The 72,089-nt window shown below is 44.1% G+C and overlaps 2 protein-coding genes across 6 annotated transcripts in view; one reads left to right on the forward strand and one right to left on the reverse strand.

Annotated features, from left to right (window-relative positions):
• Positions 1 to 30,349: 30,349 nt before the first annotated feature.
• LOC121489881 (zinc finger protein 705A-like) lies at positions 30,350 to 58,700 on the reverse strand. 5 transcript variants are annotated; one of them, XM_041753317.1, is made up of 9 exons: positions 58,524 to 58,700; positions 47,036 to 47,317; positions 46,706 to 46,776; positions 46,166 to 46,321; positions 35,716 to 35,802; positions 33,621 to 33,747; positions 32,837 to 32,932; positions 32,236 to 32,318; positions 30,350 to 31,835 (listed from the first exon to the last, which is right to left on the reverse strand). In XM_041753317.1, the coding sequence occupies exons 5-9, from the start codon at positions 35,725 to 35,727 to the stop codon at positions 31,185 to 31,187; spliced, it is 969 nt and encodes a 322-aa protein (XP_041609251.1). In that variant the 5' UTR covers positions 35,728 to 35,802; positions 46,166 to 46,321; positions 46,706 to 46,776; positions 47,036 to 47,317; positions 58,524 to 58,700; the 3' UTR covers positions 30,350 to 31,184. The 5 variants fall into 5 exon arrangements, with proteins under 5 accessions (XP_041609251.1, XP_041609250.1, XP_041609249.1 ...); XM_041753316.1 differs by lacking the exon at positions 46,166 to 46,321 and adding an exon at positions 57,937 to 58,057; XM_041753315.1 differs by lacking the exon at positions 46,166 to 46,321 and adding an exon at positions 57,937 to 58,075.
• A 10,470-nt stretch (positions 58,701 to 69,170) lies between these two features.
• Positions 69,171 to 72,089, forward strand: part of DEFB108B (defensin beta 108B) — a 5,787-nt gene continuing 2,868 nt past the window's right edge. The window contains exon 1 of the mRNA XM_041751387.1: positions 69,171 to 69,525. Coding sequence (XP_041607321.1) covers positions 69,213 to 69,525 — 313 coding nt within the window. The 5' untranslated portion in view covers positions 69,171 to 69,212. The remainder of the gene's footprint in view (positions 69,526 to 72,089) is intronic.

Raw genomic sequence — 72,089 nt, forward strand, 5'->3', positions numbered from 1 at the left:
TTGGTTAGTGTCTTAGGAAATCTCTGTGGAGGCATGAATAGAATAAGACAAGTAAAAAAAAAAAAAAAAAAGAATAAGACAAGTGTCATTTGTAAAGAAACAGTCTTACATAGGCTGGGAGAGGGGAGTGGTAGTACTTTGTGGCTTGCGTGATGTTCATACTTTGTCATGTCCAGACGTCATAAGTGGGTGGAATGGTCTGTCTGCTGATCCATCAGGGTCATATGATGGTTTTAAGTGATGTTGATGTTCTGTGTCATCGTTGCGGCTCCCCAGGAGCACACCACGACCTAGCAGAGGGTACTAGACCGGTCTGTGGGTGACATGGTTTGCCTTTATCCTCTTTCTTCAATTTAAAGAGAAGTAGGAGCAGAGGTGAGCTGAGGATTTGGGGTATTTGCTCTGGACTGTAGGATTATGGTAAAACCAGAAGGGGAATAAAAATCTGACTGAAAACAATGGAGCCACGTGAGCCTGAGTGCAGGAGGAAGGAGCTGGGCCCGGGGTTACAATGACCTTCAGCAGAGGGACAGCCGGTGCCAGGTGGCCCGTGAGCCTTGGTCCTTTCTCGTTAGGGATGATCCCTCCCCAGGATCTGCTCAGTTGGTCCCTCGCGTTCCCTTGCATTGAGAACAGCTGTCCGGTGCTCCCTGCCCTCCAGCTCTCTCTCTGCACCCAACTCAGTCCCAGCTGCCAAATGCCAGCCCTGGACGATTTTAAGGCTGGAAAGTGTTGAGACTCCCTCACTGCCAGATGCTGTCTTGGAAAGGGTGGGAGAAAGACTGAACAGGGAGCCACACTCAAGTGTCACAGTGACTTCCCTGTGCCACATTGGAGAATATGCCCAATAGTAAGTGAACAATTTCTTCCATGAAAATCATTTTGTATGGAATGTTCATGACAGTGAAAAGTAGTTGAAATAAAAACTTAAAAAAATAAAAACTTAAACCCTTGGCTTTTCCTCTGAAAATCAGTGGTGTAAACTGTACATGATGTGGCCGAATGAAATGACACTGCCCATGGGCTCGGCCCGGGCAGGGCCCGCGAGCGAGGGTGCTTGGGGGCAGGTTCAGGTCACATACTTGGGATGCTCAGTTGGCTTCCGAGTCGCTCTTCTCTGAGCTTGGGGGCTGTGTCTCCTAGAGAAAAGTTGTTTCAAAGGTTTATGTTTACCTTTGTGAAGCTAATTTTTACCTGCTTTGAGGGGATCAATGGTAATTTTCTCCTTTAGGTAGACAAATCTCCTTTCTGTTTCCTGAACTTCTCTAGGTTTTTGATTCAGGAGAATAACAAGAGAAGATACGAGTAATTACTAAATCCTGTTGAATGATCCTGTAGCATAATACAGGAACATGATGGTATTTTGTTATTGTCACTTTGAGTAGGAATTACTATATTTTAGAATATATTACAGGTTAGCAATTTTTTAGAGAACTAGGATAGTGGAAAAATATAAATGTATCTCTTAATTTATGTATGATGTCCATTGATGATTCGTGTGGTAATATGTGGATTCTTATGTTCCAGTCAGAAAGAATGAAATAATTCTATTTTAAACTTCTTAGGGTCTGTCATCTGGCCACATTTCATACTGGGCTCATTCATGCACTACAGAACTGTGAATGTTTAGGGAAACTTTTCCAAAACAATTAAAATTGAGTAATTACATAAAATTATATTTAAATATAAGCAATTATTATGAAATTTGAAATAGTATAAACAAAAAATATTTTTATGGCATGGGCCAAATGTCGATGAAAATAGTAGATAGTATCTTGAATATTCAAATAAAACACTGTCTACCAGAAAATGATATATTTAGAGTGTGCCATAGTGTGCACCACTTAACATTTCAAGTGAGAACTTCAACTAGTATTAGGAACTCTTCATAAATATAGAGTGAATAGCAATCATTTTATTATGTGGAAAATGAAGAGACATTAAACTATAACTTCCAGATATTTCATTCTTTTGAAAATACAGTTTTTAAAAAGTTAATCAGCACAGTGGATTTTTAGGGCAGTTAAAATATTCTGAATGATGCTATAATGATGGGTTTATGTTGTTAAACATTTGTCCAAACCCACAGAATGTACAACAGCAGAGTGAACCCTGAGGTAACTGTGGGCTTTGGGTGATGATGATGTGTCATGTGGCTCTGTCCTTGGTAAAAAACAAAAACAAAAACCCTACCCTCTGGTGAGGGATGCTGATAGCCGAGGAGGCTGTGTGTGTGCAGAGGCAGGCAGTAGAGGGGAAATCTCTGTACCATCCCCTCAATTTTGCTATAAACCTAAAGCTGCTCTGAACAAATACTTGAAAAGTGAAAGCTTCCTTCCATGAAAATCATTTTGTATGGAATGTTCATGACCATGAAAAGTGAACCAGAAAATGCCAAGACTTTAAGAACATCACTTTCTTTGTTGGCCAAACAATGTCTCACGTAACTTCTATATAGATATTTTTGAGAAACTTAGCATTCCATTAAAATTGTATTGGCATTATGTGTTATATCAAACTAACAAATTAGTAATGTAGAATACATTAATAGTACTTAATAATTTGATATTAATAAAGTGCAATTGTTTTAGTAATTACTGAATAATCTAGTAGTATAGTATAAGCATAGATTATATATAGTGTTATTGAAACTGATACTTCTATGTTTACCATTAGAGTATTTTGTTATAATTGAATGTTTTCACTAACTACTATATAAATAATATTGCAGTTATTATATTATTATTCAGATTCACCCTTCCATTTTAATATTAGATGTTTTATCATAGTTTAGTTCTACCAAAATCTTCTCATTGGTTTTTCTTTTGAATTTCAGACATGACTGTGGTCAGCCTGCCATGGAATCCTGCTGTTCTGAAATCTGAGGTTCCCACTGCCTGGGTGCTGCAGGAGGAATTGTAACTTTGTTTCACCCCAGTCATATTTGATTCTTAATATTTTAATTAAAACAATTTTTAAATTTGAAAATCCCTAAGAATATTCTCTTCACTAAATGGTATGGATTGGTGTGGATTAACTACAGTTCTCGTTTACTCCAGAGATGCTTTTCAGAACTCTTCCATATACGTGTAGTCGTGAATCACTAGTTGGTGACCTTTCTCTGGGCTATAGTTTTCCCCTAAAGAACAGCTGTGGAATTTATCTTCAGGAACTTATAAGCTGAGTAAGGGATGCCTTTGCATTTTAAATATAATGTCAGTATTAATCAGCCAAGGACTGCCTTCCTCCATGGAAAAGACTAGAAACTGGGTGATTGTTCTTGCCATAGTTCAGGCTGATGTACTCAAACTAGGACTGGGCTGGGTACTGTGATGAGCGTCACTGAGCAGTGGGTGAGGGAAACTCGTGTACTCAAATGGCTTTTTCTCTGAGTTGGGAACACCAGAACAGTTTTGGAAACTGGTACCTGTCATTCAACATCTGACATGTTTAGATTTTAAGAATCTCCAGGTCTTAACAGGTCTTGCAGAGGAAATCTTCAGAGGATTTGAGGACCCATTTTCTTATTGGGGAGGTTTTGTCCGTATGCAACTGTACTGTGAGGTGATGAGACAGTAAACAGCGTTGGTTTCTGTGTGTCATCAGAGGACCCAGAGCTAGGTGACAGAGGATCACGATGCACAGTAACAAAGTGCAACAAGAGTACAGAACGTCTGTGAGCTAAATATTCTTAACCTGTCGTCGTTGAATTTACAAGTCAGCTACGTCTTTAAGGGTGTCCCACTGCCTATCCTCCCACGGCCTTAGCTGTGGCACTAAGGGAGTTGATGTGGGCTGCTGGGAAGAGGAGTCAGGCAGCTCTCAGGGCTCCTGAGGTGGCCACAACCCTGAAACTAGTCAGTCTGCTACGGCCTTTCTGTGATGAACCAACCACATTTTCCAGAGATTCTAAGGCAGCAACAACTCTCAGGGAGGTTTTCATTCCCTGCAGACAGCTCCCCAGTAACATGTGGTGAAACCTAGAAACCAGGTGCCTCACACAGATTCATCGTGCTAGGCTCTGGGAGAGAGTCTTTGTTTTTTTGCTGTCACATCAGCAACTGCCTCTAAGAGATGCTTTAATACATATGGCAAGATTGGAAAAAAGTTTTCCCTTGGAATTCTTCTGGGTTTTTATTTGGGAGGTAAAATGACTAGGTTTAACTTTTTGTATGACTCTGCCCATCTCTTGAGTATGACCAAAAAAAAAAAAAAAACTCTAGAAAGAAAACACTGAGGGGTGACATATGCAAGATGGAGAGCTAGGAGGTCCCAGTGCCCATTTCTCCCACAAAAACAACAAATAACTACAAACTGACAAAGGTCTGAAAAAGCTTTGCACTATGACAAGCAGCAAAAACCTTGCAGGGCTCAAAACCTAAGGATAGTGGCATGAAAAGTTCAGGAAGTGTTTTAGCAGGGTAGCCCCATTCATGAGTCCAGAGCAGCTCAGCAGCAGGAGGGGGCCCCAGAGGAGTTCCACCCTACATGGAAAAGGAAGAACAAGCCTACCACTGGGGACATTTGTGGCCTTTGCTTCTAGGTCTCCCACAGTCTTCATCACAGTTGACCCCAGCTGACAATTGTCACAGCTGTGAGACATGCCCTCAGGGGCTCCTGTAGCTGCTGTGCCCTGTTCCCAGGACTGTGATGTGACGTGCATGTACGGAGCCTGAGCTGCCACAGCTCTGAGCGTCCCCAACACCAGAGCATCCTCCCCTGCCCTGTTCCCCACCCCTGATTCCCAAGCCACACCTTGACCATCATTACCCTTGGCCCTCTGCCACTGCCCTGCGCCCCACCCCCAGGCCTGGCCACAGAAGAAGAATTGCCAGCGCAGGCACTGCCATTCGTTATTGGTAGCCAAAATAGAAAAGCCTTTCTGGTGGTCATAAGTTAATATAAATCAAAAGTTCATTTCTGTTAGGCAAATACTGAGGTCCTTTTTTGTGCTAGGTATTTCTGTATGCTGATGACAGAGGTCTACACTTACTCTCAATGGGCGAGCATGTCCTGTGTGGGAGACCGACACAGAGAGCTCTGTCATGAGGAGGTGGATGGCAGAGACATCCACCACATGCAGCAAAGGCAGGAGTACGACCAGAGGTCGGCTTAAAGAAGTTGGAAGAATAATTTGAAGAAATGGTCCTCAGCAGATTCTCAAAGCATGATTAGAAGCTAATTGGATCAAGATGGGCAACGAGAAGAGAAGGGAAGGTGATCTCTGCAAAAGGTGGAGGAGCTTGGACACCAGCATGGAGTCTGCGAGAAGGCCTGCAGCATGGAGTGTGGGGCAGAGCGGTCAATGAGGAGGCTGCAGAGGGAGCCCCCCTAGCCCCTGCTTGCATAGCCCAGACTTCACCCCAGAAGCAGCATAAGGTCCAGACCCAGGAAAAGGACATCATTAGAGATGTATTTTTTTAAAATCCTGCATAAAAGTCACTGTGGTTTATGTCTCAAATTTAAAAAGTAACAGATGGAAACAAATGACCCACTTAAAAATCGGGCAGAGGCCTTGAACAGACATTTATCCAAAGAAGATGTACAAACAGCCAATAACTGAAGAAATGCTCAACATCACTAGTCCTGAGTGACGTGCAAATTAAAACGACTGTGAGATATCACTTGACACCCATTAGGATGGCTAATGTTAAAAAAATAATAAATGTTGTTGAGAATATGGGCACTGCCCATGGGGTTGTAAAATGGTATGACACTTCCCCAGTGGAAAGCAGTTCAGCAGTCCTCAAAAGGTTTTTTTGTTTGTTTGTTTTTTGTTTTTTGTTTTTTGTTTTTTGTTTTTCCTCAAAAGGTTAAATGTGGAATTACCACATGAGCCCAACAATTCCACTCCTAAGTATATACCCCAAATAATTGAAAGCGGGGAGTCAGACACTTACACAGCAATGTTCATAGCAACATTGTCTGCAGCTAAAAGGTAGAAACAACCCAAATGTCCATCAGCCATGGATGAATGGATAAACGAAATGTATGTATGTGCAGTGGAAAACTATGCAGCCCCCAAAAGAGATGAAATTCTGACATAAGTTAGTTAGAACCTGGGTAAACCTTGAAAACATTTCGCTAAGTGAAGTCAGCCAACCATGGAAGGAGGAATACTGTATGATTCCACTTACCCGAGGTAAGTAGTCAAATTCACAGGTGCGGAAAATAGAATAGAGGTTCCTGGAGGCAGGGGGCCTTTGGGAGTCTGGGATGATGATAAAGTTCTGGAATTGGAGAGTGGTGATGGTTGCCCAACAGTGTGAATGTACTTCAGCGGCATTGCCACTGAATTATACGCTTAAAAATGATCAAGATGGTAAGTTTTGTTATACATATTTTACCACAGTTATTAAAAAACAGGAGAGAGAAAAGACTTCTCTACAAATTGAAGGACACATGGATGGAGGATGCCTATTGTTTGTGAAGGACAAAGGGGTGGGGCATCCTGAGAAAGCGTGAGATCCCCTTTCCACAGTCAAGGTCAGAGAAGCCCTGACCCACAGCCCAGCAAAGAAGTCATGGTTTGTGTCCGCCTCCAGACAACTGAGAGGTGCTGTGTCCTGTTAACTCCAGTAACAAAATCTGTCGATCAATCAATCAATCCAACAAACCACTTAAATTTGATAGCATAGTGTTTGGTGCAAGTGTTGGGGCGCTCATCTGAGACAGAGTGTGTGCTGTGGGACCGTGTGGCAAGTGGTTTGGAAGTTTAAAGATCTACATAAGCGTGTCCTTATGATTTAGCATATTTATTCCTGGTTCAGTTCCAACAAAACTTCTTCCATATGGTCTCCAAAAGACATGCACAAGATTATTCTCTACGATATTCACATCATGCCCGCTAAGAAAAAATGAGTATGCAAATGTGAACAGTCAGCAGAGCATGAAGCAGCAGTGTGAATTCATCTACAAATCAACCAGTGATTAGAACAAATTTAACGGACATAACGTGAAGCCACACACAAAAGGCACATGCTCTGCGAATTCCAAACTTAACAGAATTAATCTGTGCTCTCAGAAGTGGTGCGAAGGGCTACCTTTGGGGTGATATAGACCAATGGGGTGCCCAGAGGTCGAGTGGCAGGTACTGGTCACATCTGCTGCTTAAACTGGTCGCGAGTTGCGGTGGATTCAGGTGGCGAACCTACATCAAGTGTCTCGATTTCAACAAAAATTTTTTGAAGAAGTGGAAACAAGTTTTCAGAATGCTTGAAAGAATTCCCAAGCGGTATGAGGCAGGGCTGTAGGGGCTCTGGATATAAAGCAGATCTAGCCAGCCGCACACTCTGACGGCCCTGAAGATTGTCAGGGGACCAGGAGGACCCACAGAACTGGCCCCAATGTCTCCAGATGCACATCCATATGAACAGGAGCCAGGCACTGAAGCAGCCTCCCCCCTGGTTTTTCTCCCCTACCTGGGCCTCCAGAGGTGAGCCAGGGTCTTTTCCTGGCTGCCTCCTCTTCTACCAAGGAGCAGTGTGATTGTTCGTGTTGGATAAAAGCCCACCCTGGTAAAATGCAGTTTTAAGGGATTTGATAAAATTTATTGTCAAATTAGTACTTTCAAAAAGGTTTGATGGTTAAAAAGGTTAGTATTTTCTGTTTTATTGTTCTTCTCGAAATAAGGAATTATTTCTGTTTTGTTGTTCTTCCCGAAATAAGGAATAATGTTCTTCCCAAAATAAGGAATTTCTCTGTTTTTTTTGGTTTTTTTTTTTTCAGTAATTTCTCTGCTAGACTGTAATCGCTCAGTAACTGGAGATCCTGCCTCATTCCTGGGGAAGAGAGCCTTTGGTCTCCCCATTCTGTTTCTGGCTTCCACACTTCACTTAGGTCTCTGCACCGCTCTCCCTTTTCTCTCACCCACATCATCATTTCTTTAATGCAGAAATCCTTTTCCTGTGTCGGGTCTGTGCGTTGTTGACTTAGGCATTGTCCTAATGAGGAGACTCTGAGACCAGATGATTATATACGTTGACTGAACATGTGGTCATTGGTGGAGGCCAAATAAATACCAAGAAAGAGTGAAGATGATTAAAAACTTACTTCTTTGCATACTCCTGAGTTCTAATAAGTGATAACCCAGGGTCCCTATGAATACCCAAATATTTTTATTACATTTATGTTCACAGTGCATTTTTAAAATCCTATGGGAAGAAATTGTTGAAAACAGGAAAATCTGTAATCCAATTTGTCTGTTCCTTTCATTTTTAACCCTTTTTAGATTCATTCTTCTTTTCTCCTCCAAACTATGAAGATCTTCAAGACATTCTGTTACTATCTGAATAAAAGAAAATTTTTAAAGCATAGTTTAAAATGGATTTTTTATGGCAAATAACTTTCCAAGTGTAGTGTGACATTTAGAGATGCCACATGTCACTCTACACCTTGAAAATGTTACCTATTATTTCATTATCACAAAGACAAGAACTAATAATTTAGGTTTAGCATGAAGGTATCTCAGTTATTTAAACAATGACTGAGTAAAATCAGGAAAGGCAACTAGAAAAAATACATATATAATATATGCATAGAATTTTTAAAAAAACAAACTTGATTTTTTGCCAACTTTGCCAAGCAGTTTTCTGACTGTATTTGATCAATTTAGGATGATATTAGATAACAAATGAATAAACATGTCTGTGACCCAATTTATATGTAATCACTGCGTGTACATAAACATATAGTTGAGGGCCACCTGGGTGGCGCAGTCAGTTGAGTGCCCGACTTTTGGTTTCAGCTCAAGTTGTGATCTCAGGGTCATGAGACTCAGCCCTGCATCAGGCTCTGTGCTCAGTGGGGAATCTGCTCCAGTTTGTCTTTCTCCGTCTCTCTCCCTCTCTCTGCCTGTCTCCTCTCACCCCTAAAATAAATAAATAAATCTTTTCACAATGTTAAAAAAAAAAAAAAGATACAGTTTTAAAAGTGACAAAATATGGCTGCAGGAAGAGAACATCTTCCAGTGGATGACCAACACTGGGCCTGTGGTGACCACATCGACTTGCCCTTGTGAGCTCGACTATTGATATTCACCTCCTTTAAGAGCACAGTCTCTTTGAAAAGTAAGTTTAAGGCCAATGACCTCATCCTTTTCCTACTTTCTTGGGTAAAGAAAAAAGGCATAGAAAGATCCATTAATTATCTATCCACAGATCCAAGCACTAAATACAGTGCAACAGAGTCCAGAGCTGAGTCTTCCTGTACTGATAATACATACACATGGTGGAAACCAGTTTTCTGGGGAAAATTGGTACCAGGAAAAAAAATATCACTAAATGATGCTGAAGTAGAATTTAATACAACCAGAGACAAGCTTCCTTGACTCCAAGGGTGTCAGGAAACAGAGTCCTTTGGGCCAGTGAATCCCATACTATATACCTACATATGCGTCAACATACGTAGCTTTGTATTATTTGCTTCTGGTTTCTGCACGTTACAAATTTGGTAGTAAGAATAAATGCAGTTCGCCATAATATCATAGAGGGATGTATTGCATCTACACTCAGGCTCTAAAAGGCCACCTCCATCCTGACAACTCAACACAATACATTGTCTACAAGCAATTCTCCAACAATTAATTTGACACAATTCAATGTCCCCAAAATAGAAAACTGCCACATCCATCATAATACCGATTTACCAAACGTATATACTTTTTGGCAATTGTAAATGAATTTTAAGTCAATTTATAATCAGATGTGATTTTTTGTTTCAAGTTTTTATTCTTTTTAAAGATTTTATTTATTCATGAGAAATGCAGAAAGAGAGACAGACACATAGGCAGAGGGAGAAGCAGGCTCCCTGCAGGGAGCCCAATGTGGGACTCAATCCTTGGACCTGGGATTATGCCCCAAACCAAAGGCAGATGCTCAACCTCTGAGCCACCCAGGCGTTCCCTCAAGTTTTTATTCAAGTTCTAGTTAGTTTCCATTTCATTTAATGGATCCATTAAATATATTATAATTTGTTGACTACTGCAACAGGGACTGCAAACCCTTGAGATTACATAGTTCTGCTGGTAAAAGGGAAATGACAGTAATTGTCACATCTCTAACACAGAAGCCCTCCGTAACTGCTCGTCGGAGGAGATAAGAAGGCACGGAGGCCAGGGTGGCAGGCAGGATGGGAGGTGGCTCAGATTAGGGCCACATACATTTATGGAGATGAGTCTGCATGTCTGCGAATGACCATGGAGCCTCAGATGTCTGGCTGTTAAAATATGGAGACATATGGGGTAAGGGGCATGAGTCCTGGGGTTTTGTTACAGAATGGAGGGAAGATGTTGGTGCAAATGGTTCCTTATGTATTTAGTCCCTTAGTTAACATGAGATGGTCCTGTCAAGCCAGGAACGGAGCCGCTTTACCAAGGGGCCTGGGGTTCTAGGGTCTTGCATCATGCAAGGACCGTTGGTGTTCCCTCTGCTTCTCTGATGGGACGTGGTTGGGCAGTCAGGGGACCACATTCAGGGGAAGATGGACCTGCCAGAGCCTCCTTTCCTCTATGGATCTTCCCCAATTCCTGCTCCAGGTGGTAAGTAGGACACAGACGCTCTCTTATCAAAAACATTACTGTGAAATGAGCGTAATGCCAACATTGAAATTTCCTCATGCCACTTGACCTCTCATTCCAACTGCTAAGACATGATCATCGGCAAACAATTCTCATGACAATTTATGGAAATGTTCTAACCAGATGATCGACACAGACACCCATGAGTCTATCTCTGTGAATATATATTAATTTCTATAGGAGCTGGTGTTAAGCCATCTCCCATATCTCTTAATAAGATTTATTTTAATACTAAAGTGTCCGTGATACAAATGCCGCTTTGACACAAATAATCAGATGTAATTTGCACATCTTTTTGTTGTTGTTGTTCCTAGTTTTTTTTTTTTCATTATATTGTTAGAGGGTCTTTGCAAATAATATGTGTAATGCTGGAGTCCCCCCAAATAGGGGACATTAAAAAATGCACATAATCTTATTTTGACATCAAATTGCCCATAGAATGTCCTATGATATTGTGGGTTGTAATTGCACATCCGTCTCTGTGTATTTGACGAACGTTGGCTGTGTTCAATAACCCACCTCACCGAGGATACTTCTAAGAACAGAGAGGTTCGCCTGGCCGACTGCGCTCCATGTGGTCTGAACTGGGGAGACTCACTGGTACTCGGGGGACGTCTGGGCAGCTTTCAGAAGTCCAGGATGCCTTCACCCAGCTGCTTTCTTTGGTGCCTTAGGAGGGATAATTGAGACCAGAGTTCAATGGCTCTGCCACTCTGGTGACTCCTGCACACGGTTTCTCCCTGGGGCTGGTCTCCGAGTGCTCGGGCTTCTTACATGGTATCCGAGGGATCCCCAAAAAGAATGTTTGTCCCAAGAGGAGGAAGGAGAAGACACCAGTGTCTTAAGTCATGCGGCAGAAACAAGCACATGAGTCCTTCTCCCTCTTCGGTGGGGTCTCAGCAGTTTCAGATCTGGGGACATGAGCCCCCCTGTCTCCAGGACAACTGAACACTGAGACAAGACCTCGGCTGATCCCCACTAGGCAAGGCTCCTCTCTGCTCAGCCGGGGCACCATTTGCCTTAAGCTGCACCTCAACTGAGTTTAGGCCTAACGAGCCTTTGATGAATCTGGTGATAAATTGTATCCTCAGGCACTAGAAGGGTGCACTGTCCCAAACACCTCTGGCCCTGCAGCCACTCACTGTGCCCAGACCTGTGGTGGGCGCTCTGCCCCCAACCTGCAGGCCCACGTGTCCAGGTTGGGCCAGTGTCCAGGGGACAGCACCGCCCTCCGCCTCCTCGCCCGGGGTGTCTGCACGGCCCGGAGCAGAGGCCGCAGCTGGGGGGGGGTGGGGGGAGCAGTGCCAGGGGACTGTGGAAGCCCAGAGCTCAGACCCCAGGGATTTCCTCACGATCCTGACTCCTCAGATCCCGATTTTCCTCCTCCAGGTAGCCGGGACCAGGGCTTCCTAATGTCCCTCCCCACCACCATGTGCCATTTCAGGGGACTTCTGTACTGGGAGCGTTCAGAGAGGCTCCGCACCTCTTCGTCTCCCACAGACACCCTCCAAATAAGACTCCTAAGGAGGTGCCAAACTTATAATACGATCAGACACTAACGTCACAATTAAACACTCCACTCTCCTGGTGAAGGAGAAACAATGATGTGAAAATCTTAATCAATTGAAGACTTTGTGGAAAGCGTTCTTAGTTTTGTTCTACTGCCCTCCTGGGGCCAAACTAGGAATTGTGCTCTAAACTAAGGGAATTTTAAAAAACGTTTATTTATTTTTTTGTTATTATTAAATAAAAACATGACTAGGGGTTATTAAAATAAAATTTCAGGGATGCCTGGGGGGCTCAGTCAGTAAAGCATCTGCCTTCGGCTCAGGTCATGATCCCGGGGTCCTGGGATGGAGTCCCACATGCTTCTTCCTCTCCCTCTGCTCCTCCCCCGGCTCCTGCTCTCTCTTTTCTCTCTCAAGTAAATAAAATCCTAAAAAAAAGAAAAAAAGAACAGCCTATAACCCTGTTTCTTAGCAGGTAACGAAGCAGAGTGAGTAATAAGAAGGCATGTTGTGTACCTTCAATATAATACAATTAAAATATTACTAAATCAGAAATTCATCAATAAGAGAAGGAAAAGGAAAGCCAACAAATCAGTGAAGTACTAATTAGATAAAGTTCATTGTACACGCGCCAAAAAGACAGTGACCCAGGAGCATAGCAACCACATGGGGATCAAAGCTTGGGGGTGTATTGTTTTTAACCAGGTTATACAGCGGGAAGGCCGAGGCTGCTTACTCTTCACGGTGATTAGTTATTCTATTAGAATTTTCTCAAATGGTTGGGAATTTCTTACTGGTCACCTTTCAGTTTTGTTTTTTTATTTCCAGAGGTATACAAAAAAATAGAAAGAAAGAAAGAAAGAAAGAAAGAAAGAAAGAAAGAAAGAAAGAAAGAAAAAGAAGGAAGAAAGAAAGAAGAAAAGAAAGAGAAAGAAAGAAAGAAAGAAAGAAAGAAAGAAGAAAGAAAGAAAGAAAGAAAGAAAGAAAGAAAGAAAGAAAGAAAGAAAGAAAGAAAGAAAGAAAGAAAGAAAAATTATTTGAATTTGCCTCACAAACTAAGCTAAATGATGTTTAGGTTATTCCACTAAACTGTATTTATCTGCTCAGGGAATTTTTTTTTTTTTTTTTTTTTTTTTTTTTTTTGACAGAGAGAGAAAGTGAGAGACAGAGCACAGGCCGGGTGGGGAGCAGCAGAGGCAGAGGGAGAGGGAGAGGGAGAAGCAGGGTCTCCAGCTGAGCAAGGAGCCCAACCAGGGGCTGGACCCCAGGACCCCGGGGTCATGACCTGAGCCTAAGGCAGAGGCTTCCCCGACTCAGCCACCCAGGCGCCCCCTGCTCACCTGTGCCCTTTGGTGTTGACGTTAACAGGCTTTAGTGCTAACATCATTATCATGATAAAAGAATGAAGGACTCCGGGTGAACACGGAGCCCTCCCACCCGGTGCGCCCCAGGGCCAGCAGGTGGCGCTGTGACCGCGGGGTTTGGGCTCCAAGGGGCTGATGCCGGGATGTTACCAGTACCTGGAGGTCTGGCAGGAACCAGAGCCCCGCAGTAAAAGGCGGCTGCTGGCACCGCACAAGCACTCAGGGAAGGAGCCACCACATTGTGGGGAGGGAGGGAGAGTGAGGAAAGGCACGCAAGGAGCGCGAGTCTTTGGAGTGGGATGGCATTGTGCACAGCCTTACCGGCTAGTAGGGGTGGAAATAAAAATCAGGTAAGGGGGAGGGGAGAGGGCCTATCATAAACTACAAAGATCCTATAAAAATGCATCATAACAAATGAGAAAAAGTGATTTTTTTAAAATCATGCTATGTACCTTTAGTATAATAGTATACAACACGATACGTAAATATGTCAAAAATTCAGCAATAACAAAAGTAAAGCCAATGAATAACCGAAGAGTCCTCAGTAAAACTTGATTGTGCCCATGCTAGAGACACAAGGCGTGACCCAGGAAGACCCAAATCAAACAAGGGATGAGGTTCAGGGACCCTGTTGTTAATAAGCAGCCTATATATTGGCAAAGCAGTGACAGTTTACTCTTCACGGTGACTGGTGGTAATATTAGAATTCTCTAATGACAAAGAATGGGATCCAGGTTGCCTGGTCTCCATCCACCTTGGGAATCCGTTCAAGTGTTGCCTATGACCGACACAGGCACACACAGAATATGACACGGGGCCTGTGAATCTCAGAAAGAAGCAAATCTGAATCTGCTTCAATTACTAAAATTGGTTTTAAACCAATTACTAAAATTGGTTTTTCCCACTAAGAGAAGTTTCAAAGCTGGCCCCCATTTCTTTGAGACTTTAATTACTACTTTGACAGAATTTCATTGCTACGTCGTTATTATCACGCTCAAGAGGAACACAAACGCTTTCACACCTGGTGTGTGGCCCGTGTGACAGTAACAACTGCTGGTTTGGGCTCCAGGGAGCTGATCAGAATGACTGTCGGAGGCTGGAATCTGACAGGAGGACAGGGGGGCGGCTGGTCCCTCCTGGGGATTCACTGAGGAGGTCACCACATGGGAGGGCGGTGAGCGCAAAAGGCACACAGGAAGTATGACCCTTGGGGAGCCTGGGTGGCTCAGTCAGTTGAGCATCTGCCTTTGGCTCAGGTCATGATCCTGGGGTCCTGGGATCAAGTCCTGGATCAGGCTTCCTGCTCATCGGGGAGCCTGCTTCTCCCCCTCCCTCTGTGTCCCCCACTTGTGCTCACTCTCACTCTGCTATCTCTCAAATACATAAATAAAATCTTAAAATAATAAGAGTCATGATTCTTTGGAATCAAATAGCATTTCCCATGGGATTGTGGACTAGCGGGAAGACTAAAATTCAGGACAAAGAGGATTCGGGAAAGGGTTTGTCATAAATTGCAAAGACTATAAAAATAAAGGCATATAGCAATGCAGCTGGGCAGGCCACAAAGGAGTGAGTAAGGAACCCACATTAAGAAGCTGTAATAGAGCACACAGTAAAAATAATAAATATTTGTGAAAAATTAAGCAATAACAGACATACCGCCAATGAATCGCTGAGTAATAATTAGTAGAAATTTACTCTGCACACGTGAAAAGCTGTCTGAGCCTGAAGCCCTCCAGACATGGGATGTGCTCAGGGATATACAGCTTACCTACTGGGAGAAGGATGACACTTTATCCTTCACAGTGACTGGTTATAAGGACTTTCTTCCATGATGTGGAATTGGTTACTGATTCCTTATATGAACCTTGAGAAACACTTGAAGTTTTCCTTTACGATTTTCAGAAGCAGAAGAGGACATGACCCAGAGAGTCAGCTGGTATTAGAAAACATGGTAAACAAGCTTTGCGTGTTTGATGAAACTGGTGCTGTCGCTCAGGAATTTTCAACGCTGGCGTCCAATTGCTTTTGACTTTGAGCAGATGTCACTCCGCCATGGTTATTATTATTAGGACAAGCGACAGCCTTCACACCCGGTGCTCACTGACTCCACGGCCAGCAGGTGGCAGAAAGACGCCTTGGTTCTGGCCCAGGTGGCTGATGAGAACCCTTACCAGCCCCTGGTTCCTGGGGGTGTGGGAGAAAAGAGGACCCTGCTGGCCCCTCCCAGGGACTCCCTGAAGGAGTCACCACGTGGGGGGTGTGGGGGTGAGTGAAGAAAATGACAGAATTAGCATGTGTCGGAGAAAAATAGCATTTCGTGAGCTCATGGGCTAATGGTTAGAGGAACAAATATAAGCACAGAGAGGAGAGAAGGAGCACATATAGATCAAAATACAGAGACTGGGGGACGCCTGGGTGGCTCAGCAGTTGAGCATCTGCCTTCGGCTCAGGGCGTGACCCCAGTCCTGGGATAGGGTCCCACATGGGGCTCCCCGCAGGGAGCCTGCTTCTCCCTCTGCCTGGGTCTCTGCCTCTCTCATGAATAAGTAAATAAAATCTTTAAAAAAATACAGAGATTGTAAAACTTATTGCCAATATCAATGCATCTTAACGGGAGACAAAGGAGAGGATAATAAAAAACGTTTTGTGTTATATGCATTTAGTACAATAATATATTCAATAATACCTAGATATGTGAACAATGAAGTAACAATAGAACTAAGCCCCGCGAATCCCCGAGTAATAACGAGCAGCAGTTCATTGTGCACAAGCTAAAAGTTCACTCAGAAGCCCCAGAGGAGGCGGCCAAACGCAGGATGAGGCGCAGGGGCGTATCGTCGCAAAGCACCTTAGATGGAGGGAAGCCGCTGGCTGTTCCCCATCGTGATAGATGATCGTACTACATTGGTCTAAATAGTGGGACCTGGTGACTCACTGGCACATGCCAACCTGGAGAAAAGCTGAAGTTTTCCTTATGAATTTCATAAGGAGAAACAAGACACAACAATGTCACAGTCAAGTTAACAGTCCGCTTGATTAAGTTATTCATCCTTGAGCAAGTGGATTTGTCTGCTCGTGGACTTTCCAAGGCTGCTCTCCATCTGTTGTGGACTTTAACACGCCTTCCTCCTACTGTGCTCATCATCATCATCATCATCATCATCACCACCACCAGGAGGAGTGGTGAGCACCCGGCCTGCTGCACACCCTGGGGCCACCCCAGCCTGAGGCTGCTGGGGGCGGGCGTGGGGCTGGGGGCTGGATCCTGGGGGGCCCTGGGAGAAAGTGGGACCCCACGGAGCTTAACCTGAGCCACCCAGGTGCCTCCCCCCCCCCGCCCCCAGTTACTCACCTCCTATCTGACCAAGCCCCGGCATGTCCCTGGGCCTCTGACCTTTCTCTGCACCTGCTGAAGGATTCCCAGACCCAGATTGCGGTGACCCTGCTCCCCGCTCCCCCACCACGGCCCCATCTGACACCAACCCAGGTGACCGCGTGTGTTCTGGCTTCACGCTGCACTCACACATCTCTGACTCGCTTTAAAATACATCTGGCCATCCTAGCATAGCAACGAGAAGAATCGCTTATTCCATGCTCCGTGAATATTTCAAACTTCTGGGCCTTCTGAGGGTCATGGTTCTCAGGCTCCCCTCGTTGGGTCACACAGGTGACGTGGGTAATCTGGGAAACAAAATTTTGCTCGTTGCCATAAAATGTGCAAATGTGCCTCCATTTAATTTTGTTGTTTACCCCAAATGGTCATATTTACCTTAGCTAAGTCCAACGTTTCACCACGTGGCTTTGTTCCTCTTTAACTTTCTCAGACTTTAGGTCACTGATGATGAATCAAGTCTCCATTGCTAATGTCCCCTCTGCTCCATCGCTGTTGTCACTTGGATGCACTAAAGTACCTTTCACCTTGAAAGGCAATCGCTTCTTCCCATCTTTTCTGCCGTTCCAGCCGCATCTCTTCCCTTCCCGTCATAACAAGACTGAAAGCAGCTTTCCGACATGACCCTCATCCTAATTACCATCACCAGTGGTTTCCTCCCTAATAACAGATCTCTCCATAAGATGACGGTCTCTCTGTTAATAAATCTTCATAAGATCGTGGCTACCCATAATTAAGTCGATCATTTCTAGGTCTTCATCTTCCTTGGCATCAAAGAAAACTAGACCATGACCTCTGTATGGATTAGTTCACCTTCCTAGGACGCCCCAGGCTCCCCACCATGGTCACTCCTTCCCAGCATGTTTCACGAGGTGCTCCTCAAATGATGGAGGTGAAGCATCTCAAGGCGGGCCTTTGTTTTGCCTTTTCACCATGCGCTGTCCTAGCAATCTCATGCATTTCTTTGATTTCTTCTGTGGTCACCTCGATGACAGAAAAGTCCAAAAGCTCATGTGTAGATCTCCTTTGTGAGGTATAATTTCTACTTGCACGTGGTGCAGGCCTCTAAAATGAAATATATCTCAAAGCGAAGCCATTGGCTTCTCTCTCAAATAAAATTTCCTTTTCCTCAGGTCTCTGATCTTACATCATGGCTCTGCTGGACACCCAGGGACTAATCTTAGACCCAATCTCTCAGAACCACACAAAGCCAACCAAGCATCGTTTCTATCTCTACACCGACCATGAGCACCAGCACTCATTTCTACCCCACCATCCATGCACATTTCGCTGTTAACAATATTGAATTTGCCTGTTACCAACATGGGCTGTCTCTACATTTACTGAAATCCTGTTTATCCTTCCAGGGTTTCCTATTTTTCCGCATGCGGATTTTCTACATGTTTTGTTAAATTGAATCTCTAAGGAACTCACTTCCTTGGTGTTACTGTAAATGATATTTTTAAGATATTAATTTCCAATCATTCACTGCTTTCTTGTATGTAAACAGTTGATTTTTTATAGTTGCCTTATACTTTGCTTCATATAATCTCCATCCTTTTCCATCAGTATATGGGAGAGTCGGTTCTACGTCAGTTAGAGTTTCCAGTTTTTATCCATCCATTCATTTATTTTTTTTTTAATTAACTTTTATTGGTGTTTAATTTACCAACATACAGAAAAACACCCAGTGCTCATCCCGTCAAGTGTCCACCTCAGTGCCCGTCACCCATTCCCCTCCAACACCCGCCCTCCTCCCCTTCCACCACCCCTAGTTCGTTTCCCCGAGTTAGGAGTCTTTATGTTCTGTCTCCCTTCCTGATATTTCCCAACATTTCTTTTCCCTTCCTTTATATTCCCTTTCACTATTATTCATATTCCCCAAATGAATGAGAACATACACTGTTTGTCCTTCTCCGATTGACTTATTTCACTCAGCATAATACCCTCCAGTTCCATCCACGTTGAAGCAAATGGTGGGTATTTGTCGTTTCTAATTGCTGAGTAATATTCCATTGTATACATAAACCACATCTTCTTTATCCATTCATCTTTCGATGGACACCGAGGCTCCTTCCACAGTTTGGCTATTGTGGCCATTGCTGATAGAAACATCGGGGTGCAGGTGTCCCGACGTTTCATTGCATCTGAATCTTTGGGGTAAATCCCCAACAGTGCAATTGCTGGGTCGTAGGGCAGGTCTATTTTTAACTCTTTGAGGAACCTCCACACAGTTTTCCAGAGTGGCTGCACCAGTTCACATTCCCACCAACAGTGTAAGAGGGTTCCCTTTTCTCCACATCCTCTCCAACATTTGTTGTTTCCTGCCTTGTTAATTTTCCCCATTCTCACTGGTGTGAGGTGGTATCTCATTGTGGTTTTGATTTGTATTTCCCTGATGGCAAGTGATGCAGAGCATTTTCTCATGTGCTTGTTGGCCATGTCCATGTCTTCCTCTGTGAGATTTCTCTTCATGTCTTTTGCCCATTTCATGATTGGATTGTTTGTTTCTTTGGTGTTGAGTTTAATAAGTTCTTTATAGATTTTGGAAACTAGCCCTTTATCTGATATGTCATTTGCAAATATCTTCTCCCATTCTGTAGGTTGTCTTTTAGTTTTGTTGACTGTATCCTTTGCTGTGCAAAAGCTTCTTATCTTGATGAAGTCCCAATAGTTCATTTTTGCTTTTGTTTCTTTTGCCTTCGTGGATGTATCTTGCAAGAAGTTACTGTGGCCAAGTTCAAAAAGGGTGTTGCCTGTGTTCTCCTCTAGGATTTTGATGGAATCTTGTCTCACATTTAGATCTCTCATCCATTTTGAGTTTATCTTTGTGTATGGTGAAAGAGAGTGGTCCAGTTTCATTCTTCTGCATGTGGATGTCCAATTTTCCCAGCACCATTTATTGAAGAGACTGTCTTTCTTCCAATGGATAGTCTTTCCTCCTTTATCGAATATTAGATGACCGTACATTTCAGGGTCCACTTCTGGGTTCTCTATTCTGTTCCATTGATCTATGTGTCTGTTTTTGTGCCAGTACCACACTGTCTTGATGACCACAGCTTTGTAATACAACCTGAAATCTGGCATTGTGATGCCCCCAGCTAAGGTTTTCTTTTTTAAAATTCCCCTGGCTATTCGGGGTCTTTTCTGATTCCACACAAATCTTAAAATAATTTGTTCTAACTCTCTGAAGAAAGTCCATGGTATTTTGATAGGGATTGCATTAAATGTATAAATTGCCCTGGGTAACATTGACATTTTTACAATATTAATTCTGCCAATCCATGAGCATGGAATATTTTTCCATCTCTTTGTGTCTTCCTCAATTTCTTTCAGAAGTGTTCTATAGTTTTTAGGGTATAGATCTTTTACCTCTTTGGTTAGGTTTATTCCTAGGTATCTTATGCTTTTGGGTGCAATTGTAAATGGGATTGACTCCTTAATTTCTCTTTCTTCAGTCTCATTGTTAGTGTATAGAAATGCCATTGATTTCTGGGCATTGATTTTGTATCCTGCCACGCTACCAAATTGCTGTATGAGTTCTAGCAATCTGGGGGTGGAGGCTTTTGGGTTTTCTATGTAGAGTATCATGTCATCGGCGAAGAGGGAGAGTTTGACTTCTTCTTTGCCAATTTGAATGCCTTTAATGTCTTTTTGTTGTCTGATTGCTGAGGCGAGGACTTCCAGAACTATGTTGAACAGCAGTGGTGAGAGTGGACATCCCTGTCTTGTTCCTGATCTTAGGGGAAAGGCTCCCAGTGCTTCCCCATTGAGAATGATATTTGCTGTGGGCTTTTCGTAGATGGCTTTTAAGATGTCGAGGAAAGTTCCCTCTATCCCAACACTCTGAAGGGTTTTGATCAGGAATGGATGCTGTATTTTGTCAAATGCTTTCTCTGCATCTAATGAGAGTATCATATGGTTCTTGGTTTTTCTCTTGCTGATATGATGAATCACATTGATGGTTTTACGAGTGTTGAACCAGCCTTGTGTCCCAGGGATAAATCCTACTTGGTCATGGTGAATAATTTTCTTAATGTGTTGTTGGATCCTATTGGCTAGTATCTTGTTGAGAATTTTTGCATCCATGTTCATCAGGGATATTGGTCTGTAATTCTCCTTTTTGGTGGGGTCTTTGTCTGGTTTCGGAATTAAGGTGATGCTGGCCTCATAGAACGAATTTGGAAGTACTCCATCTCTTTCTATCTTTCCAAACAGCTTTAGTAGAATAGGTATGATTTCTTCTTTAAACGTTTGATAGAATTCCCCTGGGAAGCCATCTGGCCCTGGACTCTTGTGTCTTGGGAGGTTTTTGATGACTGCTTCAATTTCCTCCCTGGTTATTGGCCTGTTCAGGTTTTCTATTTCTTCCTGCTCCAGTTTTGGTAGTTTGTGGCTTTCCAGGAATGCGTCCATTTCTTCTAGATTTCCTAATTTATTGGCATACAGCTGTTCATAATATGTTTTTAAAATCGTTTGTATTTCCTTGGTGTTGGTAGTGATGTCCCCTTTCTCATTCATGCCATTCATTTATTTTTTATAGGAAGCTCTACCCCTAGAAAAATTCCAAAATTGTGGCACTGATAAATCTGGATGCTGACATCAGGCTCCCCGCAGGGAGCCTGCTTCTCCCTCCGCCCGTGTTTCTCATGAATAAACACATACAATCTTTAAAAAAAAAAAATCTCGATACTGAATTGGGGTGATTCAGGAGGCCCCCGGGGGTGGGGGGCGCCCGTGGGAGGAGCGCGAGCTCCCTGCGCTGCACCGTGCGGCCGGCAGGGGGCGCGCCGCCCCGCCGCCCGGGCCCACGTGGCGCGCATGCGCACCGCGTCCCGGCCCTCGCCGCCGCGTCTGCCCGAGTCGGAGCCACGTTCCCCAGGGACCGACCCGGGCGGCGACGCTGCCGACCAGGACCGGGGCCGGCGCCTGCGGTGGGTGACGTCCGCGAGCGCCCCGACTGCGGGAGGGGCTGCCGGCCGCCGAGGGCGGGCCTTCGTCCGCAGGGAGGGAGAACTGGGTCTCGGCCCCGCACGTGCTCCCTCGCCCTCCCGTGGGGCGTCGGGCCGGGTCGGGGGCGGCGCCCGTCGTGCAGGGCCCCGCGAGGTCGTGCAGTCGTCCTGGGGTCTGGGGAGCCGGCTGCGGCAGGGGACGGACGCGGGCGGGCGGCGGGCGGGGGGAGCGCGGTCCCGACCCCCTGCAGGTGCTGGGCCGGGTGCAGTCCGACCCCCTGCAGGCGCTGGGCCGGGTGCACGCAGTCCCGACCCCCCTGCGACAGGTGGGCAGGGGCACGCAGTCCGACCCCCTGCAGGCGCTGGGCCGGGTGCACGCAGTCCGACCCCCCTGCGACAGGTGGGCAGGGGCACGCAGTCCGACCCCCTGCAGGCGCTGGGCCGGGTGCACGCAGTCCGACCCCCCTGCGACAGGTGGGCAGGGGCACGCAGTCCGACCCCCTGCAGGCGCTGGGCCGGGTGCACGCAGTCCGACCCCCCTGCGACAGGTGGGCAGGGGCACGCAGTCCGACCCCCTGCAGGCGCTGGGCCGGGTGCACGCAGTCCCGACCCCCCTGCGACAGGTGGGCAGGGGCACGCAGTCCGACCCCCTGCAGGCGCTGGGCCGGGTGCACGCAGTCCGACCCCCCTGCGACAGGTGGGCAGGGGCACGCAGTCCGACCCCCTGCAGGTGCTGGGCCGGGTGCACGCAGTCCCGACCCCCCTGCGACAGGTGGGCAGGGGCACGCAGTCCGACCCCCTGCAGGCGCTGGGCCGGGTGCACGCAGTCCGACCCCCCTGCGACAGGTGGGCAGGGGCACGCAGTCCGACCCCCTGCAGGTGCTGGGCCGGGTGCACGCAGTCCCGACCCCCCTGCGACAGGTGGGCAGGGGCACGCAGTCCGACCCCCCTGCGACAGGTGGGCAGGAGGCACGCAGTCCGACCCCCCTGCGACAGGTGGGCAGGGGCACGCAGTCCGACCCCCTGCAGGCGCTGGGCCGGGTGCACGCAGTCCGACCCCCCTGCGACAGGTGGGCAGGGGCACGCAGTCCGACCCCCTGCAGGCGCTGGGCCGGGTGCACGCAGTCCGACCCCCCTGCGACAGGTGGGCAGGAGGCACGCAGTCCGACCCCCTGCAGGCGCTGGGCCGGGTGCACGCAGTCCGACCCCCCTGCGACAGGTGGGCAGGGGCACGCAGTCCGACCCCCTGCAGGCGCTGGGCGGGGTGCACGCAGTCCGACCCCCCCCTGCGACAGGTGGGCAGGGGCACGCAGTCCCGACCCCCCTGCAGGCGCTGGGCGGGGTGCACGCAGTCCGACCCCCCCTGCGACAGGTGGGCAGGGGCACGCAGGTCCGACCCCCTGGAGAGCGCTGGGGCTGGGTGCACGCAGGTCCGACCCCCCTGCAGGCGCCATGAGGACGGGGTGCACGCAGTCCGACCCCCCTGCAGGCGCTGGGCTGGGTGCACGCAGTCCGACCCCCCTGCAGGCGCTGGGCGGGGTGCACGCAGTCCGACCCCCCTGCGACAGGTGGGCAGGAGGCACGCAGTCCGACCCCCTGCAGGTGCTGGGCCGGGTGCACGCAGTCCCGACCCCCCTGCGACAGGTGGGCAGGAGGCACGCAGTCCGACGCCCCTGCAGGTGCTGGGCCGGGTGCACGCAGTCCCGACCCCCTGTGACAGGTGGGCAGGGGGCACCCGGTTCCAACCCCCCTGCACCAGGTGGGCCAGGAGCACATGGTCCCAACCCCCTGCAGGTGCTAGGCCGGGTGCACGCAGTCCCGACCCCCTGCGACAGGTGGGCCGGGGGCACCCCCCCCCCTGCAGGTGGTTGGCCGGGGGCACGCAGTCCCAACCCCCTGCAAATGCTGGGCCGGGGGCACACAGTCCGACCCCCCTGCTACAGGTGGGCAGGGGGCACGCAGTCCCGACCCCCCTACAGGTGGTGGGCAGGGCGGTGGGCAGGGCACACTCATTTCTGACCCACTTACAGACATTGGGCCTGGGGCACTGAGTCCCAACCCTTCTGCAGGCGGTGGGCCAGGGGCATGCAGTCCCAACCCCCCTACAGACACCGGGCCTGGGGCACACAGTCCCTACCCTCCTGCAGACCCTGGGCATGGTGCACACATGTCCCTTAATGTCTTAACCTCATGTGTCCTACCACGTGAATGCAAGGGGGGGCACTGAAATGTTGCACAGTAGGTGCATTAAAACTCGTGAAATTATTTTAAGTGTAAATAATCAGACAGAATGTTGGTAGCTTGAGGCCATTTGAGATAAAGACTGTCTAAATTATTTGTTTCAGTAAAGGGAAATGCCTTTGTTAGAGGAGGGAGTCTTGAAGAGATTCATCTTGTTGGGCATCCAAGTCACACAAGATCTGTCCTCGATTATAAAATACAGAAGGTTATCAGCTGCGGAAAAAGGGAGTCTGTAAACAAGTCTGTTCGGAGGGATGGTGTGAAGTTCTGAGTGCATGAGTGTGCTGACAGCAGGCTCGCTAATGATGCAGTTTCACAGTTGCTTTGCCATCTCTGTGGGTTCTTGTGAATAGTGGAGAAAATTTTCTTTGGGCAGATGCCACTTCTTTTATTTTGCCAAGGAATTTTAAATACCCTGATAATCTTTTATTCTGACTACAGGCAAAAGTGGAAACCTTAGACTTTAAATGTAACAAAATAGGTGCACATTTGCATGCAGAAGACAAACATTGTGGAAGGTTATCAGAGACAGTCATACTAAATGGAGAGCTATTCCTTATTCATGATAGGCGAGTATTGTTAAATATGCTATAGTGCTGTTAAGATGACACATCTTCCCAGATGTATCAGTAGATTCAGTGCCATCTGAATAAAAATCCCAGCAAGGGGACACGTGGGTGGCTCAGTGGTTGAGAGTCTGCCTTTGGCTCAGGTCATGATCCCAGGGTCCTGGGATCTAGTCCCGCATTAGGCACCCCATGGGGAGCCTGCTTCTCCCTCTGACTGTTTCTCTGCCTCTCTCTCTGTCTCTCATGAACACATAAAATCTTTTAAAAATAATAAAAGAAAAGAAAAGAAATCCCAGCATGGTATTTTGTAGATTTTCAAAACTCTTTCTAAGGTACAGTTAGGAAGAACAAGCTGAAGATCCTCCACCCTCTTCCTAACTCCAAAAATTAACCCAAAGCTATATATAGTGAATAGCGCATGGCATTGGTGATAGAATAGACACAAAGATAAATGGAGCATAATGACAGCCTAAAATATAGACCAAATCAGCTGACCTCTGCCTTCAGAGCAAAGGTAGTGCAGTGAAGGATAGATAGTCTGTTCAGGAACAAGTGCAGCAACTGTTTGACCATGTGGGAAAATGAACACACAAATTTCACCACACATCAAAACTTACTTTCATAAACTTAAAAATGCAAAACTTAAAAAAAATTGTAGAAAAATAAGAAATTGTCTTCTTGAATTTGGGTATAGAGGTAAGCATGATCCATGAAAGAGAAAATGGTATGGTGAATTCCATCAAAATTAAAATGTTACTCTGCAGGAGATTCTGTTAAGAGAATAAAAAGACTTCTGCTGACAACAGGGTGTTGGCAGGAGGGATATCAGAAAAAAAAGGAATTGTATAGAAAATATGGTAAAGACTCATAAAATCTAACAAGAAAGTTAAAAAAGGTAAAAATAAGTAGAGCTCTGAAGAGAAACACCACCGTAGAAGATACATAGCAGATTAACATACAAAATGACCCTTGGCATCACTTGCTATTAGGAAAAGGCAAATTAAATGAGATACCACTTACTACTGCACATTAGGGTGGGGCTAACATTTAGAAAAAAAATGACAAAACATTTTGCTGACCAGCATGAAGAACCACCAGGAACTCTAATGGGAATGAAGAGGCCTCAGACACTTTAGAAAGGAGTCTGGCAGGTTTCTTACAATGGAAACAGGAGTCTCATTATACCTGTAATAGTTGTACTTCTGCATATTTACCCATCTGGACCAAAAACTTATGGCTACACCAAAAGCAGCACATGGATATTTATAGTAGCTTTATCATCATGGCCCCAAACTGGAAGGAACCAAGATGTCCTTCAGTAGGTGACCATATAACCAAAACCAAAATTTATAACCGTGGCATGGAATACTATCCATCAATGGAAAACACTAAACTATGAAGCCACATGAAGACATGGATGAATGTTACATGAATATTTCTAAGTAGAAGAAGCCAGTCTAAAATGATACATAATATATTATCTCTTTATGATCTAGGAAAACATGAAAAACTATAGAAATCCTAAATAGATCAGTAGCTACCAGGGGTCTGTGAAAGGAGAAGATTGAATAAGTGAAACATTCTGTATGATACTTGAGTGGTGGCCAATATGCATTTGTCAAATGCCATGGAGTTTTATAGCAAAAATAGTAAATCTTAATGAATTTAAATTTGAAAATAATCACTTGGAAGGTAGGTGAATCTCAAGATAAAATAATGTTACAGAATAGTTTCATTAAAAATGTAGGTAGTGGTAGGAAGGGGCTAAGTAACTTGGAATGACTGGAATCTGTAAGAGCAAAACTATCATATAGTAAAAGTCATTCATTATAAACAAATGCATTAGATTATAAGGTATATTCATATAAACAATCAAAATATGAAATGTCAGAAAATAGAAGAATTATTTACTGATACAAAAGAAAAAAACTGGACATGATCTAATTATTTTTATTTATTTTTTAAATTATTTATTTATTTGACATAGAAAGAGAGAGTGAGGACAAGTAGGCAGAGCAGTAGGAGAAGCAGGTTCCCCACTGAGCAGGGAGCTTTTTAAAAGAGTGTTAAGTCAAAATCTTCAAATGAGAGAAAAAACAGAACTGAACTAGGAAAACAAAAATCGTAAGAATAAGTTGGAGAATGAGCTATAGATAGTTTAGATAACTGGGGGTATGCTTAATGAAAAAAAGAGCTACTTAATTTCAGTAAACAGCACCGCGGTGTTTTGCCTACCAACCTACCATGCCACACTCCCCAGCTTTGTGGAAGCCGTGACCCTGGCCCAGTTCTGGTGCAGGTGCAGCGTGTTCGTGCCCGTGTAACCCTTGCATTGTTCGCAGAGAATTGTGGTTGTGTGTTCTGACCTCAGAGGCTCCAAGAGGTGCAGACTCAGGGTCTTTCCTTTGTTTCAACTGCCCCAGAGCTTTTAGGAGCTCCTGGGTGACACTGCCAAGAGCATGTCAGTGAACATGCTAGCCACACCTGTCTGGGCAAGGGGCCAACCAGGGAGGCCAGAGGCAGGCAGACCGAAACACCTGGGAAGGAAGATGCTGGGACATAATCAAGGGATGAAGGACACTGAAAATCTCCTGTGCACTGGGCAATCCAAGGGCCATGCTGATGTCCGTGGCTGGACATATTCTTAGAAAACCCTTGAGAGGACCACATGAGTTTGCCTTCAGCACCAGAGCAACAGCAAAGGAAGGAAGACAGTTAACTCCCTGCCTGCGCCCTGTGGAGCAGAGCGCCGGCGCAGGGGCGTCTGCAGTGACTAGCAGAGTGCTTTGTGGTGGTTTGTCTCCCGGCATTTAAGGAGCTCTCTCTGAAATCACAAGGTGACCGACCACTAGACTAACAGAAGAGACTTCAGGGCCACACACAACAAAGAGCCATTACAAACAGCTGAGAAATGTCACTCAACCAGGACAGCCCTCATAACGTAGCAACAAACTCTGGGGAGGCAGGAGGATCTGATTTCCAGAGGCACAATATAATATTTAAAATATCCAGTATTCAACAAAAAATGATGAGCTGTATAAAGAAACAAGAAAGTACACCCCATTCTTGGGAAATGAAAATTGAAAGACATGGTCTCTGAGGAAGCACAGACATTGGACTTACTAGACAAAGGCTTTTAAACTAGTGTCTTGGGCAGCCGGGTGGCCCAGCGTTTTAAGTGCTGCCTTCAGCCCAGGGCCTGGTCCTGGCTGGAGACCCGGGATCAAGTCCCATGTCGGGCTTCCTGCATGGAGCCTGCTTCTCCCTCTGCCTGTGTCTCTGCCTCTTTCTCTCTGTGTCTCTCATGAATAAATAAATAAAATCTTTTAAAAAATTAAAAAACTAGCATCTCAGTGATGCTAAATAATTTTAGGAAACCAGAAGAACAGTGTTTCACCAAATGGAGAGTTTTGGTAAAGAGATAGAAATTATAAAATGGAATCATATAGAAATTCTGGAACTGAAGAGTACAACTGAAATGAAAAATAAGATTGCAACATTGGATCTGAGCAGATTAAGGAAATAACGAAGGAATATGAAGAAAAGTCTATTGAAATTATCAAGTAGTTGATAAATGAACCGAAGTATTTTTACTTTGTATTTTTTACTTCTTTACAGCAGACTAGGCCTTAATCTTTACAGACCAGGCCTTAAAAGCCTGCCAGTGCCAAACTCAAATTTTTACACTGAATTGTTTTAAACAGCTCGAATTAGCAGATATTTAACTGTTTATGGTATGGCCTGCGTGCTGTGCATACCCTGACATTGCACACAGTGTTAGCCATAAATGTAAACTATAGACTGTATACAAGTCTCCAAGCTGCTGCCAGCCAACCCCCTCTCCCCCTGTACTTCTGACCCAGAGACTCCCCATCTGTGACAGAGACTTCATTTAGATGTTGCCTCTGGAAGGAGTCAACTTGTGTGGACTTCCTTGTACAGGTATGTTGTCAGTGTGCCACCCAAACAAAGCTAGTTGTGATTCTGTCCCCTTGTAGTCCTAGAATTTTCCTTTATCTGTTGTAAAATCCCTTGATCTCAGTACAACTTCCCAGCACATTCACATCCCTGGGTCGGTGGAGATGAACCCCCCTGGGACAGGGCCTCTTCTGAGAAGGGGGTTCTACATCAATCTTAGGGGCTACGGTACTAGCACAGACCCCACCCCCAGCAGGCTCCAGGACCAGCCCCCTCAGTCCTAGAGACACACTGAAGCAGAGGGTATGATTTCTGGCTGAGCTATCAGATGGGTCTCAAGTTTAGTTGAGGCCCAGGAGTCTACATGAAACCAACTGTAGCATGGGAGTAAATTACATATTGTAAGCAGAATACATATTATAATACATCCTGGTTATATTTTTAAGGATGACTGTGAAATATTTCAATGTAAAAATAAGACAGAGTGGTATATTCACATCTCAAGTTAATTTGTAAAATACTACTTGTAAACACAAAGTACCTATTACCTGTAATAACAGCTTGGTGTATGCAGTGCCACTCATTTTCAGATTTTTTTTGGGGGGGATTTAAAAAAATGAAAAAAACTCTTCATTGTAAGAGTTATGATGAAGGCACTAAGCCTACTTCCATTTTAGAACTAAGGAAAATGAGTCACAAAAAGGTTCAGTAATGACATCTCATCGGCTTGTGACAGTGAAAATTAGAACCCATGGTGTTTTTCCCAGGGTCTGAACTTCTAATCACTCATATGTTCCCTTATACCCTTGTTCACACCTCCCTGTGTCCCTGACTGATCACAGAGCCTGCCTCTCCAGCCAGGGCGCCAAGACGCTGGATATTGATTGCTCATTGTCCTCACACATGACTTGACTTACCCTGGCTACACAGTGGAATCACTGTGGATATTTTCTTTAAATATCAGTTCCACCCAGAGATGTGCTCATTTAATTGGCCTCAGGCTAAGATTCTGGGATTGTGCCAGTTTGGGAAGAGAACGAATTAGCCAAGTTGTCTCTAGAGAACATCTTTCCTTGAGGTCTAGGTCCGGTATTGGGATTTGGTGAAGAGTAATCCATTTCCATACCCTGAGACCAAAACCAGGAAGACTACCTTTTTGAGAATTTTCATTTTGTTTGGAGAAGACTACATTAGGTTAATGATAAGGGCTTATATGGTTTCTGATAGGTGAGGGGATTTTATCATTCTAGAATTTTCTTTGCAGGACTGCTATGGGGGTGCACAGCAGTGGCTCTTTTTGGGGACCAGGTAGGTGTGTGGTTCAGGAATCACTTAAGATGTAAGATGTGATTGTGGGATGAACTTCTGCCCCAACAGAACCTCCATGGAAAAACTCCAAGTAATGTTCTTGGTCTGGGAAGACCAAAGTTGCCCAGGGGTCCAGTAGGGCTGGGGACAACCTCATGATATACATCAAGATGTCTGGGATACTGGCCTCATGGTCCTGCAAGGAGGGTCATAGCACAGTGAGAAATCTGTCAGTTGCAGGGGAGGTCTCTGTTGTACCACCACCCGGGTGCAGAAGGACCCTACTAATGTTGTTGGGAAATTGGAGTGAGGGAGCTGAGCTGCGTGGAAAGGGCTATTGGAGAAAGGGGAGACTCAGAGTCTTGTTGCATCTCTAATCCACGTACCAAGGAATGCAGGCTCAAACCCATGTGTTTACGACTGTATAGAAAAAACTAGAACCTCAGCAACTTTGCCTAGACAACTTGGGTTTGTCTGGCTTTTGTTTTCTTTTTTAAAAAGAAATCTTTTTAAAAAAGATTTATCAGCAGTAGGGTTTATTGTTTAAATATTTACAAGTAATAATGTATTGAAAATGTTTTATTTCTTATAAAATTCTGTATTCAATATGCTTGAATCACTTTTTTTTGCATTTATATGCCACATTTTCCCCATGAATAGTTATTTTTCTCAAAATCTTGAATTGTTGGCTAAATTGAAAGTTAGAGGCTCTAATTTTAGAGATTCTTCCCTAGACTTGGTTTTCTAATGTGAATTCTCTACAGTGATTTCACAACTGCCATCTCTTCATATAAGAACTTCAGTATTGGCTGAGAAATAAGTGATCACTGACACTGAGTGATTTGTACAGCCCCAAGTGCTTCTTTATGAACAAAGGGTTTCTGAGGATTTTTCACCACAGTATGAATGGTTATTCCTCAAGAATATTCATCCTTACATCCTGTGTTAGTGTTTATTCAGACTTCACTGGGGTTTTCTGTGTACACTACACCTGGTGCTGGTGGCATACTGTTCACAGTGATTATAGATCTAGGGGTTCTCCCCCGTGCAGGCCCAATAGTGTGTTTAAAGGTGAGAGCTGGTGCTGAAGACCTCTCCATTCCTTATATTGACAGAGTGAGTTCTCTCATGTTACCTATGGTCAGACCACTGATGGATGCTTTTGCTGCATAAATGTCACACGTAAAGGGATTTCTTCTGTGTAAGTTTGCGTATGTCAAATGAGTAAGAATGACTGAAGGATCTTCTACACTGATTACAGACAATTTCTTCAATGTGCAAGTCCTCTGGTGTGTTTAAGTGTTAAAGCTATGGTTGAAGTCTCTTCCACATTCCTTAGGCTTATAATATCATGTTACCTAAGGTCGGAATATTTACTGAAGGCATTCATAATTTTCTCTCCATTGTGGGTTCCCTCATGTCGTCTCAGAGCAGAACACTGACTGAAGGATTTCCCACATAGATGACATTCGTAAGGTTTTTCTCCAGTGTGAGTTCTCTCATGGCGTCGAAGGGCAGAACATTTACTGAAGGCTTTCCCACACAGATGACATTCATATGGCTGTTCTCCAGTGTGTGTTCTCTCGTGCTGTCTGAGGTTGGAGGACTGGCTGAAGGCTTTTCCACACAGATGACATTCATATGGTTTCTCTCCAGTGTGAGTTAGATTGTGTTTTCTAAGGTCAGAGCTTTGAATAAAGGCATTCCCACAGATATGGCATTCATACGGTTTCTCTCCAGTGTGAGTCATCTCGTGTCTTCTAAGGCTCGAGCAATTACTAAAGGCTTTTCCACACAGGTGGCACTCACACGATTTACCTCTAGTGTGAATTTGCTTATGGTGATTAAGGTATGACTGGTCACTAAGAGATTTTGGACACTGTTTACTGATAAAAGGTGTCTTTTCTGTGTGAGTTAACAAATGTTGAGTCAACATGAAGCTATGAGTAAAATCTTCTTCCAAATTACTGTATTCAAAGGGATCCTCTGGAGTATGAGATTTCTGCTTTTGGGAAAGAGATGAAAGGTTGTTAAAGCTTGGCCTATATATCCATATGTTCATTTGTCTACATAGGAATCCTAAATTATCATTCAGTGATAGTCTCCAATTGAAATCTTCCCCCATATTACTTGCATACACATGATGTGTCTGTCCCCGCTACATAAAGATTTTTATCTTTTGTAGCATTCGAACTACAGAGCTTAAAGATTAATTTTGAAGACTTCAATATGTTTCAAAGACTAGGCATATAATCAGTGTTTATGCAGTTGTCTTTTACTTTTAAGATATAGGTTAGGCAGCCTGGGTGGCTCAGCCATTTAGTGCCGCTGTTGTGCTCAATTACTAACATCCTATTTCTAGGTTTTTCATTTGGATGACCAAGGTTACTACCCATGAAACTTACTGCTGGTATGATTGTAGATGTGTCCTTTCTGCTGATATGTTGTGTGGCTACCATTTCTTGTTCTTTAAGGGCACTTTCTCTGCCTAAGATAATTGGAAAAAAACAAACAAATATTTAGAATGGCATTAGGGGAATGAAATGTTGAAAAGCACCTAGACCCACATGAGTATGTTTTAAAAATTGGCACTTTGATAGAGTAAATATATCAAATGAAGGAATATTCTAGGAATCCTAATTGACAAAGATTTTCAGGATTTAATTATGACAATATTATAACGAAGGTAAGTTAAGGAAAGAGAAGGGAAAGAGAAGGGAAACCTTCAAAGGAGAATACTAGGGCAGGAGTTACTGCCTGAAAGTTTAACTTCATTAAGTACATGACTATGCTTTTCCTAAAGCCAAAAAGACATTGGCGAGAGGAAACATGAATCATTGACACATGCAAGGAATAATGACAACATCTGAATAATTTTGCCCCAGTGTCCATCCTCTAAATTTTAGAAAATATCACTCATTTGACAAAATCATCAGTTGATATTTCCAAGAGCATACTACCAAGTAGATACCTCCTCATACTGAAGCACAGGCCCCTGCTGCTCACCTGGACTCTGGCCTTGGAGAAATCCAGTTCCTTCACTCCACAGCTCTTCTCCTTGCTCCGACTGGAAAACTACATCTGATTTGCAATGCTGATACCCTGTTCATTGAAAAAAGGTACAGGGATTTTTAAATTTTGCACTAAGAAAAGTCCTCTTCCTCACAAAAACTATAATCATCAAGCCCAGGACAGGGTACTGAGGAGGAATAAGGAAAATACTGAAGTTCAGTACAGGGAACAATAGCTTGAATGGAAAAAACTGAAATCCACATACTGTATCCCAAATAGTGAGGACCTCTGGATGCCGATGTCTAAGCCCAAATTCACAGACATAATGCAGAATCCTTAGTCTTTTCAGAAATGGAGAAATTAAATTTCTCCATAGTGGGCTGAATATTACTTTCTAAGAGACACCAAATAAGCTCTACAAGAATAATCAAAGTTCTGTTATTGTCACTAGTCTGGTTTCAACCCTTGGCATAGCAACTAGAGCAGAATAATAATTCAGAAAATGTTTAATCATTTTATTATTGAGTTCCCAGTTCTGCTCTGAGTGTGAGAGACTGAGTAGCAACAAAGACATTGAATTGTGGTTAAAATTATGTTCTAATGGGGTGACAAGCTAGATGTAGTTAAATATAAAGAAACAACCTTCTTTCAGGTAAGGTCTATGAAAGGTTCAGGCTAGAGTGGAGTGGGTATGCAGAAGTTGTTCCAGATACTTGTTAACTGGCTACCTGCCGGCCCACCCACCCATCCGTATATGTATACATGTTGGCAGACTCACCCAGAGAGACCAGATGACGTATATTTTCCAGCATTACATCTCTGAATAGCTTTCGCTGGGACATGTCCAACAGGGCCCACTCTTCCTTGGAGAAGTCTATAGCTACATCTTCAAATGTCACTGATTCCTAAAACATCATGGATATTCTGTTTTAGACAAAACATTCCCTACCAATGTCCAGTGTAGGAGGGTTAAGATAACAGCACTGAGGAAGAGGGTGGAGGAGCTAGGTTTGTAGAAAGACCAAACTGAATCTGGGGTTCCTGTCAATTCATTCTCGGTGCTAAACTGGCATCTGCCTTTTAGATACATCACAGAGATACAGTCTGAATTAATAAAACTTTATTATAAGGGAATATCACATGAAGTGTGATATAATATAACCTGTAATTTTTTTTTGACAACAGATTAATTATGGGGGCACCTGGCTGGCTCAGTCAGTAGAATATGTAATTCCTAATCTTTGGGTCATGAGTTTTAGGCCCCATGTTGGCTGTGGGGCCTACTTACAAGATAAATACATAAAATAAAAAGAAAGTCTAAAACAAAAACTGGTTAATTCTGATTTCAGACATGTGATTATAAAATTGGCATTTGAAAATTCATAACTAAAACTCCCTTTCTGATTAATTTCAAGTAACTTTACAGACTCGTCATCAGGCAAATAACAACCATGACTTGCCATTTTTAAACCATGACACCATTCCTGTAGATGAACCTTTAATAACCTATTAGGAGTACTGAAAGACCTGATGAACTAATGCATGCAGTTCTTCCTATCTAAGTAAACATGTATTAAATACAAGCCATTTGTCTGTTCCTTCCCAAGAACGTTGAAACCATGTCTAACATTCTTCAGAAATGAACAAGTTTCATACAAAACTTGGTATATACAGTGTAGGGTTGCTCAACTCTGCAGACTCAGGTATTCACAAGGTATAAGGTCAGAACAGAAGGTTTAGCAGCACAGGCCAGGAAACTCTGAGATGGCTGTAATGAGAGCAGCCCTAGCATGTCCGTGTTATGAGGACACCAACTCCTACTTTTCTCTGGGACTTTAAAACACCAGTTATCACCTGTCTCCTTCTTTTGCTACAGGGAACAGAAGTCTCTTGACTTGTTTTGGTTTATGTAGTTCTTAAAAGGTTTCTACAGGATCTTCAATTTTATTATATGTCCTTCTGAATATATAACCACAATTATGGAGTTAATATTCCCTATACAGTAATTGGAGTTATCAAATATGAAAAGAAGGTTAATTACAAAAAGGTAAAACGTATGACTGGGGGGTAAGAATGATAATGAAAATTTAGTTATCTTTTAAAGAATTTTTTAGGGATCCCTGGGTGGCGCAGCGGTTTGGCGCCTGCCTTTGGACCAGGGCGCGATCCTGGAGACCCGGGATCGAATCCCACGTCAGGCTCCCGGTGCATGGAGCCTGCTTCTCCCTCTGCCTATGTCTCTGCCTCTCTCTCTCACTGTGTGCCTATCATAAATAAAAAAAAAAATAATAATAAAAATAAATAAATAAATAAATAAATCTTTAAAAAAAAAAAAAGAATTTTTTAAAAGTGCAAATTTATTCTATCAAAACTTTAAAATGGAAAAAATATAAATGATTTCTCATGTGTTCTGTGGTCTCTACTTCTCTTGTGCTCCCTTCAATACTCCACAGCCCTTACCCAGCACCTGTAACACGGGAATGCCCCTCCCTACTGGACCAGTGTTCGCCTCGCTCATCTGTTCACCACAGCCCTCTGTGAAAGGACCATTAGAGCCAACACCATGATTAATGGGTGAATTATTTCCCAATAAGGATATGGACTGAGAGAAGGCAAACAACTTCTTTTCTGTAAATACATAAGCTTAATGGAAGCTTAAAATTAGGGATAAATTAATGTGATATTAGGAAGGCTATTAGTTATTGAGGAGTTCCTGACTCATTATAACCATTCCAGAGTCCTGGGGACAGACATCTCACTGGAGCTTAAATCCCAGAAGACTTTCTGACTGCGCTTGGACATTCAGGCCAATAGGAAAAACTCCCCCATCTGATGGCACTAGGGTGTTATTTCAACAGAAAGAGGCTACTCACCAATGGCTGCATTGTCAGTAACTCAGTTGTCAGGTGGCTTTCTCTGTTTTTTCACTCACAAACAGTCCGAGCACTAAGCAGGCAAAGCTGAGGATGGAGAGAGATGCCATGAGATTCCAGTCCTATGCACAATTTCCGTCTTACTTGTCATGAAGCCCCAGACCTTCACTAGATGTGACCTCCAGCCTAACCAACAAACATGCAGTGCAGTTTACAAGAAATGCAGAGGACTCGCTTCCTCTTCCATGGTCAAAAGAAGACTAGGCCTATAGTTGCTAATAAAAAACATACAAATAAACGTATTTTATGAGTAAGAACATTGAAGGTATTGAATTAAATAGGTTAATCAGCCCACAGCACCCAGTTTTAATTCCCTCCCTGATTCCAAAGCATAGAAATCCCAGACTCATGCCACATGTTGATTTTAGTTTCCATCTGTAGGTAAATACTGTGGATGTTCTCAGATTTCCTTCTCATATCCAAGCAGTGGTTCCCCAGCATCCACAGCCTTCTGGAGCCACACTCCTTTCCTGCTCTCCCTCAATTCTCAGATCTGTCCCCTATGGACTTAGATGCCAAAAAACTAAAAACTCTGTTTTATGATAAGGTTAAGCAATTCAAGGATTTATTCCATTTGAAGGGATTGGTGGCACTCATTCTGCAAGTCTAGTCCTTAAAAATCCCCTGCATCATAATGTTCAGGAGTATATGAATCATAATATTCCTGTCACTTACTATCCTCTATTACTCATTAAAATATCCAAGAACCTTGAAACCATCTCTGGTATTCTTCAGAAATGAACAAGTTTCATATAAAACTTGCTATGTTTCAACAACAGCCAGATAATTCAGAATGGCTGTGGTTCAGGAAGAAATCTAGTTGCTCTAGATTATTTTAGTAAAGTGGTAACTGAAGTCCTTGAAATCCTGTTATATATTAATCTTTATTACCTGCACTAACCCTGCATTTCATTATACACAAACACATATGTATATGTACATGCAAATTTACATATATACACACAAATGTGTGTGAGACACACAGTGATAAAGCATTTATAAACTGTAAATTCTCCCCTAAAATACCAATAGTTAAATGTATTTCATGGGAAAATGATGATAATGGGTCATAAACAAAAGTAGGATTAACTCACCCATTTGTACCTGAGGTCCAGAAAAAGGAAAAAAAGACATTTGTATCAAATGTGACTGTGTGGATATTTACATGTATTCATTTATTTAATCCTCACAATAAATCTGGTGATTTTATTTACCAGTTTAACAAATGAACAAAAGTGGTTCAAAAATTTTTAATAACCAAGTTACATAGAAAATGACCTATCTGTATTTTAATTTTGCTCCGCCTATCTCCCATGCTCAAATTCCTTAAGCTTAAAATTAAACACTACACCTAGGTTTTACCTGGAATATCCCAGCATGTCTGTCTTAATCAGAAGCCCTACTATTATTACAACTTCTTCTCCTTTAAGTTTTTCACAGAAATTATACCCCATACTCAGTTTTCTGTACATGGAAAGCTCTATATACTGACCAATTCTCAAACATCAGGCTTTCCTCCTCTTCATTTTTCCTGCCCAGTTTAATCCACACTTACTCATTTCAACAGGCACTTACCAGAACCAGCACTTTTTATGTTCCCTGGACTGTTAACCACATTTCCCCATCAAGATCTCAACAGCAGGTGACTCCATGTACCTGCCTTTTCTGTGACTGCATTTGGCACACATGGCTAAGAAGTTGATCCCTGTCTAAAAACAGAACTGCTACCAAATGTGTCTAGCAGCTCTAAATCGTACCTTCACGCTCCATAAATATTTCAAATCTTCTCCATGCCCTTTGCATCTACATATTTTCATCTTTCAAATGACAAGATTATTCCCTACTACACATACTGTGTTAGTTTGCCAAGCTACTATAACAAAGTTCCACTCACTGAGGGGCTTAACCAACAGAAACGTATATTCTCACAATTCTGGCCACTGGATATGAGAGGAAGATGTCGCCAGTGCTGGTTTCTTCTAAGGTCTCCCCACTTAGCCTGTAGATGGCAACCCCCCTGTATGTGTCTGCCATTAATTCTCTCTTCTTGCAAAGACACTAGTCAAACTGGATTAGGGCCCACCCTAATGACCTCACCTTAGTTATGTTTTAAGGCCCAGCCTCCAAATACACACTAAGGGTTGAGACTTCAACATTTGACTTTTGAGAACACAAAATTCAGTCTATGAGAGAGGTGAATTACATAAGGTGACAGACTAACTCATTTTTTCATCATATAATATCTAGATACTCCTACATTCATATCCATTGGTTCCTCCTTTTCTCCCATCAAATAGAAGTCATTCTACCTCTCAATCCAGAGTCTCCCAAGTGAATTCATTTCTCTCCTGTTTCGTTGAGAACTGTATTACTATTTATAAATTAAATCTCCTTTCCCAAAAACCTGTCCATCTTTCCACAATCTCCTGCATCATTTAAGTTCATTATATCTCTTGTAACTTGAAGCACAAATTTCCTCAGGATCTATTTTATCCCCAGTTCCTGGCCTTCAAATTCCTAAGTTCCTCCCTTCAAATTCAAACCAGAAGTGCAGTAGTCCTTTGCTCACATCCTCCTCTGCCTTTGACCTACAGTGGCCACCACTGATTATTTTATAAATACATACTGTTAACATCACTAATGGTCTCTCCAGAAATAAATCCTTACATGGAAACACAGAGAGGTTAAAACCTTGACCTCCTTTTCAGAACTTCTTCCCTCCATAATCATTCCTTCTCCCACGTCCTCTGCAAAAAATTCCTCAATCCTATTGGAGTATCTCAAGACTTAGTGGGAGCTCCTTTTCTTTTTTATACCATATTCTGGCAGGCTCACACATTTCTTCAGTTGCTCCAGTTTATACTATTGCTGTCTCTAAATTGAAAGTATCCAGTTTCTTGTGTGGATTTCCATTTCTTAGTGATATTTCTGCTTGCAAACTTACACCTAAAATGAAGTGTTTCTCAGGACAGTGACTCCATTCCTCCAACTACAGAAATTATTCCTTTGTCTGAATCTTAGTCAATGGTTGGCTCCGAGTATTGATATTTTAAATGCCTTTACCAAACCAACAAGCACAATGCTATTATTTTTAACCCGGGCATTATTATCATTCTTTGTTTCCACCCCCATCCACAAACTTCCCACCCCATCTTCCTTCTACTCCAGTTCCAGTTTAAATCTCCATTACAGATATACTTTATTAAACTCCAACCAAAGTATGTGTTTCTCTTGCTCTCTGCCTTGACTTAAATAGAATTACATCCTTTCAGGCTAGTCACGGAATTGGTTATTTATTTGTGCTGTCATTTCAATGGTTTAAATGCAGAAAAATCTACCCATGAATGGTAGATTTCAGCAAGTTTCCTTGTGACCATTACATTTGAATGATAAATACAGAGAAATTCTATGTCCACAGTAAGGAAACCTGCCCCATGTGCCTGCAGCCAGATACACCATCACTTTCTGATTATAAATTCCTCCCTGAGATGCAGGAGTCTGTCTTTCCTGTTAAAAATTCTACCCAGTACTTACCCACACCCAAATAGATGGAAAAGCTAAGGAAGCCAACTCTTTGAAGATGCGGCCACCACACAAAGGACCTCAGAGTTTCTTTCTCACTCCAGATAAATCACCCTTCTGATAGTGATCTATCTTTATAAGTAGTTGATAACCTCATTAGTCACATACAAAACACACTCTGGTCAATCTGGATGCCAGCCAATATAAACCTAATTGAGGCAAGCCTTAAAAAATCTTTTCTAATTAAGTAAATCAGAGATGCAATTAAGGAAAACAGATGATGCGCTTTCTTCTTCTCTAATGATACTTTTTAGAGTCGTTTTAGGTTCATCACAAACTGAGCAGAAAATACAGACAGTTCCTATAGACCTCCTGTCTCCACAAAGAACGGCCTCCCCTCTCAGTCCCACACCAGAGTGGTACACTTACTACAACTGATGAACTTTCATTGCTACATCATTATCTCCCCCAAGTCCTTAGTTTATGTTAGCGTTTACTCATGATGCTACCTACACCTTGTAGTGGCTTTAGAAAATGTATGATGACATGTATCCACTGTTATGGTATCAGCAGAGTATTTTCAAAATTAACCTAAAAATCCTCTGCTCTACCTATTCATCTCTGCCTACCCCCTCAACCCCTGGCCACCACTGATTGTTTTCCTGGCGTCAGTTAATGTCACATAATATGTAATTTTCAGATTGGCTTCTTCTACTTAGTAACAGGCAGTTAAGGCTCCTCCATGTGTTTTCAGTGGTCTGATAGCTCATTTCTTTTTACCACTGAGTAATATACCATTGTTTGGATGGTTTATTTATTCATCACCCCCTGAAGGACATTTTGGTTGATTCCACATCTTGGCAATTATGAATAAAGCTGCTATAAAATATTCACATGCAGGTTTTCATGTGGACATATGTATTCAACTCTTGCGGATAAATAGCAAGAAGTGTGATTGCTAGACCACATGGTAAGAACAGGTTTAATTTTGTAAAAACCTTCCAAACAATCTTCCAAAGTGGCTGTACCAGTTTACATTCCAACCAGCAGTGGTTAGAGTTCCTGGTGCTCTACATTCTTAACCAGCATTTGGCACTCTCAGTATTTTGGATTTTCCCCATTCTAATGGCATATAGTGGTATCTCATTTTTTATTTTTGTGTATTTCCCTGATGATGTATGATGTTGAGCATATTTTCATGATTCTTTTATATCTGTGTATCTTCTTTGGTGAGCTGGTTGTTCAGATGTCTTGCCCATTTTTTAATGCAGCTGGTCTTATTGTTGAGTTTTAAAATATTTTACATATTATGAATAAGTCCTTTATCAGATGGGTGTTTTGCAAATATTTTCTCTCAGCTTGTGGCTTGTCTTCTCATTTTCTTGACAGTATTTTTTACAAAGCATAGGTTTTTAATTTTAATCAAGGTCAGCTTATCAGTTACTTCTTTGATGATCTTGCCTTTGGTGTTGCAGCTAAAAAGTCATTGCTAAACTCAAGGTCACCTAGATGTTTTCTTCTAAGAGTTTTATAGTCTAGATTTGTTATGTATTTTTAGTTAATTTTTTAGGAGTATAAGGTCTGTGTCTAGATTCAATTTTGTTTTGTATATGTATTTCCAGTTGTTACCTGCCCCCCTCATTGTTGAAAATATTTTATTACTTTTGCCCTTGTCAAGTATCCATATTTGTGTGGGTATACTTCTGAGCTCCCTATTGTGCTTCATTGATCTAGTTGTTTCTTTAATATATTATATCCTTTAATTCTTCATCCTTTCAGAGGTCTCAAAAGCAACTTTCATCTCTTTTCCAAGAGGCCTCACCATTTAATGGTGGACTTTGGTTGTTATGAGAAACACTGGAGAGACGCTAAAGCAAGGGGCACCTGGGTGGCTCAGTCAGTTAAGCGTCACCCTTCTGCTCGGGTTATGATCCCAGGGTCCTGGGATGGAGCCCCACATCAGGCTCCCTGCTCAGCAGGGAGTCCACTTCTCCCTCTCCTGCTCCCCCTGCTTGTACTTTCTCTGTCAAATAAAGTCTTCAAAAAAAAAAAAAAAAGAAAAGAAAAAGAAAAGCTAAAGCAAGAGCTCTATCCTATTTTTTTCATTTTATTATTTTATTTTATTTATTTTACTTTATTTTATTTTATATTTTATTTATTATTTTATTTCATTTCATTTCATTTCATTTCATTTATTTTATAGTTTATTTTTTATTTCAGTGAGCAAGCAAACAGGGGAGCGGGGAAGGAGGAGAGGGAGAGAGAGGCCCAAGAGGATCCCATGCTAAGCACAGAGCCTGACACAGAGCTCAATTTCATGGCACTGAGATCAGGACCTGAGCTGGAATCAGGGGTTAGTCCCTTAGCTGAGTGAGCCACCCAGGCACCCCTCCTGCTCTTTATTTTTCAGATGACTTGTAATCTGATACCTCAGACTGTAAGCATCAGGGTGACTCCAAATAAATAGAAACATTTACACTTAAAATATATACTCAGGTATCTAGAGTGTGTACATTTTACTAGCAAGAAATAGAAAAACAATTTAGCATAGGTCTTTTCATCAGACTTAGCTGAATGATGCTGAAGGCCGGTAAAACCTTACAAGCTTCAAAATAGTAAGGCTTCCTAGAATAAAAATGTAGTTTCATTACTGGTTTCTCTATAAATAGGATGTGCTTTGTTTTTGAAAATAAAATTTTCAAAGAATTAGGACATATCTTAAGATAAATGGAGATATAAAAGAACAAATTGTTTTTGAAATAATTCAGTATACTTTAAATACAAGCATTTGATTTAGAAAGCATTGTCATCCTATCATCATTGCTGCCATCATCATTATCATCAAATGGTGGTGCCCTAAGGCCAAAATAATGTTGAACGAGGTCCTCTTGGAGCCATAAGGTTCAGAGGTCAAGGGCCAAGGCTCTGGTCTCAGCCTGCTGGGGCCCCAGCCAGGCTCCCCTATATGCTGGGTGATGTACAAATTCAGAGATGGCCCTGACTCCTTCATCGGACTGTGGAGAGGCAAAAATGGGTTCATGAGTATAGTTTTCACACTTGAATCACTGTTGTCATTACTTATATCTAGGGCAATAAAGGCAAACTGCAGCTAAGGAGGCAGAAGTATGAGGGTCAGAGGGTTTGGCATAAATCTGTTGTTTTACATGTGTGTCTGTCTTTCATAGTCTTTTGGATAAATGGATCTTCTGTAGACATATAACCCAGTAAATAACAGTGAACTGTTAACACAGAGGAAGCAGTTTAAAAAAGTTACCTTATATTCTACACTAAAAGTGCTGACATTTCCAGGATACAATATTTGGCCACAATTAAAGAAAATAGCCACAGCACTACAATAAGGAAGACAATAGGTCAACATCAGCACCAAACTTATGGGGCTCCTGACTCACACCTGTTACAGTCCTCACGGGGTGAATCCCCTGGAGAATGTGGAAATCAGAAAGATGACCCAGCAAGCAGTCCTTCCTTTTGGTCTGGGATGGACACCAGGAGTCTGCATTTTTGACAAGTATGCCAGGATTGTGATGTGGAGTAGAACCCTGGAAAAGTGTGATAGACTAGCTAATAAGCTCAAGACAAATTCTTAATATGGGCTCAGGTCCCCATCAGACATGGCCAGATTCACCACCTCAGTATCAATCACTCCTCCTTGGTTGAACTAAAATCATATGTTATGGACTTGCCTTATTTGTGGGCCGTGTGCCAGTTGCTGTACTGTCTGGCCTGTGCACAGTCCTTCTACTAGACCCTCCCTCCCACCCCCAACTTGGCATTCTCAAACTTCTGTACTCTTTAAGAATCTGTTTACATATCATATCACCTTCCCTGACCATTTAATCTAATGTTGGTGCCAAACCTCCCCATTTTCCCAGCAGGACACTTAGGATACCTCCCTGCAACTGGTAGCTTGACTGCCCCACCCCCGTAGCTTTGTGAACTTAGGAGAGCAAGAGTAACACCTGTCTTGGTTCATCACTGTACTAGAGTCCCCTTAAATGGTATGGCATACAGAGAGACTCAGTGAATGTAAAAAAGCAGTGAAAGAGTAATTTACCATATAAACAAAGCCCTCTGTTTTAGATATATCAATGCAGGGCCAAACCTTAGTGCTCTGATGGCACTATTCTTGCTCACCTTTCTACCAGAAGCAACACTACCCTTTCTAAACACAAAGGAAAGGAACTACTTTCTGTACTATAATCCCAATAGTTTAACAGTGAGGGCCTCCAGAGTGCAGGTTCAGGATCCAAGGGTCCCCTCTGAGCTGGGATCAAGTCCTCTTTTGAGAATTTGGGGGTTGTGGGTTGTTTTTTTTCCCTCCCTCCAATTCAATGGAATTGGATTTGGTGTGCAAACTGATTTAAGTATCAACCTCTACAGAACACACCTTAAGGGACTTAAGGTCAGAGGTCTTCCTGGGATCTAGAGCTGTCCTAGGGCTGGTGTCAATCAAGGGATCCTCAGAAAGTGGTTAGGCAATCAGTGGAGGTATCTTGCTTCAGCACAGGCTGATGAATTCTGACATTCACAGACAGTCCCCTGTCATACAACAGTGTAATTGGAGACTCCTATCCCCCTGTTCTGTGGAGCTGCCTCTGTACAAATGATGAGGCAGTTCTACCTGGGACAGCTATAGAGGGAATGCTGGAAAAACATGAGCACATTCTCCTGAATGTTTTACCATGGAAATCTTGGGCTTTGTTCTTAGATTCAGAAATATTTAAGGATTTATTATTACACAGTGATGACTTTTCCTCTTGAAAGCATTTTCTATAGAAAAGAAAATATAAAAGCTTGAACATTCTCTAGAGAGCTCAATACAAATATAACTTTTAAAAACAATTTTACTAAAACCAAACTTAAAACATAAATCAATATTGGTATGCTGTTCTTTTGTGGCTGTTAGTTCTATGAAAAGCAAATTTCCCTGGTTAAATTAAGTAGATGTGAATTTTGTTCTTGATGTTATTTCAATAAATAAGTTATTGTACCAATATTACTGCTACAGTAATTCCTTAATAGTTTAATATACTTTAATATATATATATGTATGTGTGTGTGTGTACACACATATATACACTGTATATATACACACATATATACACATTAAGAAAATTGAGGGCATCAGCCCTCACATATTCCAGATATTTCAAGTCACTTGGGAAGTTTATCAACCAATAAATCTTAACTGGAGCTTTAATGTACACCAGGCAAAATTCTATGAACTTTATATGTGCTGAATCCACCTCACACAATACTCCTACCCTGGGGCAACAAAGGAGAGTTACTAATTTTATTTTTTTTTTAAGATTTTATTTATTCATGAGAGAGAGAGAGAGAGAGAGAGGTAGAGACATATGGCAGAGGGAGAAGCAGGCTCCATGCAGGGAGCCTGATGTGGGACTCAATCCTGATCCTAGGATTCCAGGATCACTCCCTGACCCGAAGGCAGACACTTAACCGCTGAGCCACTCAGGCATCCCAAGAGTTACTAATTTTAATACATTCCTTCAGTCCCTCCAGTAGTTATGCTTGACCTGGCATGCACTGGCTTCTAAGAGTTGCTTATAAAATATCCAAGAGTTTTGTAAACTGGATGATAAGCCCTTGATAGCTTGAATTTTGACAGAGTATACAAGGAAATCAGGAAATGGTATAAATCTAGACTTTGTTTCAGAGGTCCATTAACTACTGCACAGAGGCCACTGACTCCAACAGGACCACAGAATGTGGTTTCTTGCCTCCATGGAAAACATTATCTTAAAAATAACATGCTTTATGATTTCTAAACCATACACATTTGTTTGAAAAGTGTTTTTAACATGAAAAAGCGCTGTGGTCCCTAACTGAGAACTCCCATTCCAGCAGAGATGTCCATTCCAAGACTATAAGCCTAAGGATTCTCATGAACTCAGTTACATCTTCCATCCTCGCTCTTTACAAAGTCTATGGATAACTCATGGTGATCTAAGAAACTATCTGCCCAAATACATCATCATATTGATCACATATTAGGTGATAGGTATTTACTTCTTGCCATTTATTCAGAAGCCCCTACAAGTTTGCCATTATCATCTTCACTCTTCCTCTTAGGAAACCAACTCGGATAGGATTCATGTGACCTGACAAAACCCAGAGAGCATATAATGCATTGTTTGAACTACTGGCTCATATTTATCTGGCTCAAAAGCCTGTTTCCCTGACCACAGTTTATGATGAGTTATATCTTCTCATGGTTCTGAATGCCTCTGAAAAATAGGAACCCCGGAGGGTAACCATTTGGCAAGAAGAGAAAGGATAAGAAGGATGCAGGGTATGTAAGTAAGGGTGGTAAGAAATGGGACTGAGTCATTTTGTGGCTTTACTTCTACCCCTCAGTGGATGAATTTGGGCTGGAACTGAAGGGAACCACAGAGTGGAGCAGAACTTCCTGAAGAAGGCTCTTGGCATCTTCTCTTCTGACACAGGGGTATGGAATGCCAGGGGCTTGAGGGTTTGGGGTCTGGACATCTGAAGCAAACAGAAGGTATATGAAGTAGAATTGAAGTCTTCAGCGGTGGGAAGAATATTTGGCTCCAATGGCTGCAGTGAATTCATCCTTTCTAATTGAGACAATACTTGAGTTGTGACGATTCACTCTCATACTGAGTTTCTAAAGCTTCTGAAGATGCTGGACTACTGCCCTTAGGAATCCATCTGCTGAGAAGGAGTTCACCAGTTTTAGGTTCTGAAATCCATCAACTTCTGAGAGGACCATCATGAGCCCCTCATCTGACACTTAAGGAAATGTCTACCACTTCCAGGAAAGAAATGCAGAGCCTTCGGCCTGGATAAAGTCACCACCTACCTGTCACTGAGGGCAGGAACAGGGTCCAAGCCAAGGTTGTGTTGGAAGAATAATGAAGAGAAGTCACTTTCCTCAAAGATCCATGACTTCGAAATTTTAGAGTTGTATAGTTTCAGATATGTCGGGAATCAGGGGAGTTTGGTGACTGGGAGTTTCCTCAAATATGCAACATGGAATTACAGTTTAGTCAGATGGGAGCACATCTTCTCAACTTAATTAAAGCTGGAATGATTTCAGAACTATTTATGCCTCAGCTTAGTAGCATCCCACACTCAATGACTGGAACCCTGATCCCACGTATCACAAGATATGCCTTAAAACAGGGACGTCTCTCTCCAACAGCCAAACGTTTCTGATGATCAAAGGACTAAAATCAACCACCTTCAACTTGATTTGATATTCAAGGCTCATGAACAATATCAGAGCTCCACTGAGCCATCATATATACACCCTCTGAGGAGCCCAGAATAGGTTCTGTGTAAGAAGTGCTATATAAAGCAGATACTCTCAAACATTTTCCAGAATAGAGTCTATACATACCCTGTAAGGTGTCAGGTACATGTCTCCATAGTGCAGAATGCTCAACTAGCATCTTCCAAAGCTTACAAACTCTGCAGAGGAAGAAAACTGATATTCATCTCCAAAACTAATGAAAGCTATTTCCCCTCTGACCCCTTCCTACCTTCCTCCATGGCTACAAGGCCAGAAAGTGGGTGGATACCCTGCTCCAACTGTACCCTCAGCTCTTATACCAGTATTTTTCTTTTTAGGGCACTTGAACTGGTCCCTCTGGCTTTATACCCCTCACCTGCCTCCTCCCTGAGCTTTGAGGTACTTGCCCTTCAGAATAGTGAGAACGTTGGTCCATACCTGGAAGTCTGAATCTCTTCTGTAATGCATAGAAATGAGAATGTCTTCAGCATCACAGAGCTAGGCAATGCCAAGGTGATTACCAAGCTTTGCTTTTTGCCCACTGTATGCATGTACTGTGATGAAAAAATTGAATCTTTTGTGTTCTTGGAGGAGTTGAGAGGTCTGAGGAACTGGAGAGTTGTTTAAATGTCAGGAGAGGTGACAGCTGGATTCTGGGCACTGTATCCTTTTATTTTCCTATGAGTCACCCAGTAGAGAGGACAGAGCTTTGATTTAGATCTGAAAGAAAAACCACATTTTAATGCAAGGATCTGATAACTGGGGACAGGTAGCCAATATCCAAGACATTTCACAACGCCCAAAAGATACTCTATAAATATGGTTTACCAGCTGATTATCCAGAACATATGGGAGAATCCAAGGAGAGAGGAGAATCTAGGGAAACTACTACTGCACTGGCCATGGGATTTATGTTAGGTTTTGCCTTCAAGGTAAATTTGGATTGAAATGTAAAATTATGTTTAATCTTTAGAATTGTTCTTCAAAGGAAATATACAGATATCCAGGGAACCCCACACATATGAAACAGGAAATTCCTATGAGTGGGAAGGAAGACTTTACCTAGGTATCATTGTTTTATCCATGGTTTCAAGTGGTAGGAATCAAAGAAGGTCATGAGTGGATGCAAACCACAAATAAAAAGTAGCTTCTCAGCTGATAATTCTTAAATTATGGAAAATCCCAACTAGGCCCACAAACTTTCCAAAAGTCCTGTGTTAAACAGTCATTATTTTGAGTCAGCAAGAGTTCTTGCTATAGCACGACCCTGACACGTATTTCTCTGCAAATTATCACCATAAATTCATGGGGTTTAAGGAGAATTCAATTCGATGAAAATGGCATGAAGAAAATAACAGTAAAAGGAAAAGGTAGGAGTGAAAAAGTAATTGAATATTAATATTCAAAGAATCCTTTGCCTTGGAGAAAAACTTTAAAAATTATCCAATACTTTTAGTAATGGACAGACAACAAATTATTAAAAACCTTAAAAATAGGACTTCAAAGCAGAATCAAAAGGATGAAAGCAATTACATAGAAAGAAGGGAAAACAACTTGGCAAAGCCTCAGAACTTCTAAAAATAATATAAAAACCATCTAAAAGAGAACACATTGGGAGGTACAAGAGGTACAAGAGAGGAAAAGAGATACTGCTAAAAAAATCACTCAATGTTGCTGACAGGCTTAAAATGAGCAAAAGAAAAGAGGATTAAGTAATAACTATTGAAAGCTGTGAAAGATAAGCCCACAACCTATAAAATCCATGTTACTGGTAAAGATTACAAAGGAAATTGTATAACAATAATAAAGAAGTATTAATACAAAAAGGAATTTGTGAGTTTGTGGAAACCCAGTTTAGAAAAACATATATAAAGCAATACAAAACAAAACTACCCCCAAAGAGTCTATAATTCAAAGACGAAGAATGATTTGAGGATCGTTATAAAAACTCAGGTGAGATATGAGACAATATTCACTGTACAAAATGTGATCATGGAGAAAGCCTACAAAATCTTCAGAGAAACCAACTGTGACCCTTAATCTTATAACCAAGTGAATTCTTCCTCAACTAGCACAAGAGATGCATTTAGAGAAAATCTGTGTGTAAGTATATAACTCATAGATGAATTAGCAATAATTTAACTAACAGTTAATAATTTAACTTAACACAGTCTCTGTGCCAAGGTCAAAAAAGGACCCGTACTATGAAAAAATGACTGATATCTATACCAATTCACTTGTCTTTCCTTCCCTTTCAGAACTGCAATCTGGAAAAATGATGTTATTAAGTGAGCTTCCTAGAATCCCAACACCAGTGATGGGCCATTCCAGGTGCTAGGGAGATAGTTTACAAGGTAGCATAAACAAAATAGTCTTGCCTTCTTGCCTCTTACCTTTTTAGCAATACACAAATTGGAAAGCAAAGGCACGGAGTACCAGTATAAGCTTTAAATATGATGTAAGTATAAAACCAAATCTGTCTTTCAAATTAATACTATAAATGAAAAAGCTTTCAAATCCAACCTTTCATAATCTTTAACATCCAAAGCTATTCAGAAAAAGTGAAAATAGAATGACGTTTATAATTACTATAAATTTTATATATGAAAGCATCATACCTTTATAGCACACATGGTCCCCTGCATACAAAAGGTATGTGCAAGGATGGAGGAAAACATCACGTTTTTAAAAAAGGAATCCGCAAAGTCCCTATACACAATAAAATAAGACCGGAAAATAACGACAACCACAGAAGACATGTAATGCCAACTGAAAATTAAATGGAAAGTTTCTCTTAAATAAAATTAACAATTTTTTTAAATGTACATTATGAACAATTTTTAATATATAAAAGTACCAATGGTACAAACTTAAAGCAATATTCACAGAAAATTTTATTTTAAGTATTTGATTAAAGGTTAAAATAAATGGTGTAAACATCTACCTCAAGAAGATGGAAGCTGAATAAGCATGAAAATCTGCAATACACCAAGCATAAATTATGTTACTAGTGTGGAGGAAGGAGTGTTAGGGCACTGGACAGGGTACTTTCAATAATACATCAAGATAGTTCTCAAATCATTCTGAACACCCAAGAACTCAATCAAAGGTCTGAGAGAACAAAAACTGCAAGTCCACAAGCAGCAAAGAAATGCCCTTTTGGAAGGCAGGAGGTACAGAGGTTGCTTGGTGGAGGTGCAGCTGTGGGTGCAGCACAGGGAGGGAACCTGCCCGCTGAGGCTCCTGCAAAGTGTTAGAAGCAGTAGGGGCAAAATCCGAACTTTTGGAAATCTGCCACTGTGGAGACACTCCTGGCCTGAAGGTGCTCGGGTGGCAGAGCGAGGGCGGAATCCCAGGAGTGACAAGGTGGTCTGAGATCCCCTGGGTTGCTGGAAGAAGGGGTGGTGCCAAGGTGCGGCGCTGCTGCAGACACAGGAGCCGGGGAGCTGGCAGAGAGCAGCAGGTCCTGGCGCCCACTTTCTGCTATAGGTGCTTGTGCCACCGCTTTCCTGGGACCTAAGGGCACCCCACCCCCACCCCGGACAAGGGTCCACAGTGAGTCCTTGCAATTTAGACTTTGGAAACTGGCTCACATGCCTGAGATGAAAGGGATTGGATACGGGAACCAGGGTTCAGATGGAAATGGGGTCACATCTAGGGGGGCTGCTTGCTCTTCTGGGAGGGCTCCCTGAAGAGCAGGGGCCTGGACTTTCATCTCCGAGGCTACAGAGCAGGGCACCACCAGCTGCATCCCGCCCATCAGTGCTGAAAGTCTTCAGGCAGCAAAACAGCGCCACAGAGCGAAGGCGGGAAGCCCTACACCTCGTCCTGCCCCCAGAGGATGGCACCGTCTACTAGGTCCCACTGTACTTACTGATCATGGAGAGTTGCAGAGCTTCAGCTCCAGGGGGAAGGGGCTCGAGCTGCCTTTTTACATTTATTTTTTCATTTTCTTGTATCTTCCAATTCCTGCTTTTATTTTTTATTTTCATTCTTATTTTTCTTGAGATTTTATTTGAGAGAGAGAGTGAGAGAGTGCACACAAGGGAGAGGAAGAAGCAGACTCACTGCTGAACAGGGAGCCCAATGTGGGGCCCACTCCCAGGACCTAAGCAGAAGGCAAACACTTAACCAACCAAGCCACCCAAGACACCCCTTAATTCTTAGTTTAATATATACTTTCATTTTTTGTATACTTTCATTTTGTTTTTTATTTTGGGATCTAGATTCTTTTCACAAGTAGAATAAAACACGCCCATGATCTAGGTTTTTGTTTTCTTTCCTTTTTTTTTTTTTTTAATTAATTATTACTATTCTTTTTTTCTCTTTCTTCTTTTCTGTTCTGGACAAAATGACAAGCTGGAAGAATTTACCCCAAAAGAAAGAACACGAGAAGAACTCACAGCCAGGAGTGGCTGTTCTATATATATATATAACAATATATATATTTTATATATTGTCTGGAAAACTCTGCCTTTCCTTCTCTTTTATATAATTTATATAATTTTATATATATTTATAATATAAATATATTTTATATATTTATATATATATATATATATATATATATATATATATAAGTAAGACATCTGAACTCGAATTTAAAACAATTATAAGGAAAATAACTCAACTTGAAGAAAGCATAGAAGACACTAGAGAATCCCTTATTGCCAAGACAAAAAAAAAAAAAAAAAAGTCTAGTCAGGTCAAAATTTAAAATGCTATAACTGAAATGCAAACACAAATGGAGGCCATAAAAGGAAGATGGATGAAGCAGAGGAGTGAGTCATTGATACAGAAAATCAAATTATGAAAAATAATGAAGCTGGAAAGGAGAGGTAAAGAAAAGTAATGGACCATGAAGGCAGACTTAGGGAACTCAGCAACTTATTAAAACATAATAACATTTGTATCATAGGAGTCCCAGAAGATCAAGAGAGAGATAAAGGGTCAGAAGGCTTATGTGAAAATGTCTCATCTGGGGAAGGACACAGACATCAAAATCCAAGAATTACAGATAATTCCTATTAAATTCAAAAGCCAGCCATCATCAAAGCATATCATAGTCGAATTCACAAAATACACAGACAAGGAAAGAATTCTAAAAGCAGCAAGAGAAGAAAGGTCTTTAACTTATAAGGCAAGATAGATCATGTTCATAGGGATCTGTCCACAGGAACTGGTAGGCCAGAATGGAGTGGAAGGACATAAAGGGACATATATGCAGCCAATAATTCTTTATCCAGCAAGGCTGTCATTCAGAAGAGAAGGAAAGGCAGAGTTTTCCAGACAACAACGAAAGGAGTTCCTAACCACCAACCCAGCCCTGCAAGAAATTTTAAGGGGGACACTCTGAATGGGAAAAAAAAAAAAAAAAGAAGAAGAAAGACCAAAAGCAACAAAGACTATAAAGGACCACAGAACATCACTAGAAACCCCAACTCTACTGGTAACACAAATGACACTAAATTCATAACTCTCAATAATCACTCTGAATGTAAATGGATTGAATGTATCAATCAAAAGACACTGGGTATCAGAATGGATTAAAAATAAAAAAGAAGAAGACGACCCATCTATATGCTCCTACAAGAGACTCATTTTAGACCTAAAGACACCTGCAGATTGAAAGTGATATATAGAAACAAACAAAAAGGCCCAGAATGGCTCAAGGAAGCTAAGAGCTGGTTCTTCAAATCTCTGTCTAGACTTATCAAAAAGAAAAATGACTCAAAAAGATAAAACCATGAATGAGAGGAGAGGTCACAACCAACACCACAGAAATACAAACAGAATAGTATGAAAGATCATATGCTAACAAACTGGGTAACCTAGAACTGGATAACTTCACAGAAACGTACAAACTACCAAAACTGAAACAGGAAGAAACAGGAAAATTGAATAGGCCCAGAACCAGAAAAGAAATTGAATCAGTAATAAAAAAAATTTCTCAACAAAAGGCTAGGGCTGGATGGATTCCCAGAAGAATTTACCAGATATCTAAAGAAAATTAATACCTATCCTTTACAAACTGTTCCAAAAAATAGAAATGGAAGGAAAACTTCTGAACACACCCAGCTAAGCCAGCCTTACTTTGACTCCAAAACCAGAGAAAGATCCCACTAAAAAGGAAAATTACAGGCCAGTATGACTGATGAAGATACAAACATTCTCACTAAAATACTAACACTGAATTCAACAGTACATTAAAAGAATTATTTACCATGATCAAGTGGGATTTATTCCTGGACTGCAGGCGGTATTCAATATTTGCAAATCAATGTGATACCCTTGATACCCTATATTAATAAAGGAAAGGATAAAAACCATATGATCCTGTCAATAGATGCAGAAAAAGCACTTGACAAAATCAAGCACTTGACAATTTCTGATAAAATCCCTCAACAAAGGAGCAGCTAAGACATACCTCAACATCATAAAGGCCATATACGAAAGACCCACAGCATCATTCTCAATGGGGAAAAACGGGGTGTTTCCCAGAAAATGGACAAGGATGTCCAGTTTCACCATTACTATTTAACAAAGTATTGGAAATTGTAGCCTCAGCAATCAGACAGCAACAACAACAAAAAATAAAAGGTATTCAAACTGGCAAGGAAGTAATAGCCTCAGCAATCAGAAAATAAAAAGAAATAAAAGGTATCCAAATTGGCAAGGAAGAAATCAAACTTTCACTATTTGCAGAGGACGTGATATTCTATGTAGAAAATCTGAAAGACTCCACCACACACACACACACACAACGTTACAACTCATACATGAATTCAGCAAAGTCGCAGATTATAAAATAATGTGTAGAAATCTGTTGCCTTTCTATACACCAGTAACAAAACAGCAGGAAAAGGTATCAGGGAATCTATCCCATTTACAATTGCACCAAAAACAGTAGGATACCTAAGAATAAATCTAAATAAAGAAGTAAAAGATCTGTACCCTAAAAACTACAAAACATTTATGAAAGAAATTGAGGGAGACACAAAAAAATTGAAAAACATTCCATGCTCATGGGATTGGAAGAGCACATGCTCATAGACTGGAAGAGCAAACATTGTTAAAATGTCTATACTACCCAAAGCAACCTACACATTTAATGTAATCCCTATCAAAATACCACAAACATTTTTTAGAGCTAGAACAAACCTAAAATTTGTATGGAACCAAGACCTTGAATAGCCAAAGCAATTGTGAAAAAGAGAAACAAAGCTGGAGGCATTACAATTCTGGCTTTCAGGCTATATTACAAAGCTGTAATCATCAACACAGTAATGGTCGTCGCACAAAAACACACACAGATCAATGGAACAGAAGAGAGAACCCAGAAGTCGACCCACAACTGTATGGTCACCTCATCTTCTACAAAGCAGAAAGAATACCCAATGGAAAAAAGACAGTCTCTTCAATAAATGGTATTGGGGAAAGTAGCAACATACAGAAGAATGAAACTGCTGGGCCACTTTTTACGCTGTACACAAAAATAAATTCAAAGTGGATGAAAGACCTTGGTATGAGACAGGAAACCATCAAATTCTTCATGGATGAAAGACCTTGATGTGAGACAGGAAACCATCAAATTCTTCGAGGAGATCACAGGCAGAAACCTCTGACCTCAGCCACAGCAACTTCTTACTTAAACACGTCATTACAGACAAGGGAAAGAAACAAAAGCAAAAATGAACTATTGGAACTTCATCAAGATAAAAAGCTTCTGCAGAGTGAAGGTAACAATCAACAAAACTAAAAAAAGCCTATAGAATGGAAGAAAATTATTTGCAAACAACCTATTGGATAAAGGTTTAGTATCCCAAATCTACAAAAACCGTATCAAACTTAACACCCAAAAAACAAGTAACTGAGTTTAGAAATGGGCAGAAGACATGAATAGACACTTTTCCAAAGACATCCAGATGGTTAACAGACATATGAAAAGATGCTCAACATCACTCATCATCAGGGAAATACAAATCAAAACCACCATGAGATACCACCTCACATCTGTCAGAGTGGCTAAAATTAACAACACAAGAAACAGGTATTGGTGAGAATGTGGAGAAAGAGGAACCCGCTTGCACGTTGATGGGAATGCCAACTGGTACAGCCACTCTAGAGAACAATATGGAGGCAGTTCCTCATAAAGTTAAAAATGGAACTACCTCATGATCCAGCAATTGCACTACTAGGTATTTACCCAAAGGATACAAAACTACAGATCTGAAGGGGGACATGCACACCAATGTTTACAGCAGCATTATCAACAATAGCCAAACTGTAGAGAGCACAAATGTCCATCAACTGATGAGTGGATAAAGATGTGTAGTGTATATATATATATATATATATATAAACACAATGGAATACTTCTCAGCTATCAAAAAAGAAAGAAAAAAAAAACAAAGAATCTTGCCACTTGCAACAAGGTGGATGGAACTAGAATGTATTATGCTAAATGAAATCAGAGAAAAATAAATGCCATATAATCTCACTCATATGTGGAATTTAAGAAAGAGATGAACATATGGGAAGGAAAAAAAGAAGAGAGGGAAACAAGCCATAAGAGGCTCAACAATAGAGAAGAAACTGAGGGTTGATGGAGGGAAGTGGGTGAGGGATGGATTAGATGGGTGATGAGTATTAAGGAGGTTACTTGTTATGATGAGCACTGGGTGTTATATGTTAGTAAAGAAGCACTGAATTCTACTTGAGAAACCAATATTGCACAGTATGTTAACTAAAAGTGTAAATTTAAAAATAATTTATTAATTTATTAAAACAGAAAGTCAACCTTATACTTTATTTTTTTGACTAATGGGTAATAAATAAAATGTTAATACACAACACAGTGTAGTAAATAGCTTCATCAGCATCTCATTCACAACTGAATTAGACATTTCTGTTTCTGCAGAAATAAAATCTTCTGGCTTAAAAAAAAAAAAAAATTCTAGGTCTTGAAATAATTCCAATAAGGAACACAGTATCTCAAGTCATTCTGGTCATTTCTCAAAAATACCTGGCAATTCTATTAGGTTTTGCATGTCGACTCTAACTTCCATGTAAAATAAAAGCTATTTCAAACCTTTGCTATGACAAATGAATTTCCATAGACTTGTCTTTCCTCTAAATTCATCAGATGGTTGGTAACTTATTTCACAAATGAGGTAGGTAATTTTGGAGGTAAATGCTTTTAACCATGAAAGTATTCCTGGATTCACATCCCATGTTTATGCCGTCTTTCCCATAACAGGTGAGGAATTATTGTTAATCTCAGCTAGGTTTTTTTTTTTTTTAAATCTCTAACGTTATGTTTGGGTCCTGTCATTCCCTGCCATATCATGAATTTTGTTATTACTTATAAACTAACAACTTTATCCTCCATTTGATCCATTCTCTTAGCACTTAAATGTTATGCTGTTATTTTCCAATATGAAATTTGAATTTAAAAAAAAAGGAAAGAAAGCGTTACTGGGCTACTTTTATGTCTAGCTGCTGCCTTCTTGTCTCCTTTAATCCAGGGGGAAGGTGGGGTCCTTTCAGCATTTCTCCGCATCTCACACTAGCTCATCCCACTCTAGTCTTTTTTTGGGAGCGGGGTGGCCATTAGTTCATGGGCATCATTCTTGCTGACATAAATTGACAGACAAGTCTCCTGAACGTTCTATGTCCTGTACTGACAGGTCTGTGCTAATAGGGCAGACTCAGGGAGGATGTCCTACGACTGTCCGACCCTCTAGAAAAATCAGCTGTCAAAATCATGGGATAAGGCCACGCCTATTACCTCGAAAAATGTAGAAACTTGAGTAACACCTGCTTGGGTGGCTCAGTCAATTAAACGTCTAAGTCTTGGTTTAGGCTTAGGTCATGATCTCGGGGTTGTGAGACTGAGCTCAGTCAGGCTCTGCATTCAGCAGAGTCTGCTTTAGATTCTCTCCTCTCCCTCTGTCCCTCCCCTCTCCCCCCACAACTGCATGCATGTTCCCTCAAATAAATAGATCTTTAAAAACATGTATAAACTTTAAGTATACTTATCAGAGAGGGCTTGGAAATGAAGGAACCAACTGTTGAACTTTATAAACTTTATAAACTGTTGAACTTCCCTTGCGTAAAAGGAAGAGGAAACTGACAATTCAAATTTTACAGATCAAGAAGATAATTAGTAAAAGTTAAAAGAAGATAAGAAGATTAAGTAATGAAACATTGACAGAAATCAATTAAGTATTGAAAGAAGAATCAAGAAATTAAAAAGGACACACAAAAAGCTGCTTTCTCAGGCAAGCTCAGTCTTGACAAGTCACTCCTGAGTGTGGAGATGACTTTCGGGGCTCGGAATCAACCTAACACTTTCCTGTACTGCAGCCACACACACACACACAGGGAGGAATTCGCCACGTGGGGAGGGCAGTCCTCTGCTGTTCACTGACAGTGCGGACTCGGACATCCAACGCCTACGTGAAAATCAACAGGTGGGTTTTTCTGCCTGCTGTTTCAGAATGCTCCCCTATTGTAGGCGAGCCCACGCATCTGGGGGTGCAGTGAGTGTATGAAGTGGACTGACCTCTGGAAGGGACCCCACGGTCTCTGCTGGGACCTGCTGAGCACAGAGTGGGAGCAGACACTTCACTCCTCCTGCCCCCGAGCTGCTCAGACTGCCTCCCATTCGGGGAGCCCTAAGCCGCAGACAGCACTCTGACTCCCCCTCCAGGCTCCCTTCCCAGAGTCAGAGCGCCGCCTGCCTCCTGCCTCCTGCTCTTACTGGGGGATGCTTTTGTTCCATGCTTGCTTTAAAACATCTGGATCCTTTCCCGTCAAGCTGCCTTGTGGCTCCCTGCGTGTGTCGAGGTGGGCAGGCGAAGCCAGTAGAGGGAACAGCACCATCTTCGCAGACATGGCCGGGCCTACAGGGGATCCCGTGGCAGGGTTTGCCCTTCACACCCCTACCCCACAAACGACAGAGCGTGTGTCTCATACTCCAGAGCAAGAGCCCTTCTCATTCATGCTTTTTTTTTTTTTTAATCACAATATCAAATATTTGATTCTTCTTTTCCAGAACATCCTATTAAACTACCAAAAAAAAAAAAAAAAAAAAAACCATGGAGATTAAGACCTAATTAGTAGGACTGGAGAACATGAAAGGAGGTGAGCAGTGGAACCACCTGAGTAACTTCCTCAGTTATGAACGGATGGGCTCGCTCTCCAGAGTCCCCCCGACACTCGAGCTCCCCCTCGGTCACTCGGGAGGGCAAAGGGAACGGAAACACACTGCACTGTCCGCTTAGGGCAGGAGGTCACGCAGGGGAGGATGATGATGATGTGGACTAGCTGCTTACACTGAATTCCCGCTGTTGGTTTAACGAGGAGTGAGTAGCAGCATCTTCACCGAGGCCGCAGGGACGACAGTGGGCCGCTGCTGCTGACAGGAGCACCGAAGGGGGTGTCCAGGACAGCAGGCTGCAAAACCCCGGGGACCTCATCGTCGGGATCGGACACAGAGCATTTTTAAAAAGGGAGTGGGGAGTTGGAAATTAAAAACAAAACTCCAAAAAATAAAATAAAATAAATAAATGAATTTGGGGTCCCCCCCACCCCGGCCCTGCGCATCCCTTAGTCACTTTTCTTCCAGGGCTTCCAGCCCGGGTCACACACACCGTTTTGCTCGGTCCAGGCCCATCGGACCCCCGCCGCGCCCCGCGTCCCGGGGTCTCCCTGGTCTCCCCCTGCCCTGGGGCCACACCCACACCCCCCCGAAGATGCCCCTGCCCAGGAAGTGCACACTTTTCGGGGGCTCGTCAGGAACGCGAGCGTAGGCGGGCAGGCACAGCCGGCGGGACGGGGGGCGGGGGTGTCACCGGGGCTCCCGGAGGAGGGGCGCGGAGGGAGGGGTCCCGGGGCGCGGCCGGCCTGGGAACCAGCTTACCGGAAGCAGACGCGGACCCAGGGCTGGGCGGGGCTCCCCGCGGGCGGGGCGGGCGGAGCTGGGGGGGCTGGAAGGCTCGCGAGGCCCCGCGCTCCGGGCGTGGAGGACGCAACGCTGGGGGCATCCACGTGCGAGCTGCAGCCACAAGCGCTGAGCCTCCAGCGAGGACGCCCTTCCGTCCGGGAAATCTGCTTCCGGGTCGGCCGGAAACGGCGAGCTCGGGTGGGGCGGGGCCTGGGCGGAGAGGGCTGTGCTGCGCGTGCGCGTGCCTTCGCTACGCCCCCACCCGGGGGCGCTTCCGGTCTGCGCCTACCTACTTCCGCTCGCAGAGCCCGGCCGGGCGCTTTAGCATCCAGGTGGGTGTGCCGGGTGACCTGCGGGTGCGGGGGGCGCGGGGACCTCGGTGCGGAGATGGGGGCGTCGGGATGCCTGCATCCCCCACGTGAAATGCTGGTGCCCTTTTCTGTGGGGCGAGTGTGGACTCCGAACTGGCCTGGGCGGCCCCGGCTGGGGCGGTGAGGACGGACCGCCGAGGCACAACATCTGCGGAAGGTGGAGACGTTCACGTGCCTTTGAGAAGGACGTGCCTGACATCGCCAGGTGCCCCGAGTTACTAAATTTCACGTTTTTCGCTATTCGGGAGCCACCTGAACGAGCGTTTTTAGTTTTGAAAAAAAAGTCAGATTTTTTTTGAATATTTTATTTATTCATTCATGACAGGCACAGAGAGAGAGAGAGAGAGGCAGGCTCCGTGCAGGGAGCCCGACGTGGGACTCGATCCCGGGTCTCCAGGATCGCGCCCTGGGCCAAAGGCAGGCGCCAAACCGCTGCACCACCCAGGGATCCCCATAAATAAATTTTAAAAAATTAAAAATAAATAAATAAATATTAACGGGGAATGTGTGAGTGGAAAAAAAAATATCTCCTTTTCTCTCTCCTTTGTAGATTCTCAAGATCCTGCCGGAGGGGACTCGGCAAGACTAAATCACAATTCATGCTGCAGAACTTTCTCAAAGATGAATCCAAAAGAAGTCATCTTCTGGTTTTCCAATAACCTAACACAGATTTCTCTAACTTTCACATTTACTTGTAAATATTAAATGTCGGGACCCATGGAGGTAAATTCTGGAAAGGGAATGTTCTCGTAGGCAGAGAGCAGTAAAGGCTGTGCGGTTCTTGTGGAGGGAGTGGGGGGCAGCCTTTCCCACAGGGCCTCCGGGTCTCTCAGCGCAGAGATCACTTAACCTGGGTGATCTCACCTCGCTTGTCTCCAATCTGTGGGGAGCTGGACACACATTAAGGAGGGCTGTATATGATTTGGGGTCAAGGAGTCCAGGTACCTGAACCTCTCCCCTCTCTCTTTAGGTAGAAGTCAAGTGATACAGTCCTGCCAGTGTAAACCACCCAGCCTCCAACCTACCTTCTCCATCACATCTTAAGCGTTTACACATAGCATGCTTTGGGAGGCTGGAAGTCAACTGATGTGATAATGGGGTGCATGGAGGATGTGTATTGTTTGGAAGTTCTCGACGAAAAACCGAGCTCGTAAGATAAGATGGCATCTTAGTAGACTAAGGTCTGCCCACATCTCTAAACCTCTGTTTCCCTGGCTGAGAATTAGGTCCAATGAAAGCTGAGGAGTGAAAAGAAAGTGTGCATTGGAGTATAATTTTTTTTAATATTTATTTATTCATAGAAGACAGAGAGAGAGGCAGAGACACAGGTAGAGGGAGATGCAGGCTCCATGCAGGGAGCCGGGTGTGGGACTCGATCCTGGGTCTCCAGGATCACGCCCTGGGCCGAAGGCAGGAGCTAAACTGCTGAGCCACCCAGGGATCCCTAATTATTTCTATCTATGTTTTTGTTATTATTACAATGAAAAGGTATTTTCCAGGCATTCCTTAGGAAAATGCCTTCACTGAAGAACGAGTTGCTTTTTCAGGAACTGATACAGCTGAAAATAATCATTGACTATAGGATGGCACTCTGATGGCCTGATGGGTAGACGGCCCCTCTAGAGTGGAATGCATGTGTGTAAGAGAACCTGTGTCTCCATCCCTGGGATGATGCCCTCCCACCTTGGGGGGGGGGGGGTGTCTCTGGTTCCTGTACATGTGACCATAGAGGGCCCTGAATATCCTGACATCTGAAGGAGCCTCCAGTTGAGAGCAGATTTGTGCTGTGAGCCAAACCCAGGAGCTACTGGGGAATGAAGCAGTTTCTCTCTTGGGTTTAGGAGGGTGGAATGAAGGAGCTTGAGCTTGGAGATTCTGATTCCCCTTCCTGGGGAGTTGACCACATGAGGGGGTAGAAAGTGTGAAGTTTGTAATTATGGTGTCCCCCCTGAGACTTTTTTTTAGGCTTTTGTCCTGAAATTCTGCTGAGATCTTTGGAATGCTCAAACATCATTTATCTCATTTTTTTCGTGGTAAAAATAAGTTCCTGTGTGGATATATATATATTAATACTCTAAACATGCCATGTTGAAAGTGAAGAAAGCACAACCCAGAGGCACACAGACCATGTGTTTGTGATGAAAATGCACTCTCCAGCCATGTTCCAGGCCAGTCCTTCCAAATGGTCTTCCTGAGATCTGACAATGAATGGTGGAGCTCCGGGTTCATGACAGCTCCCTCATTCCAGCCTCCTGAGGAGCCAGCCCCTCATAGTCAGAGTCCTTATGTCTTAAAGCTTTCTGAGGAGCGCTGGGCTCTAAGCTGATGTAGATAATTGTGAGGAAGCTCCTGACTGCATGTTCACCCTCCAGCCTTTTCAGGAGGACAAGAGCAGTTCCTACATCCATGAATATATTTGGAAAAGTGTAGTGATTCTGGAGGGCCAAGGATGCCCTCTCTGGGCCATCCTGGCCAGCACAGTGTGTTCCTGGTCCCTTGGGATGCCCCTGACAGCACGTGTACCAGCAGGGACAGTAGGTGGAGATCCGGGATCTCCGACATATATGTCAGAGGGGAGCCCTCAGTAATCATCTTTGCTATTCATTTAATGAAAGGTAGCAGATAACTTTTTTGTTATTGGCATTTGGGGCAATTTTATAAGATATTAATACTGTGTAGCCTAGAACACAGGAAAAAATTCCTGATTCATTGATATCTCCATAAAAACCTCCATTATTAAGGCAGAGGGTCTATTGATCTGTAATAATTTTCTAAAGCACAATTTATCTACATTCTTTCTAACCACAGAAGTCTATGAATTCAATACCATCTGCATATAGAACACAAACATTCCTCTTATTTCTGGATGCAAATAAACAGACTCGTCTCCAAATACAAAATCCCAAATCTAACCAAGGCCAGGCAAAATATACATATGCCTGCAGTCCCGGATGCACATACTTATCCCATATACTCTCCATCCAAACCACAGGTGTGTAATAAACATGCTAAAAGCTATGTAGATGGCCCAGCCCATTGCTCCTTAAAAACACGCTGCTGAACTTATTTTGACAACCTGCCAAAAATTTAACTTAAATTAACTCAATACCAGTAGAAAACATGAAAACAAAACCCCTACCCGTCATATCATGGGAATATATTCCACACTGAAGTCTTCAAAGTCGCTGAACATGGGTCTCCTATTGCAAAAACAAACATCCCATGCCCATCATTACCTAACTTTCCAGACACCACAACTGGCAAGTCCTCAGACCCAGCAAAAGACTCAGTCCTCTCCAGAAATCTTGCAATAAAAGCCTACAACCCAAAGCCCAGTGTACACAAATGCACACTGAGTACAATGTCCCATGAACACACGGAGAAAGACAGTCCCCCCCCCCCACATGCCTAGCCTACTCCAGACCGTGTCACAAAATATTTCCTGTATATGGGTTCACCCTGGAATGTTGTCTCGACTACCTACTGGCATGAGTGTACGCAAAAATAAATCTGTCTTCATTTCGTCATCCATGAATGATATGTGTATGCATGTTCATGTGTCAACACTTGTACAGAGATTACTGGGATACATCCAGAGACCTCTTAACCCTTCTTATTATTCCTCTTGTTACTCCTGGCACTCTCCCAGACATGGGACTTTGCCAATGTGCATTTCCACCTGAGCAGGGATATCCCTGGTTGAATGGCTGAGCAGGTGGTTTTCCTGTTCAGGATTTCCTATTCTGTATTTTGACTAGCGAATCATGACAGCATTGAAAAGCAGAGGGGATTCTAGTCTCCTGAGGATGGATTCAGGCTTTGGCCAGTACTTTTCAGGAGGAATTTCCCCTGGTCTAATGCATATTCGTTTGGTGTCTTTTTTCCACATGTTCCTCTGACTCAAGAACTTTGATGTAGGAATCTCTTTCAGGCAATAAAACCATTCCTTTCTCTCTGAATGGGCAGCAGTGTTCTTTACCTTCTTCCAGAAACTGCAGATTTTTCTAAGTTCATTTTTGAGCTCTCAGGGCCACCACTGTATGCATTTGTGTCATAGGACTGCATGAACCTCTGGAAATTTTCTAAGTACCTCAGGCATGCAGGCCTGGAGCTCAACTGCAAGTCCCAGAGAGGGCTCTCTGCCAGTCTGAGCAAACTCAGAATTTTCTATGTCCTGTATGGTAGCCCTAGAACCGCAGGTGCTGGCGTGTTTGGCCCCCTGCTAGTGAGGTAGTACCAAGGATGATGCCTACCAACAGGCTTTGGTGAACTCATGGTATGATGATACTGTTAACATAATGGGTTTCAGGGAAACTAAATGGCAGAAGGCTAGCCAGGAGGTGAGATCTGATGTAGAACTGGGGGCTCCATGCCCCGTGTAGGCGGGGCTTCTGAGGCTGGAGGGGACAGCAAGGGGTCTGGTCACTACTTCCTGGTTGGGAGCCCTTCCTAGCCATCCATGTGACAGAACTACTGAAAGCTGAGTGCCTGTGGTAGGCAGGACCTGGACCAGTGTCTCTTACCAATGCTTGGCACACAGGGCCCCACTTTCACTGGTAGCCTCATGTGGCTTCTTTTCTTTTCCCCGCTACTGCCTTCCTTTGCCATCACAGACCACATTTCATGGTGCAGTCCTAGGACTCTGTCTCCAAACTATACCATGAACCTCTATGTCAGTACATTGTTGTATACTCCGAGAAATCCATTCTCAATCTCCATCGCTTTACTTTAATATTATCTTCATGAAAATGATTAATATTTGTGTCGTTAAGATCATCATTGTGACTGTTACTGTTGTCATTCACTATTATGGTTCCTATCATGGATCTTTTGTGTGATTGTTGATATATGATGTTGTATAAAGTTTCTCAGTTTGTGAAGTCCATCCAGTCTACTGAAGACGATCCAAGGGGAACCCGAAGACATGCATACACCCAGGACCTCCGGGCTCCCTGTGTACCACCTGATGCTAATTCAAAGGATGGGCCCCTGAACTATTCCAAGCTCCCTCTGGATGCAAGGACCTACTCATACCAGCAGGGGAGACTTGGAAAGGACACCCTGGTCTTATCTTAGGCTCTGGAAAGTATTAGACACCTCACACACATGCCAGAAACTCTATATGCAGACCTGCAACCCCCAGAGAAGACTTCCTTGCACCAACTGGCCACCTAAAGATTTTCTAAGTAAACTCAGGATTACAAACTCCTCCCACTGGCAGCAATGGCTCTTGAATGGCTTTTGTTACCAATTGAGATTTAGGGTTTCTTTAAAAATCATGTCAGCAACCAGGAACCCGTGCTTTGTCACTGGCATGGCAGGAAAGGGCCTCCCTACTCATCAGAGCCTCTGCAGAATTTTCAAAATCTGTTCAAGAACCCATGGCAAAAGATGCACACAGCCTCCCAGAATTCCTGAGCTTCTAGAAATTTCCTAAGTCTCCTCCAATGTCCAGGGATAGCTGGAGTAACACGAAAAGGCACTGAAAGGGTGACTGGCCTGTTGGAGCAAACACAGAATCTTCTAGGAAGCCTGGGAACCACTGGTTTCAGCCATTTCCACTCCCATAGGTAGGAGAGAATGAAGGGTGACCCCCTCCAGAAGCTCTTGGAGGAGATACAAGTACCCAGATACATCAGTCCCGAAGGGCCTGTAAGTGCAGACAGTAGAAGAGCAGCCAGATGGTTTGGGATGACACAATACTGGGGCTTCTTGTTTGTCATAGTCTGCTTCTGGGTGCCAGGTGCTGAGTCTGGAGCCCTCCCTTGTTGGGAGGAGCCCTGCCACAACAGCCAGCTGTCTCCTCTCCTGAAAGCTACCAGGTGTTGGCTGGCATGGAGACCCAGGACTAGGGGTACCTTAAAGGTTCCCCATAAGCCTTGTAATGCGAGGCTTACTCAGGAGTCCTCGTGTTTACACATGCCCACCTCCAAGCGGATTTTCTTATCATTCTGGCTCTTCATCTTTGCCTTCTGGGACTCTAAACTACCCCATGAGGCCCAATACTTGTACCTGTTATTCACTAAGGGGAATCTGTTCTCTGTGTCCCCAAGTCCATAGGTTTAGTATCATTGCCAATAGCGTCAATAGACAATGATCATCATTCTTGTTGATATTCACCAGTTTTTATTGTGACCACTGTCATTACCATTATGATGGAGGTTCTCTTTTACAGCAACGAATATATTTTCTGTATCATGAAGGGTGTCTGGTTGCCAGAGATGACTGTGAGTGTCCCCAACAGACGCAGGTGCACAGCTGCTGTGAGGATCCTGTTGTACCAGTGATTGTCCTTTCACAGGAGGAGCTCCTGAATGATTCCACGGCCTTGACCTGAGGTAATGAAGTCACACCTAGAAAGGCACCCTATGCCCTCTTGATGAGACTTTGGAAAAATTTACAGGTCCCTTTAGGGGCCTAGCAATGGCTTTTGGCAGCCTGCAAGTCCTAACAAGAACACCTTTGGCCAGTCAGATCCACTTAAAAATATTCTGAGGCACCGTAGGGGTCTGGTAACCCCTCTTGCTGGCATGGAGTGCCAGTGAAGGACAGGGGTAAAACCAAAGTGTTTCAGTGATGCTGGGAGGACACAGAAACCTGTGATGACTGCCCGCGGAAGGTGCCACAGCAGCCTGTCTCACTAGTTTCGGTCATTTTGGAGGCCAGGGATTGCCACTGCCCAAACTGGAGGCATAGGGGCAACTGGAGCTTACAGAAATGTTCTAAGTTACAGCGTCCCGGCAGCCTTAGTATCTTCCACTTCCCTCAGCTCAGAGCCAGGGAGACAGCACTGACAAAAACAGGCATAATGAGGACGTCTTAAGATCACCAGAGCTGCTGGAAACATCCCCAGTGCCTTCAGTGGCCCAGAAATCCTGTTACCATGCTGGAAGGCACAGAAATGTACATCTGTCCACCTGAGCCACCGCAGGGTTTTCCAAGTCCTGCGGGAAGCCCACAGTGATGTATTAAGTCAACCGCAGAAGAATAATCCATAATAAGAAAAAGGGATGAGGGAACCTGGGTGATTCAGTCAGTTGAGCGTCTGCCTTCAGCTCAGGTCATGATTTCAGGGTCCTGGGATCGAGCCCCATGGTGGGCTCCCTGCTCAGTGGGGACCTGCTTCTCCCTCTGCCTTCATCCTGTTAGTACTCTTTCTCTCACACTGTGTCTCTCTCAAATAAGTAAATAAGTAAATAAATAAATAATGAATGAATGAATAAATGAATGAATAAATAAAATCTTTAAAAAGAAAGATGAATATTATTACTAAGAAAATATTTGTAATAATGACTAACAAATGATAACGTAATGATTATAGTAATAAAGTTAGCTAATGGGGAATCCCCTGTACTCATGAAACACATGATCGGCAAGGGACCAATTTCTTGCCTAATGGGATATTTTGATGCCAGGGTCCAAGGTCTGCATAAAGAAAAAAAAAATTAAGGCTGAAAGTAGCAGCAGAGGAGAATAGAGACCAGAGGAGGAGGAGGACAAAGGTGAATGTGAGAACTCTTGCACAAACTCCAGATGGATGTTGTAAAGGAGATGGAGGGACTTTAGTCCTGAGTCTGCCCATCATTCCACACCAACCGGATTTCAGAAGTTTCACCCCCTGGGTGGTGTGGCTGGGTTCCACGCAGGGAAGGCAGGACTCCAGATCCAGATCGACACCCCCTTTGTAGAAGCCCCAGCTGTACCTGCTTTCAGCCCCAGCATCGCCTCAGCCATCGCTGCCTGGATTCCCTTCTGCCAGCTTTCCCCCCACAGAACCCTGGGGGTCTCATTTGGGGGTGGACAGGGGGCAACTCAGCCTAGGGGGCTATAGGAAGGTGTCCACAGCGGTGGTTCCTGGTCCAGCAGGGGGCGACAGGCCACCATGAGTGGTTCAAGGACTCCCTGCCCGACTCAACACTGCCCTTGCTCATGCTGGATGGTCACGAGCTGCATGCCTTCCTGTGCAGGACCAGCATTTCCAGAACACCTGAAGGTACTTAGAATGTTTCCAGAGGCTCAGGCAGGCCGAGGACACACTGAGTGCCTCTGGTGTTGGCAATGGCAGCTTCTGGGCTCTGAGCCGATACCAAATTCTAAGGAGGCACATGCTTGTCTAGCCTTGCCAGGACAGTAGGGCCGCACCCAGGACCTTGAGGAGACTTAGAACAGAATTTTGTGATGGGTCTTCACCGCCAGAACAAGAGGTTGCTGGCACCCTGAGGGGTATTTGTACATTTTCAGGAGCTCAGCAGCTCCAGAGTCGTCCCGCCAGATACCCTCTGTGCCTGCAGAAGAGTCTCAGGAATGCCATGGTTGTCACCCCATGACTCCCTATTGCTTGCAGTCACGGATCCTGTGCCCCTGAGGGGATTTAGAGAATTTTGTGGTGACTTTGAGGTGCCAAGGAGACCCTCACTGGGGCTTACAGGCTCGCAAATCTGGTTTCTTCAGAGGCTCTGCTGGGACAAGGACACCCAGGCAGTAGAATGAGAACAGGGGAGCAGCTTGTAGATGTGTGTCTGTAATCCCTTTCAGTAAATCTTGCAGCCTTTATAAATAGGGAACCTCTGCTCAGTGTTTGCATGACCGCCCCAGAAATGATCCAAGGTTAGAAGGTGATTATAAAGATTAATGATGAATGGCAATCAGAGCTACCATGCTAATGAACAGAATAACAGAAATATTGGCGATTTTAATAAGGATAAGTAATATTAAGCTAAGGAAATGGAGCTTATATACATAAGATGTACATGTGGCCGGATAGTGATTGATGAGCTGTTGGGAGACGGACACAGCTATAGGCCTAGAGGGCCATGGACAGCCGTCGCTCCAAGATGAAGCCCCCGTGGAACACCAGGGTCCCTGGGGGCTACACTGATGGAGAGAGCCTCCTCGGTTATGTGGACAGGCTTGGCGTAGCTTCTGAGGCCCCTTCGCTGGCCACGGGTTATGGTGCATACTTGGCTCAGCCTCTGCTGCGAGAAGTTCTGGAGAAGCAGCCAGTCCTGAGCCAGACTGAGGCCCGAGGGCTAGGGGACCGCCGCAGGCGAGTGCTGTATTATCGAGGTGCCCGCCCCGATAACCGGTTTCAAATTGCCACAGTCACCGAAAAAGGTGTTGAAATAGAGGGACCACCCTCCGCAGAGACCAGCTGGGAGGTTGCTCGCATGGTCAGTGGTTCTGAATGGAATCCAGGTGCATTATCCAGAACTGAAGTTGTCCCTTCTTCTAACTTTGAACTTGGCTGGTTCAAAGGTCTACTTTTCTATTGTAAAATAAATTCTTTGAAATGCAAAAAAAAAAAAAAAAAAGCCATCATTTTCAGCTTTGCCTCAATGGCTTTCATCTTTGCGGTGACACTTGGGTTAGACACTTCCCTCTGAGTGAAGGGAAAGCACCGAGCAGCTGGGGGTGGGCTGGGGTCGGAGTCGCAGGACGCACCATGCGGTGTGTCCCATGGTTGCAAACGTGAGCCCCAGGAGGGTGACCCTTGGGGGGGCAAACAGAGACCGGCGCAGGGACCCCTTAAGGAGAAGAGCATCGAGCGGAGGCTGCAGCCCGGCCTGCCCGCCGCAGCACGCGCAGCAGCCTCAGTGGGGCGGGGGGCGGGGGGCGGGGCTCGGGCCCGGGGTCCCCAAAGCGGTCCTCTTGCTCCCCGGCCGGCCGCGCGGGGCCTCCGGGCCTTGGGGCTCCGAAACCCTGCGTGGCTCTGGCGGCCCCTCGGCCTCCCGGTGCCCTTCCGGCAGCGGCCGCCCTGGTTGCGCGCTGGCGGGGCCGTGGCCGTCTCCGGGACCCCTGCGCCCCGGGCGCCCCGCCGTGCGCCTCCTTTGGCAGCAGCGGCAGCTGCCGCAGGGCGAGGGTGACTTGGAAGGTTTCGCGGAAGCTCCGGAGGGCCTGGGACCCCCCCCGCCCCCGGCAAGGAGGCATCGGCGGGTCCGGCCTCCCCGAGGTGATGCAGAGGAGCGCCCCAAGTCTCGGGGTGGGGCGCCCGAGGCCGCGTATCGCCGTCCGCGGGGGCAGGAGCCAGTGGGTGCTGCACCCGCCCGGGGACTCCCGAACGTTCGCAGAGGCGGAGGCCGCACAGGGATGCTCTCCCCTCCCGAGCCCCCCCCCCCCCCCCCGCCCACGGAAGCTGCTCCTTGGCTCCAGAGGGCGCCGGGGGGAGGGGCGGGGGGACGTGGTGCTCAGTGGCGCGTAAAGCCTAGGGCGCCCCTACAGGTGTGGCCACTAACCCACTAACCGGACGGGCTGCTTTCCCGCACCCGAGTGCAGGTAGCGCGGGCCGTGCGCCCTGATGCGAGGCGGGAGGGGCCGCAGCTCCCGTTCCCATTTGGCTCGCTCTCCTGGCCCGAACTGGGCGCCCACAGAGCAGGGGCCTCGGTTTCCTCCTGGAGGCCACGGTGTGTGCGTAGGACACACGCTGTCCCCGAACAGCCCTAATGAGGGACGAAGGGCACCTGGCCCCCAGACGAGCCCGGCGACAGCCCCCGGAGCGGCCGGGAAGCCGTGTCTGCCTCTGCAGAGCCGCCGAGCTCCTCCTCCTGCAGCCATGAGGCCTGCGGGCCTGCTCCTCGCCCTGCTCTTCTTTCTGAGCCGAGTCCTTGCAGGTAACCGGAGCAGCTCTGCCGAAGCCCTGGTAGAGTGCGGGCCCGAGACCTTCCGGGCAGCCCGGAGGAGCCGGGCCCCAGCAGGAGGCTCTAGGAAGTCCGAGGCCTGGGCAGGCCCAGCTCTGCAGACGCCTGGCTCATCAGTGAGCAGCTCTCGGCGGGGCTCTCGGAGGGGGTGAAGTGAGGTCACAGGTGTTTGCTCCCTCACCCAAGATGGATTTAGGCAAGCAGACCTGCAGTGTCCAGATCTAGATAACCAAAAGCAAATGGGGCATTTTTCTAGTAAATCTTGGTTTCCAACATCCTCCACTTATTGTAGAAAAAGTTAGTCTTCAAGGTACTGGCATAAGAGCCACGCCAGAGCTGGAGGGTCCCCAGCAGAGGGACTGGCAAGGGGACCTCCTTGTAAGGCTTACTCCAGTCTACGACATGCCCAATCCTTTGCTCCTTCGGACCGTTGGTCTCCTGCGCTGGACTCTGCCCCTCAAGGCTCCATCCCAGCCCCTGGCTTTTCTTCCTCCTTTGCAACATTTTAGTCTTCTATAGTAGAACTTAAACACAGGCGGCAGAAATGACCCAGTAGCGGAGTGTGTCCTCCTGCGGTCAGCATGCAGACAGGGGTCAAACAGGTGTAGTAGGGTGACCTGCACAGATGTGCAATGGGTGGGGCCCTCCTCACTTTCACCCAGGGGAGTGACAAGACACCCAGAATGGGTCATTACATTTGCAGAACTCGGGACATGTGGGCCAAGGAGGAAGAAGCATCTTCTTGCTCTACATCACATAGAATGTCTTCTTCTCTGTTCTTGAGAACTCAGGGCCTCAGGGATGAGGAAGGGATTATTAAAAAGCAGGCATAGATGTGTGGAAGTGGACCGTCCTCGTATAGGTGAAGGAACTCTGGTTGCTATAATTTATGGTGTTTGCAAAAGGATGCTTCCCAAAATTTCCACCAGAAAATATAGTGGGAGGCCTGCCTGTTCTTGGTGAATCCCCACTTTCTAGCTAACTCTGGATCTTAAAGGATTGCTTGCTGCTCATGGGTAGGGCATACTTCAGATTGGTGGGGAAGGTGCAACTGGGGAGTTGCTTGCAACTTGACTTCAGGAGAGCTAATCTGGTGGAAGCAGGGGGGAAGAGTTTCCGGTGTGGAGAGTCGAGGCATGGGAAACGAGTGCAGTTAGACACCCACAGTCAGGGACGCCCTTACCAGGAAGCAGGCATACAAAGAAAGCTGTGATGGCCCTTGACTCCCAAGAAGCTTGGTTACTCTACTGCTCAGGGGAGAGTCACCACGTCCCAAAAGAGAGCCCTGGCACCGATGAAGGAGAGATTTCCTAAGTGAGATTTAGGAGAGGAATAAGACATGACCAAAAAGAAAGACAAAAGCCCAAAGCAAAGCAATGTTTGAATGCTTCAGGCACTAAGCTGTGGAGGCATAGGGGGTCTGGAGGAAAATCATGGGGCAGCTCAATACTGAGAGTGTTTGAAGCTGTCTATCAAGGCTTTCATCCGCATCTTTCCTTTAGTAATATTCTGTATACCCACTAACCCACACTCACAAGAGTTTTAGGGTGAACAACAGTCTGGGTCTGTACTCCAGGGCTGAGGTTAAGCGACCCCATCCCGCTGGGATGTAATATGTAAGAGCCTCACTGAGCCCCTTATGAATGAACTTCAAAATGCTTTCTCTTATTTAAAGAGAAGAATAAGTATTTTTTAAACAAATGCAAGAGTATTTTTTTTAAAAAACAAAAAGAACATTTATCTTTGTTTCAATGAGCACAGAAGCTGTGAGAGGTCAGATACCATAAAATCATTCACTGTTGTTGATAAGATTCAAAAAGGTCTTGGTGATCTAGTCTATTTTTCATATTCTATAGAGGAAAAATCAAGGCCCTGAAAAGTGAGTGCCTCCCCCAAGCTGACAGAATGAGCTACCTGTCACTCAGGGCATGGTCTTCACCTCCACCCTAAGGCTCCATTGTGCTGCTTCCTTTTTTCTGACTCGAGAGGGCGGTGAAAGGTGATGCCATATCCAATGATATTAAAAGGAGCACACAAGCTGGTGACTTCAATTTTTTTTAAAAAGGTTGTATTCATTTATTTGACAGAGACAGCGCATGAGCACAAGCTGGGGAGCAACAGAAAGATGGGAGAAGCAGGCTTCCCACTGAGCAGGGAGCCTAACTCAGGGCTCGATCCTAGGACCCTGGGATCATGACCTGAGCCAAAGGCAGATACTTAGCCAACTGAGCCATCCAGGCGCCCCTGGTGACTTCAACTTAAAGGAGAAGTATCTACATGGCTTTGCTAAAGACCCTTCTGATAAGTACCTACTAAGTGGTATCCTCACTAACCATATGGGTTGGATGGAGGAAAGTCCTTCTCATCAGGAAATGAATGCTTTTAACCAAGTCTTCCAAACTTTGAAAACGGATTCATTTTTGTTGTTGTTGTTATTGTTGTTTTCACTGTCACTGAACCAAAGTAAGGGAAAATAATGTGATGGTTAGAAAAGCAAGAGGCAAAAAACATTTCCAGTAATCCACTGTACTGGGATA

The sequence above is a fragment of the Vulpes lagopus genome, chromosome 4 (genome assembly GCF_018345385.1).
Source record: "Vulpes lagopus strain Blue_001 chromosome 4, ASM1834538v1, whole genome shotgun sequence".
Classification (NCBI taxonomy): Eukaryota; Metazoa; Chordata; class Mammalia; order Carnivora; family Canidae; genus Vulpes; species Vulpes lagopus.

Coding starts and splice junctions, on each gene's coding strand:
- LOC121489881 (XM_041753314.1), bottom strand. Junction 32,933..33,620: donor ACGTCATCTGGTCTCTCTGG/GTGAGTCTGCCA, acceptor TTCAATGAACAG/GGTATCAGCATTGCAAATCA. Junction 32,319..32,836: donor TCTCCAAGGCCAGAGTCCAG/GTGAGCAGCAGG, acceptor CAATTATCTTAG/GCAGAGAAAGTGCCCTTAAA.